Source organism: Vipera berus (assembly GCF_964194415.1).
Source record: "Vipera berus genome assembly, chromosome: W".
NCBI lineage: Eukaryota > Metazoa > Chordata > Lepidosauria > Squamata > Viperidae > Vipera > Vipera berus.
The window spans coordinates 60,405,658-60,477,746 of NC_138210.1; the positions used below are offsets into that span (position 1 = coordinate 60,405,658).

Here is a 72,089-nt window from a genome sequence, read left to right on the forward strand (position 1 = left end):
TTTGCAAGAGACAGTTTGTATGTGTCTCGCCCACCAGTTGGCAGAGTTTTAAGTGTCCCATCTAGTTGCTCTTCAAGTTGCATAGTTCTGATATATCTTGCAACCTTATGGACAGCATGGTGAGAATTAAACCTCATTGATATGCCACTTTAACAAGGTTTAAGTAAATTTTCAGCACCATAATTATGCTGGTCAGTTATGGCCAAACATAGATGAGTACCAGGCCCATGCAAAAGTGGTTATAAACAAAGCAAATAATTCTACTCCAAAAAAGGAAAAAGTATTGTAGGACAACCTCATTAATGGAAATGAATAGCAAGAGGTACTTATATACTATTACAATCCTTTCAGTTGGGGGAACTTGACAGCTTAGTATTTTTAAAAAATGGAAGAAAAGTCATGGCGCAATATATTTAGTGGCATTTATAGCAATATTCAAATGTCTACTAATACTGTTCAGACTCGGTGCATTATACCAAAGTTACAAATTTATATTCTACATTACATCTTCTTGCCTCTTCTTACAATTTGTTTGCTTTTGAAGGAATAATATCACAATAGAGATGACCAATACCGAATTGTTCTTTGTTTCCACTGAAAATCATTGAGACAAGTGCAAGTATCTTTATATGAATTCACCTCAGTTATATTTATCACCTTTTCCATATGGGCATAAAAGAAAGTCCTCTATTAAATTCCTAGAGGACATATAAAAAAGGAACAAATGCCAAATAACTCAACTTACCAAATTAAGAAAATTAACTGTATCCAATAGTACAGTCACAGTGTTCCCCCCTCAAAACTCAGAAACTCTTGCTCAATTCTAAATATAGCACCATTTGTACTTCTTTATCAATTACTTCCTCCAATCAGAATTACAGTATACTGCATGTGAAAAAAAGCAAGCAGCAAGTAAGCCAACCTTATGCTACAGGAAAAAGCAACTATCCCTCTCCCCCAGTCTTTGATATTTTCACTCACACTGTAATAGATTTTCACATGGGAGTTGGTTTTGTACAAATCTTGTTCCTTAAACAAGCCATGTGGTGATATTATTTAACCATCTCAAAATTAATGTTGAAAATTAAAGGTGTATATATGCAATTCAGGGATCTCTTCCTTATGCTCAGCATAATCATGGAACAATGATGTGTCTTATGTCTCTTCACATTGCAAGAATGTAGGAGCATAGCTTTAACCAAGTACTATTCATCAAAACTCCCTGCATAGAAATATTAGCAAACATAAAATAGATATCTAACATATCTTAACTATTCTTGCTGTGCCAGTTCCTCTATAAGATGCAAAATAAAAAGCTCAAAATCCCAAAATTAAATTGACAAGCACCTCCATTGCATTCTAAAGTGTCACAGTTCCAGAAAATGGTTATCTTGCGAAGGTCTATGGCATCATGCATACTGTACATCATTCTCATACTGTTGTATTACTCTTCTGATCTTGAGTAACTCACCTGAAGCTATCTGATCCTATTTTAGAAGCGTGTACTTCTATATTTATTTAGTTATATTTATATACCGCCCTTTCCCTGAGGACTCAGGGCGGTTTACAGGGAATTAAAAAATCCAACATACAAAAGTTAAAACCGAATTAAAAAATATTAAATTGACCCTGTACACAATTAAAACCCCAATTAAAATTTCTCCTCAGCCTTGGCCCGAGAGCTCAAAGAGCCAGGTCTTCAGGCCCCGGCGGAATGATCGGAGGTCGGGGGCAGTTCTCAGCTCCACCGGCAGCTGGTTCCAGAGGGCAGGCGCTCCCACTGAGAAGGCCCTATCCCTGGGTGTCACCCGCCGGCAATCTCTCACCGGCGGAACCCTGAGCAGACCCTCCCTGTGGGAGCGCACTGGACGAAGGGCATTTGATGCCGGCAGCAGGTGTTCCCTCAAGTAACCCGGACCCAGGCCATGTAGGGCTTTATAGGTAATAACCAGCACCTTGAATTTCACCCGGAGGGCAACCGGAAGCCAATGCAGCTCGCGGAGTAGAGGTGTTACATGGGAGTATTGGGAGACTCCCATTACAACTCGCGCGGCCGCATTCTGCACCAGTTGAAGCCTCCGTGTGGTCTTCAAGGGCAGCCCCATGTAGAGAGCGTTACAGTAGTCCAAGCGGGAGGTCACAAGCGCATGAGTAACTGTGCGTAGGGCGTCTCGGTCCAGATAGGGACGCAACTGGCGCACCAGGCGAACCTGTGCAAAAGCCCCCCTGGTCACGGCTCCTATATGGTCTTCAAAATTGAGCCGTGAATCCAGGAGAACGCCCAGGTTGCGAGCCCTATCAACGGGGGGTAACACCTCACCCCCCATCATTAAGGATGGAATAACTTGGTTAACCCGAGATGCCGATATGCACAGCCACTCAGTCTTGGCAGGATTGAGACGAAGCCTGTTTCTCCCCATCCAGACCTGAACCGCATCCAGGCACCAGGACATCACGGAGAGGGCATCACTGGGTTGGTCCGGGGTGGAAAGAAAAAGTTGGGTATCATCAGCGTACTGGTGATACCCCACCCCAAAACCACGAATGATCTCGCCCAGCGGCTTCATATAGATGTTGAACAGGAGGGGCGAGAGAACCGACCCCTGAGGAACTCCACAAATGAGAGACCTCGGGGCGGATCTCTGCCCTCCTGTCAACACCGACTGCGAGCGGCCCTGGAGGTAGGAGGAGAACCACCGTAAAACGGTGCCTCCCACTCCCAGCCCCCTGAGACGCCGCAGCAAGATACCATGGTCGATGGTATCGAACGCCGCTGAGAGATCTAATAGGACCAGGACAGAGGAGCAACCCCTGTCCCTGGCCCTCCAGAGATCATTCACCAGCGCGACCAATGCCGTCTCCGTGCTGTGTCCGGGCCTGAAGCCCGATTGGTACGGGTCCAGATAATCAGTTTCCTCCAGGAACAGAGGGAGCTGATGCGCCACCACACTCTCAACAACCTTCGCCAGAAAGCGAAGGTTGGAGACTGGACGATAGTTGTTTAAAACAGCCGGGTCCAAAGCAGGCTTCTTGAGAAGGGGTCTCACCACCGCCTCCTTCAAGGCGGCAGGAAAGACACCCTCCTTCAAAGAAGCAGTTATTACTGCATGGAACCAGCAGCATATATGGCAGTCACATAGCCCAGATGCCCTTTTTTTTCTTTTACTCTAAAATTACCTTGGAGAAAGTTCAGGAAATGGATGCTGTAGTGTGGGTTTTTCGCACCCGGCGGGCTCCTCATGACTTGCCAATGAATGAGGACACGTCTCTCTGAGCGTTCTCGGGATGAGGGCCCAGACCGAAGTCCCAAGCTCTCTTTTATTGAGATACCAGCAACGCATCAGCAACAAGCAATTAGCAACAAGCAATTATCTAAGCGTTAACATTTCAGCTATCCATCAAGCAGTTATCTTAAGGTTACGAATGGTTACATCTCAGCCATGCACTAAGCAATTATCTTAAGGTTATAAATCAGCTACATATCTGTATGGAATGTCTTTGTTCTTGTAACTATCTTGTATGTGTTACTTTCTTGTACGTGTTCCAACGGGTGTCCGTCTGCACATAGCAAGGTCATCTGATTTTTGGTAAACTGCAACTTATGAACAGAAACGAAACTTGTCTCTGCCCTGAGCCAGACCTGCGCCATTTTATGTGAGCCTAAGGTGGAAATATCACAAGTTTCCTACATCTCCTCCTTTTTTGTTTTTTGACCCAAGGGGCTCAGGAGGACAGAGATGTGGTGCATTCCATTGTTAAGCATAAGGCTTTCTTTTGGCCCTCCTCGCCATCTATGTCTAATACGAAGGAGGCCTTTTCAATGGCGCGGTCCGTAGTATTTGACTCAAGGTCTTCTTGAGGCAATAACTGATATTTTCTTACCCACAAGGCATTTACATTCTTGATGGCACGTTGCTCTGCTATAAATGAAATGCTATTAGAGATAGCTCTAACAAAAATAGGTAAAACACAAGGCAAAATAATACATCCTAAAGCAATCATACTAATTAAAGCTACAATAGCTTGCAAACCAGGTAATTTGGGAAACCAGGAGCCAAATAATTCCTGAAAGTTAAAACCATTCCATGTTTGAACAGGAACATGAGCTACTTTAATCATTTTATCTGTGATCTCCTGAATCACTTTCCCACTGTCATCAATTTCAATACAACAATTTGTAAGATTAAATTTTCCACATACCCCCCCTTCTTTAGCTAAGAGATAGTCCAGGGCCAATCGATTTTGCATAATATAAATGTTTTGGTTATTGTTGTACCTAGCTTGGTGGTAACCATACAGAGTTCACATTGTCCCTCAGTCTGAGTATCAGTGGAACGTTGACGCCGGGACAAAACTTTATACATGTTCATCTGTCTTGCCTTGGTCTTATAACGATGCGTGAAAACAAACAAGTCCTGGGAAAGGGGAGGTTTAGCAAAGTTATCAATGGAAGCAAGTTCTACCCAGTCTTTAAATTGGCGTTCTCTACTGAAACCTTGACAATAATAGAAGCCAGTGGTCCTGGGGCTAACAATAAGTTGAAGCAAAACTCGACATGGATGATGATGATAAATGACCATAGACTCGTTGTTGACAACAGGTTGTTCCTTCTGGGTCCATGCGATGGGGCAATAAGGTTGAGAGTGATCTGAACAATGAAAATAAACAATATCTCCAGTATGTCCATAAACAAAGGTAGGGCCAAGCATCACTCCATGGTGTGGGGATCGAGAGGGGCGAGGATGTGGCTGCCAAATGACTCGAACCCCTATCCAATAATGTTCAAAATTATCAATGATGTCATAGCCAAAACACCAATAGTTGGCAGTTTGATTGATCATGGGTGGAAAAAGAATCAAGGTTAGCACTGAGTCTTGAATAAAAACAGTGTGAAAAGAGTCATTTTTGACTGGAACCAATGTCAAAGGTGTGAGCCATTGTAAAGAACGGGATGGGATAGCTGGTGAAGTGGAGGCACAATGAAATACTACAGGCTGAGTAGATGGCAAAACTTGACATCTGGGGTAAGCTTTCAGATGGAATTGTGTTTTAGTGGCATCAGTCAGTGGTGTTAGAACAAGGCTGAAAAAAGTCACAAACCATGCTGTCGTTTTTAGCGGGTTCTGTAGTTGTTTTTGTGGAAGCATGATATGGGCAAACATGACGACCGGGGATCCACAGCACTTTGTCTGGCAGTTGAACAGCTGCGTAGCCTCTGCCCCAGGTGATAAAGTCTGCGGGGCCTTGCCAAGTCAGGTCTGGAAGTTGTCGGTACCAAACCTGTGGCTTAGGGAGATCTGAAGAAGAAGAAGAAGAAAAATGCCGCTCTGCAGCTGTGGTTAAGGGATGGCCAGTCAAGTTTGAAAAGTTCAGAGTGTAGAGGCAAAGGTTAAGAGTTTCTTGCACTGCTGGGAGGTTGGGGTTTCGTTTTCCCCCCCGTTCTGATTTTTATAGCAAAGCATGTTTCAAGGTTTGGTTAGCTCTTTCCACCAAGGCTTGGCCTTGGCTATTATATGGAATTCCAAATTTGTGTGTGATTTGCCAATGATGACAAAATTCTGCCATGGCTTGCCTGCTATAAGCAGGGCCATTATCTGTTTTGAGTTCTTTTGGACATCCCAGCACTGCAAAGGTCCGAATACAATGATTAATGACATGTTTGGTGGCTTCTCCCCTTTGGGGGGTAGCCATGATGAATCCTGAAAAGGTATCAATTGAAACATGCAAATACTTCCATGGGGCAAATGGTGCATATTGTGTAACATCCATTTGCCAAATTTGGCAAGGCTCCAATCCCCTTGGATTGACACCCATAGGGATTGCAGTGGCTTGTTGGCTGCAGGTTGGACACTGCTGGCGAATCGCAATAGCTTCTGCAGCGGTAATGCCAAACTGCTTTTGCAAAGCTTTGGAATTTTGATGAAAATATGAATGACTTTCCCAGGGGGTGAGGGGTTGCAAAGAACAGGCTGAAGGTCCGGAGGCAGCCTGATCTGCAACATTGTTTCCCTCTTGCAAAAAACCTGGAAAAGGCTGATGACTACGAATGTGAGCAACAAAAATAGGATGTTGGCGTTCAAAAAGCAAATTTTGCAAGGTTAAAAAAAGTTGTAACAAATCTGGTTGAATGGATGGGGATAAATAAGATCCATAAATCACTTGAATTGTGTGATAAACATAAAAGCTATCCACAATAAGATTCAAAGGTTGAAATGAAAAAATTTGACAGGCCAAAATTGAAGCAGCCAATTCAGCTTTTTGAGCTGACCGCTGGGGTGTTGTTTGCTTGGTTATCCATTGACCATTTTCCAACCAGGCACAGGCGCCACACTCCTTGCTCCCATCTGCAAAAACTGTAACAGCCGAATGTAGGGGGTGAGGAGACAAGGGTGACAACCAGTCAATGGGTACAGTGCGAACAATTTGCAAACAATAATCGGGTGGTGGGTGGCAAGAAACCTTGCCATGCCAATCAGCTAAGGAAAATTGCAATTCACTCGAGGTTTGAAAAAATGATTCCCAAATTTGCAAAGACATAGGCACAAAAAAAGTGTCTATCTCCAGCCCAATCAAGGCTTTCGTTCGGTGACGAATTTTAAAAATCAATTGAGCCAATTGTGCTTCTCTGGTTAAAACAGAAACTTTGGGCGTGTGGGATAAATGAATCCACTCCAAAATTTTCAATTGGTTAGCACATTAAACAATAGCAACATCCGACTCCCATCATGCAACATCCACCTCTCACTTTCTTCTACTTCCCATGTTTCTCCCTATCCATATTTCTATAGTACATTCTTGTTCCTTCAGCATTCTAAGGCTTGTGTTAAGGCATGCAATTCACACGTTTAGGATGATCCCATTAGTGGCAATCCCCTTGTTTCCAACAATATTAATGCATGCAATTCACAAATCTGTGCAAACCAACTTAAAAACCACTTTTCTGTTTCTCCCTTCTATTATCCATTCATTCACTGCCCTTCTGCTACTCTGGCCTAACTTCTGTCTTTTCTGCTTCCACAGCTTCTATCAACTTTTGCATGAGCCAACTGTTTCCCTTAGCTATTAATCAATCCTCTACATTTCTCTTCTCCAAAAGTATTGAAGATTCCATAATCATATTTGGAGTCAGTATATATGTTCCCCTTTTCCTTTATTAACAATCTCAGAGCCTGTTGTAAGGCATAAATTCCACAGGTTAGTGCTGATTAAGGGAGGGAAATTCTCCCAGATATCACCTTCCATCAATGTGTCCTGCACACAGACACAAAAACATCAAAAACAAAAAAACAAAAACAAAAAACAACTCCACAAAAAGATTAGAGTAATTTCTTTTGGGTGATGTTTAACTAAAACTCAAAGATTTCCAAAAACTTGTCCAACAATTACTGTATCCTCTTTCCAAAAAAATTACAAGCTGAAACTGCAAGAGTGGACATTACATTTCACACCCACCCACCCCTTCCTCAGAACAGAATTCTAAGCAGAAAAAAAAATGGTTAAAATGACCAGCCACCCCCCCTCTTCTGGCTGTCTCTCCCTTTCTCACTCTTAAAGTAACACAGCGGGGTTGGGGGGGAGTAAAAGAAACGTTACAAAAATCTCACCACTAAAAAAAAAATAGTTTGCTCTCCTTTACATGCATTTTCCATAAATTCTCTCACACATCCTCCATGGCTTTTACAACAATAAAATCTGCAGTTTACTGTTCCTTTCACAGCCTGGGATGGGGTGGGGGGTGGTAGGTGGGTTTGAGGGCTAACACACTCACATTTACATATCAGCAAATTAACTCATTCACTTCCATTCTGACTGCTTGCATAAACAATTTCACATACAAAAATTTCATTTCATACTTTCTCCAGACAAACCATACATTGTTAAATAAGGCCTTTTTGTTTGGTGTTATCAGAGAGGATTTTGACCCTCTTCCAAGTCTTGGAAATAACACAGAACAACACAGACAGACATATATACACAGATACTATTAAAACAACATTTATTTAGACATATGGCTTGTCCTACAAGAGGTGAGAAAAATCATGAGGTGATTCCAACCGAACATGGTTGCTATAGGGCCCTTTAACCATCTCCTATTTTTCTCACCATTCCAAGTCCAAGCTTAATGTTCCAAATGTCCATATATATATATATATATATAAAACAAAACAAAACACACATATCAATTTGGGGTTGTGAGATGTAAAAACCCAAAATTTGATACTCACAACTCAAAGACAAGTCTGGTTAACAAAAACAAAGATTTATTGAAAAGAAATTGAAAATAATAAAGAAAATAATAAAGAAAGAAAGCGTTTGCAAACGCGGCCTCTTAGACCCTTCCCATTGGATTGGGTTCTAAGAGCGCCCTGAGCAAGTTTCAAAGTAGGCATTTTATACTCTTTCAGGATACATGCCATTCCTAAGAAGCTTAAGTTAGTCTTTGAAGTCATTTACATTTCTAAAAGATCCTCTTTGAACTTTTACTTCCAAAAGACTCATTGTAACAACTTCCTTACATCCGGCACTACACTATCTTGTTTTACTCATCTTCTTGAGGTGATTATCCTTTTTAACATTTCAAAAGAACTTTGTTGATTACCATGTGTGAATTCTCTGTCTAAGCAGGAAATACTGTAGATAGCCCCACATCTTAGTGTTACATTTGATACAATTCATTGGTGTTACATTTGATGTTACATTTGGTACCATTTATAAAAGAATAACCTTTTTTTTCCCTTTAATTCCACCCTTTTTCTCTTCTACCTGAATTATTCTTTTATACTTTTAGGAATTCATCATTCCCTAATTTTTCTTCAAATTCCTGTGGAAGCAAGTTATTATATTCTGAATCTTCTTTCCCCAACCCTTGTTTTCCTACCTTCATTATTAACATTGTTTCTTTTTTCCCATTTTCAACTGAAGATGTTATTAAGGTCATACTTTTCATTGTTCGTCTTATTAGTATTTGTATGAGAGGAATCAAACATAGTAAAAACATAATAGCCAAGAATCCTAGTATTGCAAATTTTGCTAGTTCTTTCCAATTTGCAAACCACCCTCTAAACCAATTATTTACCCCATCTAAGGTCAACCCCTTCCAGGTTTGGACTGGGACATGAGCTAATTTTATCATTTTGTCTGTAATTTCCTTTACTACCATACCACTTTCATCTACTTCAATGCAGCAATTGCTCAGATTAAATTTTCCACACACACCTCCTTCTTGAGCTAATAAGTAGTCTAAGGCTAACCGATTCTGCATAACGTAAGTTTGAGACTTTACACTTTCCTTAGCTAAATGCGTTAGAGTACTTACAGTGTCATTTGTAATTATTTCAAGCACTGCTTGTAGCTTAATTACCCTATTTAGAATATAGATGGGCTCTCTGGCACCTAAAGTGCCATCTTCCGCCCATGTAGCTGGTCCATAATAGTTGATGATCTTCTCTGGAGTCCAATCATCATCTTTCCAGGTTCCAATTTTCATATTGCTTGGTTGTATGGCTCTTTTCTTTCAGACTTTATCTGATAAATCATCATATACAGTTAGTCCCAGCCATTGTTTTTGTTCGATGGGAAGGAGGAAAAAACTTGGCTTTATTATTCCTAAGATACAAGATCCATACCACCCCTTGGGTAGATACCCATAGGCATATTTTCCACATATCCAATACATACCTTCCGGGGCTACCCAGTCCAGGGTGTCGTTTTCAGGATCTTTTAAATAAGCCATCTCAGTTATTTCACTTAATGTCTCTTTCTTTGATATTCCACTTCCTCCCCACCAACTGTCATTGTTCCATACAGCCAAGCAAATCATGTCTCCTACTGCGACTGTCCTATTCTTTCTTTGCCTCTCATAACATATTTTCCCTACTAAATTTGTGGTTAATGCCCATGTTCCCTCTTTTCCTTTTGTGAACTTGAGAGTTTTATTTTTCCACATTTCCACCACAATGTCATGTTTTAATTCTTGAGCCTCCCATATTTGTTCCTCCACAAACAAAACAATTTCTTACTGTTAGAGTTTTAGCAATTTCTTCAGCCAATTGTGCAAACATATTCACTGTTTTCTTAGGAAATTCAGGTAATTCTAATTTTTCGAATTCCTGATAATATGACCAAAAGGTACTCTTGCGTATTGGTTTTATTTTAGTTGTTTCTATTTTTAATACTAGCCACCCCCACGGGTCTTTTCCGGTTCCATCTATTCCTATTCCAAAGTCCTTATATTGAATTCCTTTTTCTAATGACTGATTTATATGTATACACATTGGGTTACATTTTCCTTGAGTGCAATCAGTCCTGGTACTTCCGATACTAATATTCACTTCCTTTGGACCTATACTTCTCTCATTTGGGACCGTAGTAGTATACCAATAATCATAGCTTGGAGCAAAGGCAAAAGGTACTACACTTGATATGTGCACTTTGTGAAATAAATACTTCCTTTCTTTTATATATAATTTCTTTCCCACTCTAAGTTTTCACATCTCACCCCAAACGAGTTATCAGATCCTTGTCCATTATTAATAGCTTGGCAAGCATCAAAGCACACCCCCACACTAGTTCCGCCCCTGGTTTCATTATGGGCTATGTAACCTCGTCTGATTTGACTTAATGAGAACATCTGAATTGCACCTACCCCTCCCTTATAAGCATACACCCACATTTTTGCAGTTACTGGTCCTATTGCTTTTGGGTCATAACATTCTACTCCTATGTTGGTGTGACAACGCTTATATTATATTGTGTGTCATTTTAAATGCAGTCTGTTAAGTTAGTTTGTAAACATTCAGGAATCATTGTTTTCTCAATTTTCCCTTCCCTTTTTGTCATTTTTACACATTGCGTACATGGTTCTAGTGGTTGGACAGGTTTTAAGAGTATAATAAGAAGAACTCCCAAGTACCACCCAGTAACATTCCAGTACATCCTCTATGCTCTTAATATCACACTCTATCTTACACCCCGTACATAAAATGCAATCAATATAATAGGAGCAACAACAACATCCACAAAGGCACTTACAAAACCAGCACCTCCTGGAGATATGGAGATATTGGATTTTTCCCAATCTTGGCTTTTCTCTGGGAGTGGAAGCATAAAAAAAAATGCAATGTTTTAGTCCTTATGTCTCTTTTACCCCTCCTTCTGTCAAGAGTCCGTTAGGTCCTCCAAAGCTTTAACTTCAGTGGATCTCCTTGGTGAGATTCCACCTTCCACCTCTCTGGGGCTGGCACGGGCCCTTTCACTTGGGAGTAATGAGTCCAACCTCTTTCAGCTGTCCGGATGGCTGTTTCAGTAGTTAACAAGACGATGTAAGGTCCCTCCCAAGTTGGAGTTAGTTTTTCATCTTTCCAGGCTTTTATCAACACCCACTGCCCTGCTTTGTATCGGTGTACTGCAAAGTCCAAGGGTGGGGTTTGAGCAAGAATGCCTTTCTGTCGCAAGAGAGAAAAACATCTGGACAGCTTAAGTACATATTCTATTATTTTATCTTTCAGTTCAACTCGTGGCAATCCCTCCTTCCCCATATAAGGTACTCCAAACATGAGTTCAAATGATGACAATCCAATATCTTTACATGGTTGTGTTCGTATCCTTAATAAGGCCAAGGGGAGGCATTTATTCCAGGGTAAATTTGTTTCCTCCATTAATTTAATCAAAGTTTGTTTTAATTTTTGATTAGCATGTTCAGAAATCCCAGAACTACTGGGGTGCCAAGCTGTGTGATAATCCCATTTAATTCCTACGGCCTCATTAATTAATTTTACTACCCTTGCCATAAAATGCATCCCCTGGTCACTGTCTATTACTTCAGGAAGACCATACCTGAGTATTATGTTTTCTAACAATATTCTACCCGTGGTGCTAGCATTTGTATTCACACATGGAAAAGCTTCTACCCATCGAGTTAAATGATCCACTATGACAAGCAAAAACCTTATTTTTCTTGCTTTTGGTAATTCAGTATAGTCAATTTGAATTCTCTGAAAAGGTCGTATTGCCAACTCCCTTCCCTTTTCCAAACAAGGACAGGATTGTAATTCCCCCAATTCTCCCAGATATCACCTTCCATCAAGGTGTCCTGCACACAGACACAAAAACATAAAAAAAACCTCCACAAAAAAATTAGAGTAATTTCTAAAACTCAAAGATTTCCAAAAAAATTGTCCAACAATTACTGTATCCTCTTTCAAAAAAAAAATTTACAAGCTGAAACTGCAAGAGTGGGCATTACATTTCACACCCACCCCCCCTTCCTCAGACCAGAATTCTAAGCAGAAAAAAAGTGGTTAAAATGACCAGCCCTTCCTTCTCTCTCTCTCTCTCTCTCTCTCTCTCTCTCTCTCCAGGGGAGGGGGGAAGAGAAAGAGACAGGAGTAAAAGAAATTTTACAAAAATCTCACCACTAAACTTTTTGCTGTCCTTCACATGCATTTTCCATAAATTCTCTCACACATTGTCCATGAAACTTGTCTCATTGTTGTTTTTTTCATTTACTTTTACAACAATAAAATCTGCAATTTACTATTCCTTTCACAGCCTGGGACTCGTGGGGGTGAGTGATGTTTGAAGGCTAACACACATTTACATATCAGCAAATTAACTCATTCACTTCCATTCTGACTGCTTGCATAAACAATTTCACATACAAAAATTTCATTTCATACTTTCTCCAGACAAACCATATATTGTTAAATAAGGCCTTTTTGTTTGGTGTTATCAGAGAGGATTTTGACCCTCTTCCAAGTCTTGGAAATAACACAGAACAACACAGACAGACATATATACATAGATACTATTAAAACAACATTTATTTAGACATATGGCTTGTCTTACACGAGGTGAGAAAAATCATGAGGTGATTCCAACCGAACATGGTTTCTATAGGGCCCTTTAACCATCTCCTATTTTTCTCACCATTCCAAGTCCAAGCTTAATGTTCCAAATGTCCAAATATATATATAACAAAACAAAACACACATATCAATTTGGGGTTTTAGGCCAAAACAGGTCTCCCCTTTTTAATTGAAAAGGGGGGGAAAACATTTATGGTTACCTCCAATTTATCCCACCAACTTCAAAAGACAGTGGGGAAAGACTAAAAGGAATTTTGAACCTGGGGTCTTTTGCAAGTGTAAAGGGGGAGGGGAAAAGTAGCACCCTCCTCACCTCACCTTTGACAAAGGGAATTGAATAGTCCAAAGAGCTAGATTAAAAGAAAAAGATAGAAGAAAAACTTGCTTTTATTTCTCTGAATTTTCTTTTCTTTAGGTTTACAACAACAACTACAACAATTGCCCATCTTCTTTGAGAGTTTCCCTGATTATGGTTCCCTGAGGTTCTCGATCTTATGGCCACTCAAAATTTTCAACACCAGTTCGCTTCCCTTCAGGCTGTCCTTTCCCCTCGCGGGTTAAGGAAATGCAACCTTTCAGGTCCGCACTCGCTTTGGACTTACCAGTGTTCCCAGAACACAGCCCATCACACTCACACAGCCATTATCGCAGAAACCTCCCACAATCGCTCTCCTGACCACCCAGGTACAATTGTGTGCTTCCCTCCTTCGGGGCAAAAGTTTCTTACCTGGGCCAGTGCACTGGGTTACCTGGTCCTGGGCCTCAGTTGTTGACTCTCTTCCTTTTTCCTATTCTTTGATTTGGTAGACCAGAATTGTCAATTTAGTTTGGCTCGGAGCCTGCAATGGGAAGCTAGATCTCAGACAACTCCAGGCAGTTGAAATCAACAGGCGCGCCCCTGGACTTTACTGAGAACAGCTCCTCCCTAGAGGCTCTTTCAAGCCCCACGTTTGGTCGCCAAGATTGTGAGATGTAAAAACCCAAAATTTGATACTCACAACTCAAAGACAAGTCTGGTTAACAAAAACAAAGATTTATTGAAAAGAAATTGAAAATAATAAAGAAAATAATAAAGAAAGAAAGCGTTTGCAAACGCGGCCTCTTAGACCCTTCCCATTGGATTGGGTTCTAAGAGCGCCCTGAGCAAGTTTCAAAGTAGGCATTTTATACTCTTTCAGGATACATGCCATTCCTAAGAAGCTTAAGTTAGTCTTTGAAGTCATTTACATTTCTAAAAGATCCTCTTTGAACTTTTACTTCCAAAAGACTCATTGTAACAACTTCCTTACATCCGGCACTACACTATCTTGTTTTACTCATCTTCTTGAGGTGATTATCCTTAACATTTCAAAAGAACTTTGTTGATTACCATGTGTGAATTCTCTGTCTAAGCAGGAAATACTGTAGATAGCCCCACATCTTAGTGTTACATTTGATACAATTCATTGGTGTTACATTTGATGTTACATTTGGTACCATTTATAAAAGAATAACCTTTTTTTTTCCTTTAGGGTTTTAGGCCAAAACAATAGTCCAAAGAGCTAGATTAAAAGAAAAAGATAGAAGAAAAACTTGGTTTTATTTCTTTGATTTTTCTTTTCTTTAGGTTTACAACAACTACTTTCCTATTCTTTGATTTGGTAGACCAGAATTGTCAATTTAGTTTGGCTCGGAGCCTGCAATGGGAAGCTAGATCTCAGACAACTCCAGGCAGTTGAAATCAACAGGCGCGTCCCTGGACTTTACTGAGAACAGCTCGCCCCAAGAGGCTCTTTCAAGCCCCACATAAGCCAATTTTAACAGGAGTTCATTTCGGGCATATTCATTGTCTATTTGCCTTGTTATTTCTTCCTGCAGTCTATCCACAAAGTCTGAATAAGCCTGATTGGGACCTTGATAAACCTTTGCAAAAGACATTTTAGCTTTTCCGTGAGGATCATCTATCTTGCGGAAAGCTGCTAAAGCCCCTTCCTGTATCAAATTAAAAGCCTCCCTTGGGCTTTGAGCCTGTTGGTCATTTGTAATGAATTGTCCCGTGCCAAATAATTGATCCCTATCTACCCCTTGAGGTAATCCAGCAAGAATTTTTTTTTCTCTATTTCTTTTTTATACTCAGATTCCCAAACTACATATTGTGAAGGTGTCAGTATCATGTGTGCAATGGACTTCCAGTCTACCAATGCCATCACATAAGTAGCGGCCATGGAAACGAAAAGTCCTTGCACAAAAGGCGATTGAATGCCATATGAAGCAACAGCTTTGTTTTAAGATCTTTCACTACATTCCATTCCAGTCCTTCATATGTGTGAACAGCATTTCCTCCAGCTGCCGGAGCTGGCTGGATGTTTACTGGATAGCAAGACAAATCTTCCATTGTTAGCTGTCCTGATCGGGCGGCCTGTCTAACAGCATTTGCCACCATTCCTTCTTTAGGATAATTGTTAATTACTTCTGGCTGAGCCTGAGGGGCACTGGGAGCCGCAGCTGAGGTGCCCTGCTGAGTTTCTCCCGGCTGAATAGGTTCCTCATAAGGAGGGGGAGCCGGAGAAACGGAAAAGGCTTCTTTAAGTCCCTTTTCGTGAACCAACAAACTTTCTCGCCAGGCTGTTAACATTTTTGGAGGTGCTCGAGGAGGTTCGTGGAGCCATTCTCCAATTTTTCTCCAAGTCCCTGTTTTCAACGAGCCCTTTTCCGGATAAGCCGGAGTATTTTCCCAAATATATTCCATTAAAGCAATCAACTCCTTTTTTGAAACTGCTGGTAGTTGTTTGCCACTACTTTTAAGTAAAATATTAGAAGTTCTGACTATTTCCTCAAGCTCTTTCAGATGCGCTGCCTGTTGCTTAGAAAATTTGTTCCCCATACTCACGAATGGATCGTCTTCACGAGGCGAGATCGTGTGCACAGCCTATTCCAGGCGATGAGTATGGAGACCGTCAGAGACGTATCCACTCGCAGCAGATCACGTCGGGTTGCTGGGAACCTGCTGCTTGAAGCAGCCAGGTTGCTGGGAACCTGCTGCTTGTGAACAGCCAGGTTGAGCGCGGCCACCATCGGGATGAGGATGGACGGCTGAAGACGTATTCCGCAGAATCACATCGGGGTCACCAGTTGTGGGTTTTTCGCACCCGGCGGGCTCCTCATGACTTGCCAATGAATGAGGACACGTCTCTCTGAGCGTTCTTGGGATGAAGGCCCAGACCGAAGTCCCAAGCTCTCTTTTATTGAGATACCAGCAACGCATCAGCAACAAGCAATTAGCAACAAGCAATTATCTAAGCGTTAACATTTCAGCTATCCATCAAGCAGTTATCTTAAGGTTACGAATGGTTACATCTCAGCCATGCACTAAGCAATTATCTTAAGGTTATAAATCAGCTACATATCTGTATGGAATGTCTTTGTTCTTGTAACTATCTTGTATGTGTTACTTTCTTGTACGTGTTCCAACGGGTGTCCGTCTGCACGTAGCAAGGTCATCTGATTTTTGGTAAACTGCAACTTATGAACAGAAACGAAACTTGTCTCTGCCCTGAGCCAGACCTGCGCCATTTTATGTGAGCCTAAGGTGGAAATATCACAAGTTTCCTACACTGTAGTTGCCTAACAACTGTAGCCTAGATTCTTCCTTTAATTACCACTGAAGAGAATAAAATACCAATCGATCTTAAGACTGAAGCTGTGATTGGTGATAGGTCAACCAATAAATACACAGATCCATAAACTATGGATATTACCACATCTGATCCTCAACAGAAGATGATTAAGCCCACCACGTTCCCTCTTTCCCAGCAACTTTTAATTTGGATGAACCTGGGAATTTCTTGGTTGAGCTTCCTTGCTTGGTAGCCTCTCTTACTATCAATAGTATGAGCTTGACCAAAACTCTCCAGGAAATTCACAATCCAGGAAAATGGCAGAAAAGGCACTCAATGAGTAGTGATCAGGCAGGACATGGACATCCCACAGTAGGATATGACCGATTTAGATGCTTCTGTGGAGTGGTAACAGAGCCATCAGGAAATGGGTGGGAGCAAGTCACAATATTGTTGAATATGACCATCCAATCCCCAAGTTTCTGCAAGGATCTCAAACTGTCCTGTTCCCAGAGTCCCTAGGAACTGAATCTTGCCGTCCATGGCTTCCTGGAGAAAAGAGTTTCCGATGCAGGCTCCATACCCAACGCTAAAAAGAAACAAAAGCAAATCAGACTTTAGAAAGTCATCAACAATTTTAAATAAGTGTTGAATACCTTCCCTCTCAATTATTCAATCCACATATCTCTACTTTATATTTGAATCTTTAAAATCCATCCTGACCTTATGAAAATTAATTTGAGGTTTAAATCTTAATACCATTATGCATTAATAGTACATAGCACTGACCAACATGCAATTAGAAAGCAACATTTTATAGCACATTTTGTTTAGTATCCATAGCATTTCAGCTTGGTTGCTTTCTAACTTGATCTCCTGCAGATATGTTCCATTTCTACTCTCATCAACTCCAATCAGCATGGCCCATGGCAAAAGATGATGAAACGCACAGTCTACAATACTGGAAGGCATCAAGTTGTTCACTATGTTATAACAACTGTGCAAGATTGGTTGATATTATTTCATTATCCAGACGGAGGACTAGAAAACTCAGCTCACACTGTTAGGCATTATGTTAGCCAGCTGTATAGATATTAGAGGAATTTTAAATAGCAGTAGTAATATAAAGACAACTGTGTGGCAGTGGCACAGAGGACAGAGAAGCTATAGGACGATAGAACACAAAAGGAAGAGCACCTGGACACAGAATCACTCATTTAACAGGGATGAAGCAGACATCCTGAAGTATCCCTGTAATATAGACTGAAAGAAAGGCTCTTGGGAATAATATGTGCTGCAGCTTAGGGAAATGGGGATGGCAGGGAGCAGATACACGAACGGAGTGGGAAGTTGCACAAAGGCAGAAAAGTTTGGTGGGGGGGCTGTACCTGGCCGCCCCAATCTCAGAGTGGGGTCACTGGTTCTCCGGCAATGCCAAAGCTCTGGCAAATAAAGAAAAAAAAACAGAAGCCATCAGGGATGGCCTAGTGAACCTTGGAGAGGAAGGATAGAGTAGCTGAATCATACTATTTGGCAGAAAAAACACATAACTGTTCAAATACCTACAAGGTTACCAGCAACTGAAAGATGGTCTTTCATAACTTTGTTACAAGGACAGAATTGCCAGTGGTAAGTAAAAAGTCTTGGGGCACTCTTCCACTCAGGGCAGCTCATATCCTTAGTAATGAGCCCTATAATCAACAGATTCAACTGCTAACAACTTCCCCCGATTCACAGCATTTCAGGTCGCAGGCACTTCTCCCCAAGGAGTGAGGGGTGTCACTTCTAAGAGATGTTGATTATAATAATGAAATATCTGGGTTGAGACCCTCCCTCTGTATGTCTTTGAAACAAAGTTAATCCAAGTAGAACCACCCATCCAGCACCATTTCCCTTTCCTCAGATAAAACCTGAAATAATACAGTCAAGAAAAGGCATTATATGAGGTTAATAAAAGAACTCTATTACAAACTCTTATCGCCAAAGAACATTTAAAACACTGAATAAACTCACCGACTGATGGTGTCCTAAAGCAGAGCTGCTGCCAGGCAGTGAACTTCTCCCCTGCCTAAGTGGTTCATGGTGGCTTGGGGAGGCTCCCTCTGACCCGGAGGTGTGAGCTAAGAGGAACACAGAACACAGTTAAGCACCAGCAGAAGCAACTGCTAGTCTCTTGAGAGGGTTGATAGAAGAACAGTGATGCTACCTCTCGGGATGGGCTTGACATCTAAGTCCCATTCCTCTTCCTCAAAGTGGCCAGGGAGTGACAAGCCAGGAGGGGGACCAGGGCCAAGGCCCAGAGGAGCTAAGCGCTGAGAAAGGCAGGAGGACAAGCTCATTGAGACACTTGGCTGGGCAGCTAAAGAGAAGTGAGGAGGGAAAAAAAGAGACAAACATCGAAGGCATTTTGATTCATACCCCTGTCCCTGAGAACACCTCTCCCTCCAGTTTGTTCCTATCTCACTAACAGATAACATTATTTCAACCACATTTTTTGTGGCCTTTCTCCATCTTAAACTCATGGGGGCCAAACAAGGTGGGAGATTATTTTGGTCCACTCTTGGCTTTCTGATTGCAGATAAAAAGGTTCTGAGATTGATCTACCAGTTTTCACTGTTTGCAAATCTATTTCCTCTCTTCCCTACATTTTTTTTGTGTATAGTAAAGGCAATAAGGCTACATTTACTTAGAGTTAATGCATCACTGCATTGTCGGTTCCAGTCTGCTCATTACTGTTTTTTTTTTCTTATCAGTTCTTAAGCAGCCAACTGCCTGAAATGCAAGGCTCCATCCACAAACATACAACCCCCTTCCCCCCCCCGCCAAAAAAACAAAACAAAACCCACCAATGGGAATGTACCAAGATTAGGCCTAACTAGAAACTCTGGTCATGATGATGCTGGTAATCAAATGACATAATCAAAACTATACTTTTGTTTTGAATTCCCTGGATCACACAAAGTAGCATTTGCTTTGTCTGACAGATCTAGTTCTGTAAACTTAACGGGGATAATGACACTAAAAAAAACACTGATTCTTTCTTTTTCAAAATAAAATTAATGTTAATCTTTGACATAGATTTTATGCAACTTTTCTTATGCAACTTTTCTTTTCTTTGAAGAAAAGAATAAATAAAACATTTTAAGAATTCCAATCCTCCCTCAATCAAAACATTCCCCTGTTGACCTGACCATCCTTGCTTAGACATGCTCATACCTTGTCTCCAGAGCAGTTGGGCTATAATATTTGTCCACTGATGCTTGACTTCAGTGGAAGCTGCTTGCAATGTATACGCCTGCCGGGCTGGTCCCCTTCCAAACCAAAGCTCAAAACGTAACCCACTAGAACCCACACTCTCTGTCAACCCCATGGAAGCAGTCTGTATGAAGAGAGGAAACAACAGAAAATGTGACACTGTTCACGCTTCATAATCAGCTGCAAAGTAATTTGATTTTCACTTAACTGTTCTGCAGCCTCAATCAGTTATAGCTTATGCAGTAAATCATTATTAAACCCATTGCTCACTGCAATATATGAACAAGGTGTCTGAGTAAATATTGTTGCACCATCTGCAATAGGAAGTAAGTTTACATGCAAAGCTGAGAGATGGGTGATCCAGGAGAAAAGAAGGCTTTTTAGTTGACAAGATTTTTCACCAAGAATTATAATTTTATTCCCTGATGTCAGCTGAGCTATTGGTGAGATAATCAATCCCTTCTCTTCTTCCCCAAATTTTAATTTTCTTCCCAATTCTTTTTTCCACACTGCATTTGCAGTGGCTTTCAGCTGTTTGTCATGTGCAAGTCTGACAATCATGTTTATTTATTGAACGGATAACTAAAGCAATCTCATTTCAGACAATAATTTCACCAGTATGGATTAAAATAGCCCCAAATTACACTTCTAGTCCCTAAAGCCTGGGAAAATATTCAGGATAATCACTTTACCTACCTGCAAGGCCTGTTTGCAGACATAGCTACCCTCAGCTCCTTTACATTTGGTAAAGAGTAGCAGCTGCTCAAACAGGAAAACATGTCGCTGGCATTTACGGCGTCCAGACAACAGAATGAGTTCACCACACTGAAGCAATGGCCCTTGTTCTGACAGTTTCATCTGCAAAGGAGCAGGAGCACACATGAAACTCAGGTTGCCTTTCCCTCTAGTGCTGAGAAGAGTGGGAGACTGTCGGTGCCCCCAGTTTGCCCACCAGTATTTTTGTGTTTGCTGTTGTAAGTATTCAGAGTTTTGCACATTTCAAAAAGATCAGAGTTTGGCAACAGCACAGAACTTTTGCAAGTGTCAGAAAAGATTAAGCTGGCAGGTTTAGACAAGTGGCATGGGAGGAAACAGCACATGCACAGTAAGCAGCAAGAAAGATGCAGCACCATACGATGGGAGCGCCCACGCGCTCACCTCGCAGCCCCGGATCTGCTCTGTGGCCAGCAGGTCTCTGCCTCGCTGCTCCTGTGCCTCCAGCAGTTGCTGGGCCTCCTGTAGGGCTTGGCGGTCAAGCCCCTGCTCGAGCTCACATTCATGTAGCAGCTCACCCAGGAAGCGCCGGTACCGCTCCAGTTGCTCCAGAGGCACCTGCAAAGTGTATGCTAGTTGTCCATCCTCACGTGGCTCCATCAGACCTTTCTACAGGAAGGAGAGGATAAAGACAGAAGGCTAGAATGAAACAACAGAGACAAACCACTCAGATGTTACCTGTTACATCACCGTTTCCTGGATATCCCATAATCCAGACATGTCAAACACAAGGCCAGGGGGCCGGATCCGGCCCACGAAGTGGTTTCATGTGGCCCACAAAGCCATCCTGGAAACAGTGAGGGAACGGCCCCCTCTGCCTTGGCCCTGGCCCAGAGACCCTCCTTCTGCCAGAGACCCTCAGATCTGTCCCACTCCTGCCCAGGCCCCCATACGCACCCTTGATGCGAACGATGTAGAGCTGGCCACGCCCACCCAGTAGGCCATGCCCACCCTGGCCATACCCACCCGGCCCCCTTAGGGCAACTGCAATGCTGATGCGGCCCTCAATGAAATTGAGTTTGACACCCCTGCCACAATCCATCTCTCTACAATGAACGAAACTACACAAATATTCCAAAGTTGAGCTTTTTGGGGGATGGCCAGCAGGCTGCACATGATCAAACTCTCAGTGCAACTGTAAGTATGCCAATCTCAGGGAGACCTAATCTAATGAGTAAAAAGGGCCTCTTATGAACAGAAGCTGTTTTCTTTAGCAGTTGATTCATCCGGCCTTTCAAGATCAAAAGGGAAATTCCATCTCTGTCTGCCACGTGGCTGCAACTCATTTACCTTGCCAGTGCTTCGAAGCAAAGCCAGGGCAGCCTGGAACTTGTGGTGATCTTTGGCATAGGTTGCATACAATTGAAGCTCTTCTTTCTGAAGTAGGAAAGAGAAAACTCATCAGTGGAGTACAGTCAGGTAAATTCCAGGAAAACTGGCTATTGGAACAGAGCAAAATCACCTCCTCTCTAGCCCAGGGGTAGGCAACCTTGCCTCTTTTATGACCCGTGGACTTCAACTCCCAGAATTCCTGAGCCAGCCATGCTGAGGGGAAAGGGAGAGGTTTCCAAGCTGAGCCATGCTGGCTCAGGAATTCTGGGAGTTGAAGTCCACAAGTCATAAAAGAGCCAAGGTTGCCTACCCCTGCTCTAGCCTATGGGCAACTTATGCTCATTTTTACTCCCTCCATTCTTTTTAACAGGACAAGGCAAGCTCAAAAGACTTCCATCTCTTTCTTTCAGCCTTGCTGCTTTTGAATTCCATGCACTAATAATGGAATTAATATTCCTTATCAATTTATTTCCATGCTAAGCAAAGCTTGTCCTGATAATTTGTATTATCAGACTTTTAAAGAAGCAGGAGAAAACACAACATTTTAATAAGGTGATAGGCTCTTTGAAAAAAAGAGGTCTTTTTTATTAATGGAGAGAAGCAAAAACTTTGTAGCAAGCATGTAGGTGAAGGTTTCTTGTAGTAGAGCAGGTAAACAAAGAGCATGGAGTACTCAAGAATTAAGGCAAAGTATAATTCTGACAAAACAGAAGGGCAGAGCTGACCAGAAGGAAAGGCAGTTTGGCCATTACTGTGCTTTCTGCATAGTCTTTAAAAAATGAGGATAAAGAACCGCAAGCTTTTTAAAAAGGGGAGGGAGCTTTTACCTAGCTTTTTAAAGATGGACAGCCCTGCATTTGCTGTGAACCAGATTGACATATCTCCAGGAACAGTAGCTAGCTATCCTGCTGCTATATTGAAGACTGAGGTTGTTTATGTCAAGCAATAACATATGTTATTTCATATGTTAAACTTGTGTATTGCTTTAAGAGATTTAGTTTAAGTTTGGGAGGGGGGATGAGTAGGATTGCACCTTTCAAGGCCATCTCTAACTAGAGAAGATAAGACCTTGGCAGGTTTTCTAATGGAAGGGAAACTGATTCTTTAAATTAATTGGAGAATATGATTAATGACAAAATTAGAAAGGTGGAGAATTGTGTTTTAATATATTGTGCAAGGGGCGGAGATTTCAGATTCCAGCTTCCTTCAAGCAAGCATTTGCTGGTGTATTAGGCTAATAAAGGACTTTTAAGGTAAACAATGCCTCAGAGTCACTTGAAAAGCCCATGCGTGGGAAACTTGACAGTTTACTTTTATTAGGTAAAGGTAAAGGTTCCCCCCCACATGCGTGCTAGTCGTTTCCGACTCTAGGGGCCGGTGCTCATCTCCGTTTCAAAGCCGAAGAGCCAGCGCTTGTCCGAGGACGTCTCCGTGGTCATGTGGCCAGCATGACTAGATGCCAAAGGTGCATGGAACGCTGTTACCTTCCCACCGTAGTGGTCCCTATTTTTCTACTAGCATTTTTACGTGCTTTCGAACTGCTAGGTTGGCAGAAGCTGGGACGAGTAACAGGCGCTCACTCTGTTATGCGGCACTCGGGATTCAACCCGCCAAACTGCCGACCTTCTGATCGACAAGCTCAGCGTCCTAACCCACTGAGCCACCGCGTCCCTTTTACTTTTATTAGTTAGAGATAATTTAGCCTTGCAGCTCTCTCTGGATATAGAAAGCAAACAAAGGTTGGATCTACTATATCTTGGATGCAAAAATTAAGATGACCACTACATGGCAGCAAGGAAAGAGTTTTCTGTACTTCTTTACAACCATTTAGTGGTTAACTGGAGCTTTGCAGCCCAGATCTGGTAGCCTTATCAAAGATTAAAGATGGAAGAAATAAAAGAGAGAGAAAGACCAGAAGTTGAGAGAGCAATGACAGTCAAAGTTGTGATATCGGCCAACCACTTACACACAGGTACTCCCGATTTACGACCACAACCGAGCCCAAAACTTCTGTTGCTAAGCAAGAAAGTTGTTAGTTTTGCCCCATTTTACAATCTTGCCTGTCACAGCTGTTAAGTGAACACTGCAGTTGTTAAGTTAGTAACAGTTATTAAGTGAATCTGGCTTCCCTGTTGATTTTGCTTGTCAGAAAGTCGTGAAAGATGATCACATGACCCCGGGATACTGCAACCATCATAAATATGAATCAGTTGCCAAGCATCTGAATTTTTATCATGTCACTATGGGGATGCTGCAATGGTCATGTGAAAAGTCACTTTTTTAGTGCCATTGTAACTTTGGTCACTAAATGAATTGTTGTAAGTCGAGGACTGCTGGGAGTCATGCTCTACTCAGGAGATTTTACCTGATTAAAGACTTGTGTATGGGCATTTTGAAAGCCAGGGTGATACACTGGACTGGCACCAAATGCTCCCTGAGCTACCAAAGTTCATTGGGTGACTCTGGATGAATCACTCTCCTCAATCCAATCTACCACCAGTTGTGGGGAAAATAGGAGGCAATGCTATGTCCCCCATTTTCAGCTCTTATACAAAGGAGGGATATCAATTAACAAATAAATAAATATTGTCAATTTTTAAAAGAATGGGCCTATACACAAAAGCTATTGGGAAGCTATGCTCTCTTCCCTAAAACCCTGGTATCATACCAAGAGACTCTTTAGTTATAGGGGTGGAGTAAAAGGCAACTCTATATGCTCAAGAGGAAATCTCTGCTTCACTGCTTCTTCACATATGCCAGAACATTTTTTTTAAAAAAAAGCCTTTCAGAACCAAGAGATGGTCACGTGGTTGAGGAAGCTCTGTCGGTGGATGGGTGAGAAAGGAAGGAAAGAAAGGGGTGGAATTCTGACACAGGAAATGGGTCCCAGCATGCAGCAGGTGGAGTAGCAGCTGAGGAAAGGAAGCACTCACGTGGCGCAGGAAGCAGCTGCCAGCGCGTGACGGGTGGTTCATGCACCCCTCCAACTCGCTCAGGAGGCAGCTGGAATGGAAGGCCAGCAGCTGGTCCCGCGTGGCCCGAAGGGCACTGCCCAGGCATCTTAACTCAGCTGTCCAGGCCTGTCCCCCGGGCTCCTGAGACAGAGAGAGGGGCTGGCTAAGGGCACCCACGTACTCCCGCTCGCACTCCAGCAGCTCAACCAAAAGCTGCTGTTGGACCCTGAGGAGAAAGAGGGAGGAATGGTCACATTCAAAGTTGCCCAGCCGTGCTTGAACCATCTGGTGACAGCCAAGTCTGTCAAGCAAGGAATGTTACAACACATCGGGCAACAGAACATCAGCACAAGGGTTTATCAGCTGCTTCTGCTCCCCCACCAAAAAAATGTGTGCGATCAGTGTTTTGAACCACATTGCATATCTGCAAATGTATAATTTTATTTTCATTGGGTATGATTCTGGTTCAAGGTGGCTCCAGGTTATTTTATATGTTTTAAAATATTTATGTATTACCTGTCATATTATATTCCATACAGTCTTTCTCTAGGCACGATACAAAATTTAAAATGCATTTGATTGCAGTGGGATGTAGTCAAAGCATATGCACAATAAAGCAGTGCAGAGACCGGGGCTTCAGATCTTGCACAAGCACAATACCTCACTGCTGCTCATTAAAGCAGACCATTTTTTCAGATTTCTGTGCCAGGCTAGGATAAAAGATGTAGTTGCTTCAAGATTAGCATTAACTGTAATGAGTCAGCTCATTAAGGTAGCAGCATAGTTTTTTTAGGTTTGTATAGAAATCCAAAATGCAACTCATTGCTTTAGCGAATAGCATAGAGGTTCTGCTTTCATCAATAATTTTCTAAACCTGTACAATCCTAATGCAGAATAGGAACACACACGAACACCAGGAAATAATATAAAGGGACAGTACTGTGAAATGTTTATTACGTTATGATGTGACTGACCAGTGTGCTAGCCGATTAGCTATTGATAATGGATTTTGGTCACCACAGACTTGGTAGAGGGAAGGATTGCTTATCTCGTCTCTCAAGCACAGCTCGGTATCTACTCTGCAGAGCAAGCTTCAACAAAAACATGTGTTAATAACTGAGTCTATGACAATGAGCTTTTTAGAAGATAATTTTCTAAGAGGACTAGGCCTCATGTAAATGACAGAGTAACCAAAGTGCAAGAAACCACTTAGGCCATGACGCCCAACTCCCCTACTTAATGCTAGAATCCAAATTAAAGCCCCCCCGATAGTTGTCTAGCCTTTGCTTGAACATATTTAGAGAAGGGGGGGTCACCATTTCTCTGTGCAATTGTTTATGTTTGAACTGTTATATTAGGTAGTTTTTCTCTAACATTCAATTGGAATATGCCTTCTTATGACTTGAATTCATTATTTGGTATCCTGCATTCAGGACTGATGGAACATAGGTCTTACGTTTTCTTCAGTGTGATAATCCTTTCAAGTAATGCTATCCTACCCTCCCCCACATCCTTCTCAATGCTAAACATTTCCAATTCCTTCAATGTCTCTTCATTTGTTTGATTTCCACAAATAACCTTGATGCTCTTATCTGAATGTGTTCCAGTGTGTCTTGTTTCTTAAATTGTGGTGCCCAGAGCTGGATACAATACCTGAAGCCTGACTAACACAAAACAAAGTGATGTTCATATTGAGGTAGAAGGAACCATTTAGCCCATCAGGGCCTAGTAAAACTTCCCCGACAGATATCTATCAAGCTTCTGTCTCCTACCTAGGGAGCTCTCTAGGTAATTGGTTCCATTGCAGAATTGCTCTTATTCTTAGAGAATTTTCCCAACTAATATTCAGTCCAAATCTTGCTCCCTGCAGCTTAAAAGCCATTACTATACTACCCTCTGAGACGACAAAGAACAGGTCCTGAAGGGAAGAATCCATTTAAAGTTTCTGTTCTGGTAACAGAATGTCTCGAGTCAAATCTTCTTGTCTATCTAGATTTTTTTTAGGAAAAAAAATGACACCTCCAGGCAATCAGCAACTTCATAATCCTTCCATTCTATTGTGCAACAGTTAGCAAAAGATAGCCACAGACTCTCTTGGCCCCTTACTCACCCAAGGCAACGCCTTCTTTCCATGCGAGGTGTGGCCCCCCAGGGTGCTTCAGCAACATGAGTTCTGCTGCGTCCCAACAGCACATGTTCACGGGGAGAACAGCTCCTGTCTGCCAGTTCCCGGCTGCTTACTTCCAGACCACGTATATGCACACTAGGGCGACCCGGATCACTCAAGGCTCGTAATGCCAGGTTATTAGCTGGAGATGCAGGTGTTTTGGAAGCGTTGAGAGGCCCCTGGCTCTTCTTCCTGCCGTCTAGGGCATTGTTTTGGGCAGGAGAACAACAAGGGGAGGCCTTGGGGCTGGTAAGTGGCTGGAAGAGAGAAGTTAAACTGCAAGAGGAACCAAACTTGGATCCAAGCCCCAAGCCATGCTTAGGTGAGGAAGAAGCACTGATGCTGCATGCACGGGCTCGAGGAACAGAACTGTCTTCAAGTGTGACCTGTGACTTCCCTGAAGATCTAGGGTTTTGTAACAGTTTCTTCTCCAAGGATGTTCTTTCAGCTAGCCCTTCAGCTGGTCTCTCGCCCTCTTTTCTTTTCTTTCCTACACTGTTGTCACCAGACTGAAGGCAAGTTTTGCCTTCTTGCTGAACCTATGGAGAGAGATCAGAGGAAAAAATGGCTTAGGCCCAGGATACTTGCAAGACCACCTGCTGCCAATGTCAACCTCCCATCGCCCAGTTCGGTCCCACAGAGACGGCCTCCTCAGGGTTCCATCGGCCAGGCAATGCCAGCTGGCGACCCCCAGGGGGAGAGCCTTCTCTGTGGGCGCACCGACCCTCTGGAATGAACTGCCTCCCTTCGATCCTTCCGCCGTGACCTGAAGACATGGTTGTTCCAACAAGCGGGCCTGGACTGACCATGGTTTTCAATTTGGTTTTTATTGTGTTAAATTGTCCCGTATTTCTTAAATTCATTGTTTAATTCTTTTTTATTTTCTGTATTTTATGTCTCTTAATTTTTATTGTTGTGAGCCGCCCTGAGTCCTTAGGGAGAAGGGCGGCATATAAATTTAATAAATCCTAATCCTAAATCCTAAAATGAAAAGGCAACCTTGGTCAATCCCAGGCATTACATTCACCGTTTCTTTAAGCCACTCTACTAATCCACTGAAATATTTAAGGTCTCCTCGCTTGAACCAGGTGCCTTCCAATTTTGTGGACTGCATTTTCCAGGATAGTTAGCAATGGCTAGAATTGGGAAAGGCTGATTTGAACCTTTTTCAGCTTTTGAGGAAGATAGGTAAATTCAATACATTCTCCCGTTGTGGCATTTCTGCACATCACTGGGAACACCTATCCTCATTCACTAACTTCTACATAGTTTTGTTTTTTCCTCAGTCAAGTCAGCTAACTCCCAATTCCTCAGAGCCACTTTACCTCCCACCCATCTCAAATCTACAGAAAATTCGGCTTTTGAAGTGACAGTCTCCACAGCCATTCATCTCGTTCAACATTCCCTAGCAAGAAGGCTCTGGTTTTCAAGAAATCCTAAGTCTTCACTGCTCATGAGTGCATTACCAAGATTAGAAAATAAGGAAGAAAGGAAAGTTTTGAACCTAGAATTTGTCCATTCCATTTTGGGAGAACAATTGCCTGGCTTCATTTTTATTTTTATTTTTTGAAGTTCCTGTAGTGGGTACAAACTTTAGGTCTAATTAGTTTCTTTGCTTAATGACATTCACTACTGCCAACTCTTCCTAGAGTAACAAATCTTAGAAATTAGTTACCTGTATGTTTTTCTTCTCTTGCTGCAATACCTCAAGACACCGGTTGCTGAGTTGGACAAGTCCATGAAGGGCTTCATCCACCTCTTGATAGAGTCTTGTGGCATCCACAGCTTGTGTACTACAAGTTGGGGGAAAAATATTACTTTGTGGTAGCACAATATAAAAAGAGCATTTGCTCAAAAGGGACAAATTAATCCCAGAGAAGATTTTATTTTTTTTTTTAATTTTTATTACATTTATATCCCGCCCTTCTCCGAAGACTCAGGGCGGCTTACAAGCTTAGCAGTAGCCTTCATTCTATGTATATGCCTGCTTGTTAGGGCTTTCACACACACACCCCAAGCGGCATTATTACAAAGTCAGCTTATTGCCCCCAACAATCTGGGTCCTCATTTTACCTACCTGGGAAGGATGGAAGGCTGAGTCAACCTTGAGCCTGGTGGGATGCGAACCTGCACTAATTGCAGGCAGCTGGTGCTACTTAAGGAGGCATCAGCCCACTGCTCCACCAAGGCTCTAAGACCCACTTAGACATAATGAATTAATTTCCAAATGCTGATGAACTACAATTCCCAGAAGTTCCGACCAGAGTCTCCAATGGATCGTCCAATGGATCGTAGGAATTACAGTTCGTAAATTACTACAGATAATCCTTGGCTTACAACCACAAAAATTATGTTGCTAAGTGAAACATTTGTTAAGTGAGTTTTGCCCCATTTATGATCTTTCTTGCCACAGTTGGTGAGTTATTACAGTTATTAAGTTAGGAACATTGTTGTTCAGTGAATCTGCCTCCCCCCCCCCCACTTGACTTCGTTTGTCAGAAAGTCACAAAAGCTGGTCCCATTATCCTGGGACACTGCAACAGTCATAAATATGAACCAGTTGCCAAGCATCCGAATTTTGGTCATGTGACCAAGGGGATGCTGCAACGGCCGTAAGTGTGAAAAATGACCTTAAGTCACTTTTTTCAGTGCCACTGTAACTTTGAACGGTCACTAAATGAACTGCTATAAGTCAAGGACTACCTGTATCATCTTCTAAAACTGTTCCTCACCTGCAAGGTCCCAACGGAGGTAGCCGGGCCAGCAAGGAGCCTCCACGGCACTGGAGTTCCAGTAAACGAGGCTCTGAAAGCAATTTCTGCATAGTTTCCTGGTGCAAGGTGATTTGAGTTGACAGTTCCTGCAAAGATGAAAAGCTACAGATGACAACAGAGCAAAGGTGATAGGCAGGAATGAGAAAAGTCCCACAAAGACTGACATGGATAGCAAGTATTTTAGTATGCCGTGAAAAATTAACAAGTCTACTACCACTACAAAAGAAGCCCACTGACCCTCTGAACATTTTATGCTTTAAAGCTCAATGCATTTGCTACAGTTTTATTATTTAGCTTGCTTCTCTTGGTCACAGAGAACAACGGAAGTCTATTCAAATTCCACTTGGAAAACTATTTCCGATGAATGACCTAGTTCTTATGAATAACAGGCTTATTTTTCACTGAGATGGTAAACATTAGTTGGCTTGTACCACTTCTAACTGAAAATTTGGCTCTTAGTACTGACTGCCTCTTCACTCTAAATAAAAATAGTCCTTCCTTTAAGACAACTGGAAGACTAGAATTTTATATGCCAGACATCTTTATCTTATTATGTTTCTGGGAAGAATGTACCGCATGATTCTAAACCATGAAAGCCAGCCTGGTGAATTTGGGCCAGTCATCTCTCAGCCCAACCCAACTCACAGGGTGGTTGTTGGGAAAACAGGAAGAGAAAGTTGTATTGGATATGTTTGCTACCTTGAGTTAGGCCATGCAAGCAGCAATTGAGTGAGCAAAGCTTCATCGGCTCATGTACAGATTTAGGTTGCATGTGAAACCATCCCCGCCCTGCCCCCTCCATCTGTCTTTCATGAAACTGGTCCACAGTGCCAGAAAGGTTGGCACTGCTGCTCTAAGGAATATATGTGTGAGACCCATTGAATGTAAATGATTTACAATAGGCTCCAGTACAATTTTGTTAGAAACGAGTTCCACTACGTTCAGCATGATTTGCTTTAAGGCTGAGGTCCCCAACCTTTTGGGCACCAGGGACCAGTTCCATGGAGAGAGGTCTTTCCGCATACCGAGGGTGCGTGGTTTTGTGTGCTGCCTGCATCCTGTGGATGGGGCTTTGCTTGTTTGTGCGGACCGGTTGCTGGCATGCTGCGGCCTGGTACTAGTCCACAGACAGGGAGTTGGGGACCCCTACTTTAAGGTAATATGTATCCAGTTGCAAGCCCAAGAATGTATGATTTATTTATGAATTTTTGAGAGCAAACCCTACTCCCTAGTAGCACTGCTACTGTTACCTAGTTAGGTAATGAAACAGAAAGAAGAAGGCCCAAGTTCAGAGAACACCAAGGACCCCACAGTTCAACCTCTTCTAATGGTATTCATCGTAAGGTCATAAGTAGATACTTGTATACATTCAGAAATCTATTATTGTGCATCATTAAAATGAGTATTTGTGCTGTTTCTCACTTTTCATTTACTTTGCCTACTTTTAGCGAAACACACAGCCTTCCACAAATACGTATACTGCCGATTTCAAATGATAATCCAAAATCCAGCTAAAGTGTCTTTTCTTAAAAATCAACTATTCAGGTCCTTAATTACTGTGTCACTGTAAAGAGAATTAAAACAATTTTCCACTACACATTTTCATACAGTATAATGGAGAGAAAAACAGAAGAATCCAGCTTAGGCCGCTTCTAAAGGTGTCCATGATCACAAAATCTCTGAAATCTCATACCATTTGGAGCAACATTTTGGAAAATATTAGTGGTCTCATATGAGATGTGAAAATTGCTCAGGACTGATTTAATGATATTTCAGTAAATTTTAAAATAGTATTGTTTTCTTTGAATTTCCTGGTATCCCATAAGCTATTTAGAGTGTTGGTAAATATCCTGGTCCTGGGAGGTGTTCTTTGCCCACTTTTTAAATGCATATAAGTTCAGAGCCTTCAACTAACTGAGTCCTCTAGCCAGCAGCCCCCAACCTTTTGGGCACCAGGGACCGGTTCCAAGGAGATAGATTTTTCCACAGACCAGAGGGGGTGTGGTTTTGCATACTGCCCACATTCTGCAGACGGGGCTTTGCTTGTTTGCACAGACCAGTTTCTGGCCTGCCACAGACCAGTACCAGTGCTTGGACTGGGGGTTGGGGACCCCTGCTCTAGCCCTTACTTTCATTATTAGTCTCTAATGAACTCCCTCAACTGGGGGATTAATCAGAGCCAGAAGCAAGAGTGAAAATTTTTATCCTATGATGACCAATGCTGCAACTCTACTCCAAGTACTAGCAAAAGGAAAGGGTACTTCTCATTGCATAATTCAATTGCATAACCTCATAACTTCTATATAAATATCACATGTATTTACCTCCTGACTTGAAGCTGTTCCCACTGCCTTGAGGTGGTCGCTGGCTTCACACACAGTCTGGAGAACACTATGGCAGAGATCTTGTAGTTGTTCAAGAGCCTGGGTGCACGCACACACGGGGGGGGGAGGCATTGATCAGTGTTATAAAAGCAGAGAGTTACAATATATTTTAATAAAGAACTTATAAGAATGTCCAAGTTAGAACTACATTCTGAAATGGATGATTCTTGTAAATAAAAGGGATGTGCTGACATTCTAAGCACCCATAATGTAAAAGCTATCTATGGGAGATGGAAATATTAACTACATATTTTTGAAGGAAAAAGGCAGGAAAGTTTCTTGCAGAAAACGCAGGAGGCTGCTTTAGTTCTCTGGATAAATTCTTTGTGTTAACATAATGCTTATTCATTACTATTTTCCCATACCTGATGTTCTCTAACCCATTTGGGTGGCGTGTAGCTCAGAGTCCCACCTAGTGCTGGGGTCAACTGATCCAAGGCCACATAATGTGGAAGTTCATGCAACAAAAGAAGCCGGATTTCCTGCAGAATAAGGAGACTGCATGAGATACAAAAAGTCCCAAATTATTTTCAGTAATACCCAATACCTTGTCATCACTCCTCCTTATCTCAGCCTTGAACCCTAAGTCAAGGCTAGACCTAAAGTGATACTAGAAATACTCACTACCCGGTAGTAGCTTATCATAATCTTCAAAGGACAAAAATACACAATGAAATGTTTATTTTGTCCAAAGGAAAAAAATGTATTTTTCCTTTCTGCAGCATCTTGCATGATAGAAACAATACTTTTTCTCCTCCTCCTCCCCCTATTATTATATTATTTGCATGCTTACATTTATTTGCTATATCCTCCAAATTGTTTAAGGGAGTATATACACAACTCTTATCAATCCATTGATTTTATCGAGGAACATATTAAATAAATTATACACACGGATCCTATGATCTAATTTTGGTTAATAATACCCAGTTCATACAATTAGTCTAGAGAATGTCCAGAGGTTTATGTAATCACACAATTATAAGCTACCTCCTTCACATATCAGTTGGTTTCATTGTGATTTTAGCCAAAAATGTACCAGCAGAAAACAATACCCTATATAGCTTTTTCTTCATTATCAGATAAAAGCATTATTGACTAATGTCTCAGCTGATAGAAAGGTACAGCTGAATAAACAGTAAATGGCATCTCAGATGGCCAAGTTTGTAAGTTTCTCTCATCAGTTCAGTTTTTCTATAATGGACTTGCCTCCAGTTAACATGTAGATGGATTCACTCCATCTCAAACCATGCATTAACCAGGATTACTGAATAAACTACAGTTAGCTGGACTGCACAACATACTAAACCACTAGCCTGTTTATCAACCACGAAGACTTGTACCAAACTCTAAACTAAAAGCCAATCAAACCACATCACAGTTTAGCAAAATGTGTGATTTCACCCAGTGTTATCAATTATCCTGTGTAACATAGATACATATATAAAAAGAGCAAAGCTTCAATCACTCAGTTGTGACTGCCATCTTGATATTGATCAGGACTCCCGGATGCTTCCAACCATGCCCTAGGTATCTCACTCCCCCTGCCCCAATTCTCTCTTCTTCTTCAGCTAACTTTCCTCCAGGAAATAATTTCCAACACAAACCCAGAGTTCTTACCACAGCAGGTTCTAAGATCAATTCCTCTTCATGGGGTACAAAACGATTATCAGAAGGTAAGACCACCAGCAGCTGACTGATGGGAGTTGGCGTGGTCTCCTAAATAATAAAAGAGCTTGCTTCACAGGCTCATAAAAGTTGCATACAGTAGTCAGAAGCAAAAGGGAGAGAATTCTGTTCTACTGGCCCAAAAAGTGAGGAATGTTCTCTAATATATGAGAAACAAAAGAAGTTACAACAAAGCACTCTCTGCCAGAGTCCAGGGTTCATCTAAGGCTTAGCCGTGGTTTCCATTATAGAACAATTAAAACTTTTGGTTTTTTTATCTAGCAACATTTGGCTGCTTATTTTGATGGTATAAATCGTATCAAAATCACTCTAATCTATACAGTTTATATCCCATCCCTCCTGAATATGAAATTTAGTGACAATGTGCATAAACCATGCTGTTTATATTCATTATAATGGCTTGTAATTTGGGGTTTTGCAGGATAGAGACTGATTTTTCCAAAAATGTACGATTGTATTTTATTGAAACAGTAAATAAAAACTCAGCTGCTTATTGTGAGGCCAAGGAAAAAAACGTCAGGTTCACTGTCCCCACTTTGGTGTCCTTCATATGCACCTGGCTGCATCTCCCATCATCCCCAATTAGAACTACAGGGAGAAGGGGAAGGCAACTGAATCAGGATGATACCTGGAATGCTCTTAAAGCTGGCAGCAATACGGGGGCCTGGAAGGCCCAATCATCCACATGGCTTAGGTCCAACAGCACTGTCAGCCCAAGAATCTTTAGCTCTTGCCTGGAACATAGGTGAAAAAAGCAAGACATGTAGAGTTGTCTATTTTTCAGCATCAGGTTTGCCAGCTTAGCATAACATACACTCACCAAGAGAGGCTAAATCATAGGAAAATTGGACAGAATGGTTTCTTTGAGTTAGCCTCATAACAATCCCACATTTGGTCCTAACTGTACCATTCTAGAAAGACCCACACATTTCTTAATATTGCTTAATGTTTTAAGCAGCTATCTGTATACCCACTCCTCATTTAGAAACCAAGTTCTGTCCCAACTATCATAAAAAAATGGCTGCTAAGCAAACATATGACAAAGAGACAGAGAGAGAGAAAGAGATTAAAAGAGATACACTGTGAAGATCACTGCTTGCTGCCCTCTTATTCAAGCGTAATTATCTTATACAGCTATGGTAGCATTATTCTCACTCGGTAATGTTTTATGTCAGGTGCATAAAATTTGATCATAAATGCATGCATTGATCAGAAAATGAATTTTTATTACCATTTATTACCACTGTATTTGTAAATAGCCACTAACTGAAGTAGTCACTAAATAACGGAGTGTGTATAATTATCAAACCTATTACAAAGTGAAAAATCAACAATTGGATATAGAATTATAAGGGTGATAATAAATTTAACAAATATGGGGTAAATCATATCAAATCAGAATTTTCAATCCAATAACAAATATGGTAGTCAGTGTACTCCCTAAAATTTACAATAATCTTGAATATTATTGAGTATTGACTATATAATCTTGAGTATTACTATAACTGTACTGTGGATAGTAATAACTCTGTTTATTTGAAAATTTTATATCACTGCCTACTATATTATGCAACATAATCTGCTAAGAAATACATAATGAAAACACACAATTAAAATTCCAGTTTAATTAATTAAAAATAGTGGAGCAACCTATGCAGAGGGAGAAGATTTAGCTCATTTCCATAACTACTATATTCTACTAGCTGATGAAAATCCTCTTCCGAACAAGAAAACTCAAAGGCATATTTAGTATTTGGGGTCAAAACAACCATCCTTTGCAATCCAGATGCTTTTAAGCTAATTGGATTCTTAATGGCTTCCCATGGCAGCTTCCTGACAGTTCGGATTTTATGAGAAGAATTTCCTGAATTCTTCACCTGCCTCAATGAATTACTTCAGTCTTTTGGAAGGGAGCCTTGACTGCTTCATCTGAAGGCACTTTGATATATAGTACAACTACTGCATCAGTTAGGCTGACCTAGTGGATTTTTAGCTGGACTTTGGCAAGGCACTTTCTTTAATAAACTAGTCAACTTTGCTGCTTGAGACAAGGGACAAACAGCATTCTGACAAAGCAGGGAGCTATGTATATCTCTTGGTTACAAGTTAAGAATTAAAAGCCTTAAGACAAGCAACTAGGTACATACAGCAGCATCCTTTCTATATATCTGAGCATTGATCATTTACCACGCTATCATTTCTGGCTTGGCAAATGCTAGAACATAGCAGAAGCAGATCAAAGTATATTGTGAGCAACTTGTCAGTGATATGTGTGGTTTGAACTACTTTAGTCTCTAAACGTTGACATAGGTAATGATGACAAGAGAAGATAATGAAGCTAGACTGCAATATAGCCACTGTCACTACGACTCAGGAGGAGCAGTTCTGGATGAACACTGACAGCAGCATCCCAGCAATTGTTCGAGGCGGTTATCTCATTTTGTCTAAATAATAGGTTACCTGAGAAGTGAGTGCATGTATCTTAAGGTATTAACCAGATCCTCTTGTCCTGGAGGCAACTCATCCTGAAGAGGCTGGGGCACTATGGTCAGCAAGGAATGGCCAGCCTTGTCTATTCCTCCTGGTGTGGAGAGAAACAGAAGGAAAATATAACTTTATTCCACTTTGCAATGCTTCTGGCATCTACTCCAATAAATACAAAACTTGAGCTGGCTTCTCAGCGATCAAACCTCATAGATAGGGCCAAAACAGTCTGATTTCAGCAGCCATTCACATAACCAGTCTGACATTCAGAATTTGCAACAAAAGGGTGCATGGACAGAACCATCTTTCTTCCAACCACACTTGGTGAATTATGATCTCTAGTGCTTTATAAGATTTATACCACTTGTAGATTTTTTCCTAATTCTCCAGAAACATGTCTTTGCTGGGTGCATCTGCAATTTTATCAGAATGCTGCAAACCACAAACAGAATTGCACACCAAATGGAACAGCACCACATGGGTGTTTGTTTTATATGACTTAGGTCACCGCCTTATAAAAAGTGTAATGCGTTATCTATCATATTTTATTAACATGGCTGAACTCTCCAAAGTAAAAAAAAAATCCACTTGAGCAATTTATAATTTTCATAAATTAACATTTCTCTTGTTTTCCCCTGCCTTGCCTAGAAAAGTGAAACAAAGCGACTTCAAGCTCTGTGGTATAAAATATGGGCAGTGTGAATAACCCATGATATTCTGACATTATTGGACTATAATTCCCAGCCTCATGTCTGTCTTAAAGTATGTATTAAGCATATATTATGTGAACAATATAAACCCCCTGGTCTCCTTACAAAGTCAATACTAACGGCAGCACCAGTATTTTATAAGCATATGGAAAGCTGAAATGCAATTACTTTCAAAAAGAAAAAGGCCTGAACTTTTTATTTACGCAGATACAAAGCAGATGTGGAAGGCAGATCTGAGGACAGACCACTGGAGTTCATAAGTTACAGCAACCTATCAGACCAAAATAGATTGTGTCTGCATATGTGTGCGTGTGTGTTCTACAGGAAGAACATCTGAGATCATTTTCTCCATTAAAAAAAACAACTGCTTCATCTTCCAATTGGTATGTTGCTGGGAAAAAACTGTAACATTCCCCCCACAGATCCAGTATTCCATTTCCTACAGTGTATCGTGTTGCAGCAAATATAAAACACATAAATTTGGAGTCTGGGAGAAGTTAACATAAGGTCATTTACAGAGGAAAAATTCCCCATGTTCTCCTTCCACCTGTAGCCAATTGTGAATCCTAAAAGTTTCAGGAGAAGTTGAGGAACAGGCTCCCCTGAACCATCGGGGATAAGGGGACCTGCTGGAGGACAGAAGTACCCTGAATCAGAATCCCATTTTATGCTAAATTAGCACAATATAAAGTTTTGTTTCCAAATTTTTGTGGGACAATAGGTTACGGGGTGAGGATAAGATGGGGGACACCTTCCCATTAACTTCCATAAGATTGCTGTTTTATCCCAAATGGTGTTTTCCCATTAGGATGGATTAGCTTCCATCATCCCCAGTCAGCAGATTCAATGACTAAAAGACAAATCTGTTTATAGATGTGTTTGTGTAGGGTTGAGAAAGGAAAGAGCAGTTATCTGGCAAGATTCCTTGCAAGTGTTGTTTATGTGCTACTCTTGTCATTTGTAATTGGATTGCAAGGGAGTCATATCATGATCATTTGATTAAAATTAAGGCTGTTGAGAGGACATTTCATTTCTTCTTTTTTCCCTCTCCCTTCAGGTCCACATGTGTCCTTGGTTTAATCTCATAAACTTTCTAAAAGCATTGATTTAACAACAGCCATTTTTTTCTTCATTGCAAGAAAGACAGGAAAGGACATTCCACCACAGTTGACATCAGCTTCACCTTCTATTGACATATAGATCTCATCTAAATTAGATAAATGTAATAAATCCTCAGTTCAGCTACTTATGATGATGTACGAACTCTTAACCAGGTTAACATAAAAACCTAGCAGATGCACTTTACATATCTTAATGTATGGGTGGGAATTGCAGGCTTGTAGACAAGACAAGGAAGTAGGAAACATGCAGAAAGAAAGCAAAAACACTTCTATGGTATTGGCAAGAAAACTGTCATATGTTCATGTAAGTCACCATAAATCAACCTTAACCCAAGGGCATCTTTATCTTTTAAAAAGTTTAATTAATGTTAACCTGGGCAAAGTCTCATAGCTAAGCAGCCTAGCATGTTTTATGGTTCATGATTTTATGGGTTAATCGGCCATTCAGAAGTATATTGTGAGTTGGAAGTCAATCTAAAACTTAGGGAATAAGTAGCAGAAAAGTTCACTACCCTCCCCACAGGTTGGGTTTCTGATGACAAGTAATGATAGATATCTGCATTGTGAAAAAACTTCACGCTTACAGGCAGTGCTTTTTTTGTACAAGAAAAAGGTGCCGGAACACACACATGTCATACAACCCGCCTTGCCTATCCTATAAGGTTCCATCCAAAAAAGGTGCCGGAACTCCGTTCTGAGCATTCTATGACAAAAAAAGCCCTGCTGTGCTTTGGCACTACCTAAGCCTAAACTTTGTACAATTTCAGGCTTGCAAGCAAATCAGCACGTCTGCAACTGAACACAATGATCTATACAGCATAGAAATCTAGATTATCTACAGATGTCTGTGGAGATTCTCAGTCATCCAGGACTCAAAGGTGCTTTTTCAAAAGGCAACTGGGCTATTTTTTTTCCTTGAGGAAGATGTTTCACTTCTCATCCAAGAAGCTTCTTTAGTTCTGACTGAATGTTGGAGAATGGAAGGATTTATATTCCTTGCAGTCATCTGGTTGTTAGCACTTTTTTCTGAGAGTCACTGAGACCACTTGGGGCACATATAAACCTCCAAGTGGCCTCAATGACTTTCAGAAAAACTGCTAATGACTGCAAGGAATATAAATCCATTCTCTACCATTCAGTCAGAACTGAAGAAACTTCTTGAATGACAAATGAAATGTTTTCCTGAAGGGGAAAAAAACCCAGTCCAGTTGCCTTTTGAAAAAGCACCTTTGAGATATGTACACAGATGTCACTTCTAATCTGATTATCAGAGCTGTGAATTATGGAGGAGTAGGATAGCTCTCTTCTGCTTGTGTGATGAATTTTACAGTTTTAATAATACCTCATTAGTTCCAAGTGCCACTAAAGTTCCATGCTATCCCTTTTCCTTTGGTTTGTGCTAAAATTACCCTATGCTGGAAGAAGCAACTATCCACAATTCTTTTGCAACTGAACATATAGGTTACAACATATGGGAACTAAACTCTAAAACAACTGAAAGGCAACAGGTTGTTTGCTTGTAAACTACATAAGCAGTATGCATCAACTCTTTTCAAATGACTGCAGTATTTCACAGGAGCAAAAAAAGAAATACATTCACAGGGGAATCCAAGAATTATATCCAAAGGTTCCTTCCTCCAATGGAAAGAGTCTTCCACTGATAGAAAATATCCTTTTGTCAAAGGAAGTCAACATTTGGATCTAATCCCAAATGTCTCAAACACTTCAGTTGAAAGGAAATGGCATTTCCCTCTCCAATTTAGAAGGTTCTTACAAGGTATTATGGAAAACAGGTCAATAGGGGGTTATATTCATTGGTAACTAAATGTGATTTCTATTTTGTGATGTTCTTTTTAATAGCAGATTCTGAGGATTACTGCTAACTATAACTTCCATTTATCTAATCATCACTATCATCTAATTTAACTATTTCCAAACAGGTGCCCTGCAATTGCAATGGACATTCTAGGGGAGGCAGCCCAAATACATCTGGAAGACACCAAAAGGCTGCTCTATCAGAAAGGAGATCTGTATGAAAAAGCATGCTGACAAGAGACTGATGCTTGGCTAGTATCAACTGTTGGTTTCTAAGCATAAGAAATACAAAGCATAGATCACCTAATGTCTATATTGTAGTATGGTAGTGTGGTATATCTATATAAACTATAATCTTCTAAATCTGGATCTACACACACACATATATATACAGTCAGGTCCAGAAATATTGGGACATCGACACAATTCTAACATCTTTGGCTCTATACACCACCACAATGGATTTGGAATGAAACAAACACAATGTGCTTTAACTGCAGACTGTCAGCTTTAATGTGAGGGTATTTACATCCAACTCAGGTGAACGGTGTAGGAATTACAACAGTTGGCATATGTGCCTCCCACTTGGTAAGGGACCAATAGTAATGGGACAATTGGCTTCTCAGCTGTTCCATGGCCAGGTATGTGATATTCCCTCATTACCCCAATTACAATGTGCAGATAAAAGGCCCAGAGTTCATTTCAAGTGTGCTATTTGCATTTGGAATCTTGCTGTCAACTCTCAAGATGAGATCCAAAGAGCTGTCACTATCAGTGAAGCAAGCCATCATTAGGCTGAAGAAACAAAACAAACCCATCAGAGAGATAGCAAGAACATTAGGCGTGGCCAAAACAACTGTTTGGAACATTCTCAAAAAGAAGGAACACACCGGTGAGCTCAGCAACACCAAAAGACCCGGGAGACCACGGAAAACAACTGTGGTGGATGACCGAAGAATTCTTTCCCTGGTGAAGAAAACACCCTTCACAACAGTTGGCCAGATCAAGAACACTCTCCAGGAGGTAGGTGTATGTGTGTCAAAGTCAACAATCAAGAGAAGACTTCACCAGAGTGAATACAGAGGGTTCACCACAAGATGTAAACCATTGGTGAGCCTCAAAAACAGGAAGGCCAGATTAGAGTTTGCCAAACGACATCTAAAAAAGCCTTCACAGTTCTGGAACAACATCCTATGGACAGATGAGACCAAGATCAACTTGTACCAGAGTGATGGGAAGAGAAGAGTATGGAGAAGGAAAGGAACTGCTCATGATCCTAAGCATACCACCTCATCAGTGAAGCGTGGTGGTAGTGTCATGGTGTGGGCATGTATGGCTGCCAATGGAACTGGTTCTCTTGTATCTATTGATGATGTGACTGCTGACAAAAGCAGCAGGATGAAGTCTGACGTGTTTCGGGCAATATTATCTGCTCACATTCAGCCAAATGCTGCAGAACTCATTGGACGGCGCTTCACAATGCAGATGGACAATGACCTAAAGCATACTGCAAAAGCAACCAAAGAGTTTATGAAGGGACAGAAGTGGAATGTTATGCAATGGCCAAGTCAATCACCTGACCTGAATCCCATTGAGCATGCATTTCACTCGCTGAAGACAAAACTGAAGGGAAAATGCCCCAAGAACATCATCTCTAATTATGGATCTTCTAGTGACAGCATACTGGATGTTATTATAGATGGCCTTCATTTAACAACCACATTTGAACCAGTGTTGAATGACCAAAATATAACTAATTCTCATATTTATGCCAGCTGCAGTGTCCCCATGGTCACATGATCAGTATTTGCAATATTATCAACTTGTTACAAGCAAGGTCGATGGGGATGCCATCAGGAATTCACAAAAAGCAACCATGTGACATCATTGGTTAACAACCCAGTGATTTGCTTAATAATGGCAACCAAAAGTGCCAGAATTTCCACTGCAAAGCAGCATTGACACGTAATGTCACACCTTATGATTGTGTCACTTAGTGATGGAAAATCTGATCCCAATTAGTGTTGTTAGGTGAGGACTACGTGTATATACAGGTTTTAGGAGCGATGTTCATAAAACTGAAGGATTCTAATAGGTGACATTAGCTTACTCATTTGGAAATGGATTCACCAGCCTAGTGCTTCCTTTTCAACTTTTCTTATATTTTCTTATTTTCTCTCTTTCCAAATCTCTCTTTGTTTACACTTTCCATGTAGTACCTCTTCAGGGAGGCCTGCCTCCTGTTTTGAAAGCCAGAGGCCTTCAGTAACATGATCAGGCACTGGTGTCATTCTGGGTTGTATTTGGTGGCTTGAGGCAAGAGAGTGGTTTCTGCAGATTGTTGTGATGTGGCGAGCACAGAGGCTTGCCTCATTCAGTCCTCGTGATGTTTAGTAAGATGGCAAAAATGTTGGTTAAAGGACAAGTTTGTTGGAAGAGCCTGCGGAGGCTCATTCTGTAGTGTTGAGACTCACAGGAAAGTTTTAGGCTGCAATCTGAAGCCATGGTTGTTGAGCTAAGTACAAAATTCATAAAGTTTCTTTATTTTTCATGTTTTTTGCAGGCCCTCTAGGACTTTCTGGTTAAATCAGGTTGCTGGAATTGCAGCCCAGATTGCCTGAAGTTATTTTACTGCTCACAATGGAAAATGCAAATGGTTAATTGCACCATTACAGAAGTAGTTACCCTTTGTATGTTGCACCTGAATTATAACTCCCAGTACCCTTCACTTCTGAACATGCTATTTGGAGTAACAGCTCACAACATCCCCATGAATACAAGGCAGAATCCATTGGAATGTATATCCTGCACAAATTCTCCTATGGAAACTAGAACTGAATAATGCATTTACACATCAGCCTGCATTAATATCAGCAAGAAATATTTCTTGCAGTGCCATTTTATGCCTCCTGAAATCAGACCATCTATCAGTAATGGCATCCAAAATCTATTTCTCCATTGTCTTCACCCATTATCTCCAATTAACTTCACAGTTGGTCAATGTTTCTTAATTATGACATCCAGTTCAAGCCTACGTAATGGAGCAGGCGGCCAGACAACAGAGGGCTGCTTTGCCTTGAAAAGTCAAAGAAAATAAGCATATTGGGAACAAAATCTGCTCCAACCTCAGTATTTTGAAATACACAATATCCAAAGGGGGCAAAAAAATAATTTTAAAAGTGCGGATACTTCTTAGGAAGAAGCATTAATACTCTTTCTATCCTCTGAATACAAAGCACTGTACACTCTACTGATTTCCCTAAAGTTAACTAGCTTTATGGAAATTGGCGAGTTAACCGGCTAATTTGTGGAATTAAGAGATGTGAAAGTCATAAGAGAGCAGACAAAAAGTGTCATGGTGCAAGCCCCACACATCTGAACTTCCGTGAGAGATCAGGGCTTGCAAAACAACGCTTTGTCTGTCATCTTGCTGCTTTGGACCCCCCTTACAGATGCTGCTAGTGCAGGCATGTCAAACTGCCGGCCTGTGGGCCGGATGCACCACAACGAAACCACGCCCTCCCCATTGCCGGCAATGGGGAAAAAGTCGTGATACGTTGTGCGACGTCACGTGACATCACGAGTTTGACATGCCTGTGCTAGTGGAACCCTCTGCAATAGTCACCAATTTGGATGTGTAAACTACAGATCCTGTCATTCCCCAACTTTGTCAAACACAATGTTGGTTTGATGAATGTTAAGTGCAGTTTTGGACATCTGAATGGCATCATGCCAAAGGAGACTGATAAACAAGCTTCAGGTTCCACCATAACTTATTCTGACTCTATACGGCCATACTGTTGTGCATAACCATCAAAACACTAGCAAAGCATTCGTCAATCTGGAGCTCTCCAGATGTATTGGATTAGAATTCTCAGAATACCCAATCAGATGACTATTGGTCCCAGAGGTGAGGATTTTTGAGAAAACTTGTCCAAAAAATCGAAGCATCCAGATTGGGGAATGCCACATTAGAGATTAAATTTTCTACTACTTCTTTTTGAAGATTTATTAGAAGGGAAAAACAAATCAACTTCAACTTCTCCAAATGATTAGCTCAGCCAAAAGGTGATGACTTACCTGTCAAAGCAAAAACTCCTGATAGAAGAAGATTCCAGTTTACAGATTCCCCAAGACGAGCCATCTTGGGTAAAAGGGAATTTTGTATTTCCTCAGGGCCCTGATCAGCTGCTACGCAGACGGCTTCTTCTCTCCCATCAACACTTGCTAGTTCATTCTTCCTTGGCAAGTCAGTAAGCACTGGTTCTTTGATGTCAAGACCCTGTTCCACCATACCTTGGTCTTCAGAACTGTCCACTTCTTTTTCTTGGACACTCACCTCCTCAGTTCCAGTTCTTAGCTCACTAGTCTTGGGTCTAGCATTTGGCTCTTCAGTGTCAAGTTTTGGGCCTTCCATACTTCCTTCTCCAGAGCTGCCTTCATTGTCACCAATGCTACATTTTCCTGTGCTGTCTTCTGGCTTTGTAGCACTTGCAGTACAGTCTCCAGTGCTGACAACCAGGTCCTTATTGTTGGCTCCCTCCCCTCCAGTTTCAAGGCTTTGGTTTCTTGTGATTCTACTTTTCTCTTGGGTGTCATCGCAATCTGTGGTATCAACACATGAAATTTTGATGCTGCCTGGCTCTCTGATACTAACATGAACGCTTCCAGTCCCCAAATCCTGTTCTCCTGGACCAGTGCAGGCCTCCTCCTTTTCAGCACCCATTTTAAGATCAGAACTTCCTGTTTCTTGGTTCACAGAATCTGGCCCCTGTTTAATCCGACCACCAGCTCCTCTCCCAGCATTTTTCTTTTTCCTCCGGTTTCCCTTGGTGGTACGTTTTGGAGTTGCTAAAGCTGGAGAATGGCTTTCCTTGCTGTCCTCCTTAGGAGGAGTTGGATCTTGGTGAATGGAGTCAAGCAACAAATCTTCTTTCCCCAGAACTGTGTCTTCAGCAACATCATCACTACCACTCAAAATGGGCGGTGGTTTTGTTTCAACAGGATCTAGGTTTTCCTCCAGTTGTTTAGGATTCAAGTTCCCAACTACTCCAGGAGTATCTAAGGCTGGGCCCAAAGCTGGGCTAGGATTTGGTCTCAGCTGAGCTACCTTCTCATCTTGGACTCCCTTCTCTTGACTAGACTTCTCTGCCTCCTCAGTTTTGCAAGCCTGTCGCAAAGCAAAGTTCTCCCCGCAGCCTGACTTATGATGGAGCCAGGCCCGGTGGCGCCGACTCCTATTTTTGCTATGTCCCTTGCGAGCAGGCATTGTCTGAATCTGGGCACTGCAAGGTTGTGGGATTCTGGGTGCTTGATGCAAGGTGGGGCTGACCTCTAAGAGGTGAACATACTCCCCCTCAGATTCCCGGTTCTCTCCACCAGAATGACGTCCGTCACCCGGACTCCTTGCTCCCAGGACCTCGGGAGTCAAACCCGTAGGGCAGTGCTGCCCCACAATAAATCCATCTTTGTGGACAAACTGAGGATACACAAGCTCAGCCCAGGGCAAGCTCAGCACTTTTTCTCCAGCTGCCAGCAAGCAGCGTTCCAGACGCCCTACCCGACGTTCTTTGTTGATGCCATTGAGCCATTCAATGGTGAACAGGAATCGATAGGAGTCTGGAGACACAGGCAACTCCTGCACTCCTCGGCCCTCCAGCGAGAGGCATTTCAGGACTAGGCGGGGAGCACATTCACGGTGAGGCACCACTTGCAAGTAGAAATCCCCAGGACACAGGCGTTGCCACGGCAAGGAGCCCAGCTGGACAAGGACTTTTTCATGAAGGCACAGGGGCCAACCTTCATGACAAAAGACAAAGCCACTATATTGAGCCTAAGGAAGAGGGAAAGAGAGAAGAGGAGAAAGGGAAGTCAGATAGTTACATTAAGAAATACAGAATACTGGAACCTATATAAGGGCAGTCCTCGATTTACAACCATTCATTTAATGGCCATTTAGAAGTTACAACAGCACCAAAAAAAGTGACTTGTGGCCATTTTTCACACTTATAACTGTTGCAGCATCCCCAGGGTTACGTGATTTCCATTTGGACGGTTGACAGCTGATTCATATTTATGACGATTGCAGTTTCCTAGGGTCATATGATCAGGTTTTGTGACCTTCTGATAAGCAAAGTCAACGGGGAAGCCAGATTCACTTGATAATGTTACCAATTTGACAACTGCAGTAATCCACCTAACAAATGTGGCAAGAAAAAGTTGTAAAATGGGGCAAAACTCAACAAATTTCTTACTTAGCAACAAAAATTTTGGGCTCAATTGTGGTTGTAAGTCAAGGACTACCTGTAGACAATACAAATATTGCATTAATGGATAGTATATCATTCTTTTTCTTCCCACCATGAAGAAACAACAAGCATCTCCTAGCTTAGCTCAGCTCTGGCATTTCACCACGATGAACAACTTGATTAGAATTCTGCACAAAAACTAAAATTGCCAAATAAGAGAAGAGTAAGGAAAAAAGGGGGATCTAGTTTACACAACATTAAGACTCTCCAACCAAAGAACACTAATATTTATTTATTTTATTTTTTATTTATTTTAATTCCATTTATATCCCGCCCTTCTCCGAAGACTCAGGGCGGCTTACAAGCTTAGCAGTAGCCTTCATTCTATGTATATGCCTGCTTATTAGGGCTTTCACACACACCCCCAAGCGGCATTATTACAAAGTCAGCTTAATTGCCCCCAACAATCTGGGTCCTCATATCTATATATCCCACCCAAAAATCACTTTGCTAATACTTGCTTGCCATATAAGTTTACTTATGAAGGACTTGCTACCATAAGAAAATGTGGGAACATGATACAGGTAGTCTTTGAATTACTACCAGTCATTCAGCAAGCTATGACAAATTCAAAAAGTCATTCACAACTGTCCTCAAGATTGTGACTGCCACACCACCCCTGGTCTTGTGATTGCACTTTGGGCACTTAGCAACCGGCTCACATTTACAACCAGTTACAGCATATGATCACATTGGCCAATTTTATTTTATTTTATTTTATTCTGTTTTCCAGCAAAAAAAAACCACCCATTAGGTAAGCTGGATTTGGAGTTACAACCACATGATTCACTTAACAACCATAGTGGCTCTCTTACTGACCATCATAAAAATGATCATAAAATCAAGCCTAGTCCTTCATGGTGACTCAATTTATGACAAGTTACAAAGAAAATTCTGGGCCCAACTGTGGTCATAAGCCGAGGAGTACCTATAGAATTAAAATTTTAAAAATACCCAGGAACTAAAGAAAAAATTCCTATACTTCAATTTAGATTAGAAAAGCTACGGCCCTCCAGGCATTGGATAACATTTATGGGAATTGATGGGGAATGGAATTCAACACCCTTTGGAGGGCCACTGATATCCTAGCTGACTCCCACACAGAGAGCCGCTATGGGATTCTGGCACCAGCACGGATTGTTTCTCTATTGCCCAACACTGCCAAGCTAGATTTCCTGTTCAGAAGTACTCCAGACAAACAGAGAGCCAAACCGAAGCAGGAGCTCACACAGGCTTCACTCTGGATGCGAGCCAAGATGTGCTTGGCAGGAACAAGGAAGTCAAGGGTGTAGCGTAGTGCATCGTGTTGGTACGTCCGCTCCAGCACTTCGAAGACCTGGCTCAGAAGAGTGGGGGCCGTGGCTTCGAAAGGAGGGTACAAGGCAGCCAGTGTGCTCTGGACACATTCTTCCACAGGCTCAGGTTCCTGCAAAAACAAAGCATATGCATGGGGAGGGCGTGAGCCTCCAAGAGCCTTTCACCAGCCCATCCAATCCCCCTGAAACTATGCAATGAAACAAAAGTGCTATTTCCTTTACCTAGAATTGCAACTGTTCCCTCCTTGCCCAAGTGCAATGAATGAATGCCCCTCGCTTTTTTGTGGTTTCTGCATAACTCATACCTCGTGATGCTGCCCTAGGACTAGGACCTCTTGCCTTCAACCTTTTCTATTTGATGTCCTTTCATTGCCTTGTTCAGCCAATTAAAGGGAAGAGCCAGGTTGTTATGGTTACCTGCAGCAATGAGCAACTGGTCACATTTTGTGCCTGGAGGAAGACCACTGCCCCCTAGTGATGTGTCAAAAGGAACAAGGGGCAGCCAGGAAATTGCTCAGGGCAATGTGCACAGAGACCAGCAGTGTGTAAAAAGAGCAGAGGGCATGAGGGGGCAGCAAGAATGAAAGGGTTTGGGAAAGTGCCAAGGAGTATGGAGAGCGGAGGTTCCATCTGGAATACATTAGCAGCTGTGAGCTCACTCCTTCCGCAGCTCCACCCAGCAAAGGAAATTGGGGGGAGGAGAGAGAGAGAGAGAGAGAGACTGTAAAAGAAGGAGGGTGCAATAGCAAGAGAAACAGCCATTGTGCCTTAAACCTTCCAGAGTACCTTCCAAAGAGACACAATCTTTTTTCCCCCCACGGGCATACCCTGGATTCAAATCTCATGCTGGAAGACGATGTGAGGCAATGACAAGAACTGTGCATCCTTGCCTTGTCTCTGAATCCAGATTAAATAACTTTATTAAATCTTTCCTGACTGCTTCTTTGTTTGTGAGCATTCCAAAAGCTGCAGAGTTTGTCTAATTGCCACATCAAGTTCCAGCCTAAGAAAATCTTATTGAACTAAGGGCATGAAAATGTGTGGTTGTCTTTTGTAGCAATTACTCTTCTAAACCCTCCTTTGAGAGAGGGAAGCAAAACAAGTGTTAATTTTGACTTACTTTGTACCCTTTACTGCTATCTGGTAAAACTGCATGATGGTGAATAGAAGGGGATATTTGGGGTCATTTTGTAGCAGCAGTCCTTTCTTTATGTCCATTATTTCAACACTTTACCTAATATCCTTTAACAAGGCTTTAAAAAAATACAAAAAATTAAAAGGGCCAATTTATTCTAATAGTAGAACCAGTTTGGCCATTAGGAAATAGTAAGAGCAACCTCAAGCAACTGATTTGATTTTTTTAAAAAAAATAAGCTAATTTAAATATTTTTGTTACGTACTGTTTTGGGGGAGGAGGGAACATTTGTTATTATTTTGCCATGTTTTTAGAAATAACACAACCACTCTGGAGTAACTAAGCACCCTATTTGTTGAAGGAAGGAAGCGTCATTATTCTTATGTCTTAGGCTACAAAATGCTAGTGTCCAGCCTTGTATGGGAGACTGGAGTACCTTAATACCTATCACTTTCCAAAATAAGAAATGTTGAACTAAAATTCGGTCTGAATATCCTTTCATCTATCAGAGATAAATAGAGGTTGCTTAACTTCTGCTTATAGAAGTTACAGGCAGGGATATGCCATATATCAGGGATATACAGGAGTAAAAACATCATTTAGTGGATTGAAGCCAATATTCAGATATCTGGAAAGCCCAGTAATATTCCTGAAACAAATGAAGTTTTCTTGACCATAAGGAGAAAAAAATCTGTAATAAAGCAATATTTTATCATTAAACCAGTCGAATCTGTACAAACTAGTATGGCAGAGCCAAATCAAGGTTCACAAATCATAAGCAAGCTTTCAAGTTTCCAAGAACTTTTTCATCGGGCAGATGAAATGATTAAAAAACATTGGAGGTAACAGTATGGCCAATGTTAAGCTATATCTGCTGCACCTGAAGGTATTTAATGCAGTCTGGGAATAATCTACTTTTGAAATGGCTTAAACATAAACTACAAGATGAAGAATCTGAGAATTTGCACAGTACAGGTAGTCCCCAACTTACAACCACAACTGGGACCAGTTAAATGAATCATGCGGCCATTGTGTCATCTGGAAAGGTTGGAAATGGCAATCACCAGTGACCCAGGGATGCTGCAGTCTTCATAAATACATGCTGGCTGCCAAGCTCCCAAATTTTGATCTTGTGTCAGTGGGGATGCTGCAACAGTTGTTAAGAGTAAGGACCTATCAAATTCACTTTTTTCAATGCCCCTGTAACTTCAAACAATGGCTGAACAAATGGTTGTAAGTCAGGGACTAATTGTATTTGGTCAAGTCTGAATTGGCCTGATGTAGAGTTTGCTGTTCCCAATCAGACAGCTCAGTTCTTGATATAGAAAGCTCTTGAGGAACCTTCTGCCATTTCAGATTGTTTAACTGGAAGGCAAGGCAATACTCCAAGGTGATACTACATGCAAAACAGGTGTTCTGCCATGGGGGGGGAAGAGAAGGGAAGCTCTTTCCCCAAGAGCCCTCCCCCCCACACACACACACAAGTGCAGGCAAGTGGTCCTCTTCTCACAAGGAAGTGCAAAGTCAAGAAGCTGGTTGCTTTTCTGGGATTCTCCCTCCCCTAACTGAAACTTGAGTTGAAAGCCAAACTATTTTGTAAAAAGACGGAGGGCACAAAGGTCCCAAATTCCACCACCACCACCCCAGACCAACGCACACACGCACAAACCTCTCTTTTTCCCCACTTTCTGGCCAAGGGGAAGGAAAACAGAGACTTGCAGTCAGCCAAGCTTGAGTTTTATATCCTTGACAGGAAGAGGCAGTTCCCCTCCCCTTCAGACCCAGACACTGGCAGGAAGAGTGGGGAGGCCCCTTCTTGGCTCTGGGTCCTGGAGGGTGTGCAAGGCAGACAGATCCACGTGAGAAGTGTGGCTGATGGAAACACAGACAGATCTTCCCTAAGCATTACTGCCAATATTCAGCCCCCGTTCACTCACACACAGAGAAACAGATGCTCTGTATTTCCATATACTCTCACCAGTGGTTATTCCCCAAGTGAATATCTTGGCAGGCAAAAGATAATACCCCTGCAGAGGAGAAAAGTTCTGTGAAACCTGAAGATGTGCAGGATTAAATTGTTGGTGGTGGTAGAGGTAGGGGAGGGAAGAGATTAGGACTATGCATGCTCAGTAGCAGGCTGTACGTCATATGGCAGATCTCACCAGAAAGCCATGCTCAAAGGAGTTTTCTTTCTATATCCTGGACAAAGTTTTGGAGGGGGAAGCCTACAGGTGATTTTCTTACCTGAGCCACTGTACATATTATAGGTAAAGGTAAACGTTCCCCCGCACATGCGTGCTAGTCGTTTCCGACTCTAGGGGCCGGTGCTCATCTCTGTTTCAAAGCCGAAGAGCCAGTGCTTGTCCGAGGACGTCTCCGTGGTCATGTGGCCGGCATGACTAGATGCCAAAGGCGCACGGAACGCTGTTACCTTCCCACCGTAGTGGTCCCTATTTTTCTACTTGCATTTTTACGTGCTTTCGAACTGCTAGGTTGGCAAAAGCTGGGACAAGTAACAGGCGCTCACTCTGTTACGCGGCACTCGGGATTCGACCCGCCAAACTGCCGACCTTCTGATCGACAAGCTCAGCGTCCTAACCCACTGAGCCACCGCGTCCCTACTGTACATATTAAACAGATTTAATTAATTGGATATCTATGCTGCCTTTCCTTCAAGAGTTCAGCCACCACCCATTTTTCCTTTTAACAACCCTAAGAGGTAGTTTGGGCTAAGAGTGTTTCTGACCCCAAGTCATCCGATGAACTTCCATCCTGGAGGATGGTGGATGAGAACTTGGCTTTCTCTGATCTTACTCAGAGAAATAACCCACTATACCACTATACTTTTTATTACTGCACGAGTGTCATTATAGCAGCTAGCTTTTGAATGACACAAGATCCTGCCTGCCTTCCTGGAGAAAAGTTTTAGGCCACTACCAAATACAAAATGAAATGCTTGATGAAAAAAAAAAGCTTTTGCTGAAAGCAACTATCTTATTTTAGAATAATTATGTTGGAATTATGGCCACACACAGACATACATACGTATTTCTGTCAGTATGATTATTAATATAAGTCTAACTAGCTTCTCCACACACGCCTGCAACACAAGGACTGATCTGAAGTCATAGTCTTTAGCCTGCAAGCTTGATTCCTACTTGTTAGAGATTGTTCAAAGACATTTTACTGTTTGAAATGAAGGACAAAAAGACATTCTCCTCATTCCCCATATAGACATTCTTTGATAGCCATCCTGGGAGGCAGTTTTATCTAAGAGAAAAACAATTACGGTACTTGAGTTTGCACATGCTGAACTTATCCACTGTTTGCTCACCAATTCAAAGGACCGGATTTCCATAACATGCATGTCTGGAAAGTAATCACACAGATTGTCATTGCACAAGCTGCTAGGGTAAACTATGGTTGCTTTGTATTTATACAGCTCAGTGTGCTATGCAGAGCCACAAAATGCTCCAAAGCAAACCAACATGTTTTTTAACTAGTTCTCCTCTAATTTATAATCCAACACAATTTAAGACATTACAATGCAGTATCTCTTACACTGGCAAAAGGTAGTGGTATAGTTACAGCGAACCATATGGCACTTAACAATTGTATGGCATTTGCGGTCTTCCAAATGTCACTGAATTGTATCTATTGAAATATTAAAGGACACTGTTCAATAACTTCTGGATAGTCACCAGTTCCCAATATCAATAGCACTTAGATTTATATACCACTTCACAGTGCTTTACAGCCCTCTCTCTCAGCAGTTTACAGAGTCAGCATATTGCTGGGTCCTCATTTTACTGACCTCAGGAGGATGGAAGGCTGAGTCAACCTTGAGCCAGTCAATGTTAACCAACACTTTGTCCTTTTCTAATAATGATTTCAAGACATCGGGGGTAACCTTTCCCATAACTCTGAAAGTTACCAATTGCCACTGGACTATTACTCATCTCTGCATACAGGTAATTCTCAGTGCACGACCATTTGTTTATTGACCATTCAAAGTTAGGATGCTGCTGAAAAAAAGTGACTTATGACAAATCCCTGTACTTAAAACTATCACACCATTGTCACAGTCATGTGATCAAAATTCAGGTGCTTGGCAATCAGCCTATATTTATGACAGTCTTGGGGGGGGTGTTTTCCACGTGATTCCCTTTGTGATCTTTCCAGGCAGCTCCCAAAAGCAAAGTCAATGGGGAAAGTGGGATTCACTTAACAACTGAGGCAAAAAAGGTCATAAAATCAGGTGCAGCTCACTTAATGACCACCTCACTCAGCAATGGGAGTTGCTCTCCCAATTGTGGTCATAGGTCAAGGACTACCAGCAACCAACTTCAGGAAACACTACTACATTAAAAGGGGGGGTACATCTTTAGTGTGGTTCCCAGAATATTCAAAGGCATTACCTCAACAGCCCTTCACAACAGCCCTTTCAATTATTATTCCCATGACACATAAGCAGGAGAGGCTGAGAGAGAACCTCTTAATTAGAATGGCTTGCTAGTGAACTTGATTGAATGATAGGCATATTATCACTTTACCTCCTCAATGACTTCACACAGTGTGTTCATTTGACACTGATGAAAAACCACGCACATAACCATTGAAAAACTGCACTGCTGGTTTGCTAAAGAAACATAGATTACTTCAGATTTGCAAAGATTACTTGGGGTTGTTTTGTTTTTTTAAAGAAAATACCCAAGACTCAGGTCCAAAACACATGCACTTAAAAAGAATAATTTCATGTCCACAAATTGATTACAGAACTGAATTCTGTTTAGCTTCCTTCCACACACACACACAAAATGTGTTTCTGATTATTTCCAGCTCTGTTCACTGTAGTTTAAAGTACACAGAGTCAATTTTGTTTCTGCAAATCAGAAATTCTTCTTGATCTCAACTCTCTCAGAGGTCCACTTCTACCACCCATTTCTCAAACTTAATGCCATTTCAAACAGTAACAATTTTCAATGGAGGCAAGGCACTGTAAACTTTCCTGGATGGTGCAAAGCTGCTCAAAGCACAATGATCCTTCACTTCTTTTATCATCTCTTGCTCACTTCTTAAATATCAACAGTAACCATGAGTTTTTTTCTAAGAACTGCCTGGTTTATTCAGATCAGGATTTTACATCTGCACTTTGTTCTTAAAAGCAATCAGATCTTAAGCCCAGAGAATGACACTAGTGAGCAAGCGGGCATCTTATTCTTTATTTTTATTACTACCAAAAAAATTGTATCTTTCATTTGACTTAAAAGTTGCAAACTATTCTTTTTTATAAATCAGACTACTGCTGATTTAGCTTCCTAGCCTGACTTTTGGGAACAACTTTCTTCTTACTCATAAATACTGGCTGCCGTTCTAAACAGAAATTATTTAAATTGCTTATCTCCACGGGTCTGGAGCTCAAAAAACAATGTAGGCTGTCAGCCAGATGTCCAGGTAAAAACAATTCCTTTCCACTCTTACAAACGCTAGAAGTATTGCTAGTCAATCATATCTGACTTCATGAATTTGCTTTGTAAATGTTTCTCAGAATGTAATAAATTTTACAAATATAAAACCATGTTCATTTTTAATTATTAATATATTCTTATTAAAAGAGTATTCCTAATGAAGAGTTCCTTTGTTATAAATGCAACGGGATCTGTTATTTTCTCTTTAAATTACTCTTTATTTCCATATATATTTCTGGCTCACTCATCTTTGGAAAGCCTTAACTTAAACTTAAATATTGTTGGGTTATTCACACACCATTGGTTATCATAATTACACTTCTGCAAATGTTTGCATACTCAGGAGTGGTTTCCATGGTGAAAAAGAAACCTTGAAAAATTACCTATGAACTGTCCTTGTTGAATAATTGTAGTGCTTTTTTCTTTAATAAATATTCACAATAAATTCTATCCCTTAAATACTTTGGGTTGCCACCATAATGGCTGAAATATGCACAAAATCATTGGAAATTCTTTTATATCTAGCCAAATATAGAGTGGGTTCATGCATTATACTAAGCTATAATACATTTTGTTTAGTTTGGGCTTAGCATTCTGGATAAACTCAGTCCCTGTGGTTTGCAAAATAGGCATGCTTCACTACATCATGGTATAACAAACCAGCGATTGTGTTTATGCAACAAGCTAATCACATTTTAGCTAAATATGTGTTAACCCATATTATTTATTAGTTTATTCAGTGTTGTCTTTCCTGACTTGAAATAGCATTCTCAAACCTCAGGTATACACATTGCTTTTTCTATGTGTTGTCTGTCCTCTGCTCCTTTTCACTTTGGTTGCAACTTGGCCCTTCCTTCCTTCAAGACCTATGCTCTGCCATAAGTTATGGTTTTGTTTTTTGACATCTCAAGCACTGAAGCAAGGTGTAGTCCTGTAAAGAGTCTATGAGCACAGCCTAATCACACAAGTCACAATATGGGTAGCTGTACTTTTAGTGTGCCTAGTTAATCAAAGAGAATCTGGCTAGTAGGACCAAACTAGATGGTCTACAAACATGTGAAAGAAACCTTCTTCAAGAGTTAGGCAGCTTGGTCTATGCGTATTGGGGTGAAGAGAGTACAAACTGGAGACAAAGCAGAGTGAAGACATACTTGATCTATTTCCCCACCAGCCATTTCTGGGTTCTAGCTCTTTCTCCCCAAAATATTTTCTTTCCCATCACTATTAGACCCCCAAGATTACCTCACCCATGCACTCCAGTTCCCAGAACTAGGAAAACAGCTGGTGGGGATCTGTAATAAAGAAGTACCAAATGAGGGGGAAGAAAAAATGTTTCTGTTTTGCTTCCAAAGTACTCATTTGAGATGATTTATGTCTTTTCCAGAGATTTGTTCCTTTTTAAAAAAAATATTGAATGAAAACTAACTCCACCTCCAGATCAATTTTCTTGTAATTTTTTTCAAAAGGACTTGTTTCGCCTGGATCATACAGTTTTATCTACATCCTGAAGGGCTTAAAACTATTCTGTTTAAAACAATCAACTTTAGTTCAACTAAAAGAATAGCCTGATCCAGACTCAGTGGTGAGATCATCTCTCTCCTAAAATCCACCTTTTCAGATGCTTGATTTACCCCACTCTTCCAAAACAGAAAAGTATTTTTCTTCATGAGTGTAATCAATAAACTTAAGCATGCTGTTAAGGGACAGGGGAGGAAAACACAAAGCCAAATGAAAAACAAAGCAAAGCTCAGCATTAAAGCATGGTGTTTAAAGGGGGAGAAACAGGCTGAAGATCCATGACCTCACTGCCATGGTCTCAGGCCAGTCATTATCTTTCAGCTCAATCTACCTCACAGGGTTGTTGTTGGAGATAAAAGAACAAAAACCTTAAAGCATGCATTCTTGGGCTTCCAAAGTAGAGGCAGAATATAAAGGCAACAGGCAAATAATTAATAAATATAGGCTATAGCAGATTTCATCTGATATTAAAGATGCAGAAACACACAGAGATATTGCTTGCTAATCATCAGTGTGAAGAAAAAGCTTCAAAGCAGCTCAAAATTATATTTCTGTATTCCATGTTAATTAATCCACGGTAATTTCTAATTCCCCATTAAGAACTACAAAAGACAGTCCGGGCTTCATCTTTTCATTCATATAAGAATGCTGGGGGGGGGAGGAATCCATTTCTTTGATTATTTTGATGAAAGAGCAGAATCGCTACATCCGCTTGAGCCAGTTCCATCACTAGCCCTTACTTACGATTAAACATGGTTAATTAACCTTCGGCGGTACATTGCCCCAAGATAATAACTCCCTCCGATTCCCTCGGGAGTTAATGGTTTCTTACAACAACCGAGACTAGAACACCCGCCCCGCGTCTCCATTCCGCACCAACGAGGTCCCACAGCTCTTGTCCAGCGCTCTTGTCAGTCCTTGAAGGTGACCAGGCGGAATTCCTTTCCCATATCTGCCTTCCCCACAACAAGGCATCACAATGCCCACCCCTCTTTGCGATCGCCAGCAGGCCGTGTTACCTCTCCCCGCCCTCCCCTCTGCCCGGGAAAATCGCGCAAAAGCTCAAGCTCACCATGGCGCAGGCAGGCGGACGCACAGACGGGACGGGCTGGCCTGATCTGTGGCTGCCGCCTCCAGTCGAGATTCCGCGCGTTGCGCCCCCCTTCCCCGCCTCGGCCTGCTAGCCCAGCCTGGAGCCACCCCCTGGCAAAAATCCCGGCCCCCGACGCCGCGTCTGCCTGCAGCTGCAGTCCCCGCCGGAGCCCGGGCAAGGGCACGTGGAGACGCGACTGCGGCAGCAGCACTGAGTCGATGGGGGAAAGGAGAGGAGGGGGAAACCAGGCTCGGACGTCGCTCTTGCTCTCCGCCTCCTACAAGTACCCTTGAGAGCAGAGCCGCGAGTCCTTCCGAGAAGATCTCAGCTCGGTTGGGAGCCGCCACTCCAGACGGTTCACGCTCCACGTTGCGTCGGAGGTAGTTAGGGGGAGTGCCTCTGAGCTTGTGCAGAGCGCATTTCTCTCGTATCAGAAGAAACGATGATCCACGCTCTGTGTTTGGCAAGCAGGGTTAAAAGACCTGCGTCACGCCAGGCGGATTACATTCGGGCAATTTTCTGAAACCCAAACTTAACTGTCTTTGTTTTCTTTGTGAAAGAAATTTTTAAAAAATGTTTTAGGTAAACCATATCTTTGGAGAGTCAGTGTGGTGCAGTAGTTAGAGGATGGAATTTGGAGGGGAAACCAAATCCACAACTTGTTGCAGCCAGTGGCTGGGCTCTCACAACAACTTAACCTGGTTACTTAGTTCATTTTGTGGATTTCTGCAATGAATCGTGACTTAACTCAAGCCAAACCCAACCTGAGTAATTAAAACACCTGAAGTGCACACATATAGCTTCTCTAAAGCAGCAGCCAGGCCTTTATATCAATTGGTTGTGAGCAAAACCCTGAGGAAAAACTGTGATTCAGTTGTTGGAGGCTTAGTGTGTTGTATAAACCCACTGGTTTCTAAACTACTATTGTTAAGGTATGTGATATGAACCAAATTTTTTTGGTGAATCCCAGCAAAACCATGATTTAGATTTTGTGTAACAAAACCAACATCTCTCAGTCTAATCTACTGTACTTTGCAAAGATGTTGGGATGATATAGTGGGGAGCAGAACGTGTACTCTGCATTTAGTTCTTAGGAGATGAAATATAAATGTAATTGTAAAGAAATGTTCTTAAGTGGAGCTGCTTTGAAAATTGCTGGTTCCGTTGCTTTTAGGTAGTGTTTGAATTACTGTAAGCCAGAGGTGGCTGTCTCCTTGGTTACCGTTGTTGGGCAGCAGGTAAAAAAGGACAGGTTACTGTTATAGCTGTGTAAAAAAAAATCAGGAACACTTTAACATGCTTGCTAAATGAGGTTAATGCCAGAGTGTACAAGCCAGGATTTGCTTCTAAGCACCAAGAAGCATGCTGAGGACCATCCACTTAAAGAAAAAATATAATTTGACTTCTTTTAAAATTCAGGATCAATAATATGACCACTACCATGATTATTTAATCCCTAATCCCATTTATCAGTTTCATTCCTAAAGCTGGACAACACAGGCAGTCCTCAAGTTACAACATTCATTTAGTGACCATTCAAAGTTACAACAGCACTGGAAAAGGTGACTTATGATCATTTTTTCACTTACAACCGTTGCAGCAGTCCCCATGGTCATGTGATCAAAATTGAAACACTTGGCAACTGACTTCTTAACTGTGGCAAGAAAAGTCGTAAAATGGGACAAAATTGTCTTAACAAATGTTCCACTTAGCAATAGAAATTTTGGGCTCAATTGTGGTCATAAGTCGATGATTAACTATAATGTTTGGAGGTACTCTGGGAGGCAATTTTATTGGGGTCAAAGCCTTTTCACTCCTCAAATACTAAACCTGCCTGCTATACTTCAAACTAGTGGTTCTCAAATCTGGGTAGATTATCCAACATTGGGTAAAGGTTGTTTTTTTTCTTTGGGTAAAGGTACTCAAACCCATTAGCTCGGGGGTCTTCAAACTTGGCCCTTTTATGACTTGTGGACTTCAACCAGCATGCCTGGCTGAGGAATTCTGGGAGTTGAAGTCTACAAGTCATAAAAGAGCCAAGTTTGAAGACCTCTGCATTAGCTGATCACAACAGGGACATTTAAGCTGATTTAAAGTGTTTTACCTACATTGGGTAAAAATGACTTCTGTTATAGTTTGGGACAATGAAGGAAAAGGTTTGGGAAGCAGCACTTTAGGTTTTGATCTTCAGACTACTAAAGCAGGGATTCCCAAAGAGCTATCAGGTCTAGGGAAGTGGACCAGATGGTTGGCTTGCTCACTACACCTCTCTGCATGTACCAAGAGACAGGTGGATAGGACCCATTCACAAGGGTGTTGGGATCAAAAAACACAAGACTGCAGTCAAAGTCCTGCCTCATTTTTAGGTATACAATTTTCAGTAGTGCAGTTGTAATCATCATGTAGATTTTGGGATCACCCCTTTGCATCCCTCAGTCTCTCCCTCTGGGTGCCCAGCAGTCAGTTGGTTGGTGAAAAATGGATCAAGGTTTTAAAAGTGGATCATTGAAGCAAAGGAGTGCTACTGGTAGTAGCAACATTACCAACACTCGGAGAACTGAAGTACTGAACAGATCTTGAATGTGCGTCTACATGTGTTGTCCCAAGTGTAATCCCATACCACAATTCCCCAAAGTACAAATAGGAGATACCATGATAAATATCTAAAAATGGGTTTTCATGAGGAATGAGGATCTCTTGCTCCAAAGCCTTTTGCACTTCAACCAGTAAGTCTGTTAAGGAATTATGGTTTATTATGGCATGAAGTACATAATTCGATTAGTAAGTAAATAATTTTCAAGGAATAATTTAGTTTTAAAGGCTCTTTAAAAATGAAAGGAAGAAATGCACAAATGCAATCATAATCATTACTTATTTCTGGGGGGAGAACTCTGGAAGGCAAAAAAAATGTGTGGGAAAGTGTTTAACTGGCTGGAACCCACCTTTGTTCAATGTTTATTTAGTCCACGGTTACAGGATGTCTGAGATACGTTGCACTATGGTTAAGTGGTTTTAATGAACATTTACAAATCCACAATCATACCACATTTATTTATACCAGAACTATTAATACCTGGGTGACATCCAAAGCATCAACCCTGAAGGGTGAAGGCATGGGGTTTCTTTTGACCAGGCATTTTGTCCTAAAAGTTGCCAGCTGCCTTTTTCCAGATTGTCTATAAATTTCTTTTTTGTTTATCTTAAATATTTGGCAGAGATACACTGCCTCTGAACGTGGAAGTTGGTTTAGAAAAGGTGTAACAAGTGCAGAAGGATTTGAGTAAAAAGAAATAAAATTCCAAAATTGTCTTCTAGGTGATTTAAGTGATTGTTATCCAAAAAAGTAAATTAACTTCTACAACAGTTTTTAATCTTTTTAAACTTTCCGATCTGGGTTTGCCAATGCAGAATCACAACTAACCTACATAGCTATAGGATAAATGGTACAAGTTCTAAATTAAATTTTGTTCTCCAATTTCTAGAAATTAACTGCTGGGCCACACACAGACACTTTTATACAGACCAACACTGTTTCAGTATATGTCAATAGGAGGGAGGGGCTACTTTTTTCAAGGTTTTTCTTTTAGCGTCTGTTTGGATTGGGGGGGGGAATATAAAGCAAAGGAACTAAACTTTCCAGTCTATTTGGTTCCAGCTGGGCTAAGCCCGAAATGAAAGGAGGACAGGGTGGAATAAGGATTTTTATACCCAACAAGCTGGCAGTTGCAGAGAAAGTCAAATGACTTTGCTTTTATCAGAGTCCAGACTTTCAATAAGAAGAATGAATACGTTTAAGGAGTATTTTTGTTTTATTAAAATCCTATAGGCAGGAAAGGCAGACGGTGACGTAAAGCCAGCTTTCTGCCAACCCAGATGGGCCTCCTAACCTTCCCCCTTCCTACAGCCCCCCTTGCCTGCCCACTCATTTCCTGCCAGTGACATGTAGCCCCTTCTGTATGTAGGTTCTGCATGGAGGTTTTTTGCCTTGGTTCCCCTTTTAAACACTGATTCCCTGCTGCTCAGCTCCCGTTCACCTCCATCCCCATAGACTGTACCACTTACATCCATTCTTCCCTTAATTTAATCTTAAGGAATACGGAAGAAGCTGTTCCTGCAAACAGTATGAATAACAGGGTACATGAAAACCACATTGCCAGGACCTACATATGATTACTGTCATGATGGTTGTAGCAATTCTAATGCCTACTAAAATTGTTGTTTTTCTTTCGCTTGTCTTCCCCTACGACAGAATAAGTTAATTCTGCTTACTCTGCACTTTGGATGTTGGCTGTATTCATATTTCCACTTGCTATTCACTGCTTGCTTTAATGACATTTGTTTTGAAAGGGGGAGGGGAACCTAGATCCATTTTTTTTCCTTGCAGTGGAATCCAGGGTAGACTACAAGTTGGAAATCTAGGCAGGTACAGATAGTCCGTGACTTAATGACTCCAGTTGCAACCAGAATTTCCATTGCTAAGCAAGGTGGTTTTTTAAGCAAGTCATGCCTGATTTTACAAACTTTTTTTGCCATGGTTGTTAAGCAAATCACTGCAGTTGTTGAATGAATCATACAGTTGCTAAGCGAATCCAGTTTCCCCCATTGTTGGAAGAGAACTGGGGAGGGCCCAAATGATAATCACATTTTTTGAGACATTGCAACTATGCAAATACATGCCAGTCGGCAAGCATCTGGATTTTGTTCATGTGGCTGTGGGGATGCTATGACAATCTTAAGCGCAAGACTGGTGGTAAGTTACTTCTTTCAGTCTTTGAATGCTTATAAATCAAGAACTACCTACACTGACTGTGCTATACATTGTTTAGCCCCTTCAAGGTTCCTGTTGTAAATGCCCTTGCACAGGTATGTCATATGCATCCTTGTGTCCCTCACATTCCGTTTCCTAAACGACCTATTCCTCTGAGCATATTTAAACTGTTTTTCCTTAGTCTTCTGAGTCACTGTTGTAGCAACAAGCCATCAGGAGTAGAGAAAACATCTTCTCATAGTAAGAGGTAAGCTCCAACATTTTTTTTTAATTGAAAAGTTTTAAAATACATTTTATCTTTAACAATCCCCCCTCCCCCTCCCCTACCTATCCCTCCCTACCCCTCCCCCCCCTTTCCCCCCTCCCCCCCCAACTTCCCAGAGCTAAGTACAGGGTATAAAAACAAAGAACAATCATAAACATCCATATGCTACCAACAATAAATTCTTAAATCTATCACTCTCTAGCTCATATAAGATAACTACAAACAATACTAATATTTCATATAGAGAGGGGGAAAAAAAGAAAATAGAAAGGAAGACTTATTCAAATGCTAAATGAAACTTTTTAGTCCCGTATTTCTTCTGGATATATTCAATCCATTTTTTCCACTCCATAATATAACGTTCTTGCGAATGATCTTTCAAATAAGCCGAAATCTTTGCCATTTCTGCCAGGTCAGAAACCTTTAAAGTCCATTCTTCTATAGTCGGCAGTTCCTCCTTCTTCCAATACTGACCTATTAAAAGTCTTGCTGCTGTGACTAAATTTAACATCAACTTAGTGTCCACAACAGTAGCATCTGTAATTATACCCAACAAAAAGAATTGCGGACAAAACTTTATCTTTTGCTTGAAGATCTTCTGCATATTCCACCAAATTTTTATCCAAAAAGCCTTGACCTTTTTACAAGTCCACCATATGTGAAAATATGTTGCATCTTCACCACCACACCTCCAACATTTTGGCTGATAGTTCGGATACATACTTGCAAGCTTTTTAGGATCTAAATGCCATCTATAAAACATTTTATAAAAGTTCTCTCTTAAATTTTGAGCTTGTGTAAATTTTACGTTCCTCACCCAGATCTTTTCCCACGTATCCATTGTAATAACTTCTTGGATGTTCTGGGCCCATTTTATCATACAGTCTTTAACCAGTTCTGTTTCTGAATCAATTTCTATCAATGCAAGATATATCCGTTTGATATGTGCTGGACCCTGATTTCTAATTTGCTTTATCAAATTTTCATCAGTCATTGCAAAACCAGTTTTCTGATCTTCTTTCCACCTGGCCCGTAATTGAGTATATTGAAACCAGGTTTGAACAATCTTCTCATCTCGCAAGAAATTATACGATTTTAAACACCATACACTTCTTTCCAAGCTTAAAATCTCCTTATACGTGGTCATGTCATGTTTGAAACCAACATTTATGTTTTCTATTGCGTGTTTTGGAATTGCCCACAATGGTATCTTACAGTCTAACTTGTATCTATACTTCTTCCAAACTCTCAACAATGCCTGTCTTAAAATATGCACTTTAAACACATTATCTACCTTCTTATCATACAACAAATATGCATGCCAGCCAAATAACAAGTCATGGCCCTCAAGATTTAATAATCTCTCTTGTGTCAAATTAATCCAATCACTTATCCCTGCTAACGCAGCAGCTTCATAATATAATTTAAGATTAGGCATTTTAAGACCACCTCTTTCACGAGTATCCTGCATAATCTTAAGTTTAACTCGTGGCCTTTTCCCTGCCCAAACAAATTTATTGATACCCCGTTGCCATTCTTCCAAATTAGAATCTTTCTTAAGAACCGGTATCATTTGAAATAAGAATAAAAATTTAGGCAGGACATTCATTTTCACTGCTGCGATTCTTCCCAACAAACACAATTGCAATTTTTCCCAACTCTCCATTTCTTTTTGAATTTTTCCCCATAGTTTTTCATAGTTATTTTTATATAACTTTGTATTAGAGGGTGACAAAAACACCCCCAAATATTTGACCCTTTTAGCAATCTCAAATCCAGTTAATCCTTCTAAAAGAGCCTTTTGCGATACTGTCATATTTTTGGCCAGAATTTTAGTTTTTTGTGCATTAACTTTAAATCCAGAAACCCTCCCATATTGCATTATTATCTCCATCAGGTCCACAACAGAATTTTCTGGCTGGGTCACTGTAACAACCAGATCGTCTGCGAACGCCCTCAATCTATAATCCTGATCTCTAATTTGTATACCCTTAATTCTTTCCGAACTCCGTATTTTTACTAGTAATATCTCCAATGTTAACACAAATAGTAAAGGCGATAACGGACACCCTTGCCTTGTGCCCTTCTCAATATTACATGCTTCAGTCAAACTATTGTTAACTATTATTCGGGCAGTTTGTTTTTGATATAATGCCCTAATTGGTTGCAAAAATTTATCCCCAAAATTCATTTTATCTAAAACTTTCATCAAAAATTGCCAATTCAATTGATCAAAAGCTTTTTCAGCATCTAAAAAAATTAGCGCCGCAGGGATCTGGTTGTTCCTTTCCAAAAATTCTAACACATCAACTATATGCCTCACATTATTTTTCATTTGCCTACCACTAATAAACCCAGTTTGATCCCCATGAATCACCTGTTGCAGAACCCTCATCAATCTGTTAGCCAGCACCTTAGCAAATATTTTATAATCTGTATTTAAAAGTGATATCGGTCTATAGTTTTTAACTTGAGTAGCATCTTGATCTTCCTTCGGAATCAAAGAGATAAAAGCAGTTCTCCAAGACGGAGGCACCTTTCCCCCTCTCTGAATTGTCTGAAACAGTTCCTTTAACGGCTTTATCAACTCCATTTGTAAATTTTTATAGTAAACCGCAGTCAAACCATCCGTACCTGGCGCTTTATCCAACTTCAATTCCTTAATTGCTATAAGAATTTCTTCTTCTGTTATCAATTGGTTAATCTCCTCTTTTTGTGCTTGCGTAAGAACCGGGATGCTAGCATTCTCCAAATATACGTCAATGTCTTTTTCATTAATCTTTTCCTTAGCATATAATTTAGAATAAAAATCCACAAAGGCTTCCTTAATAAAATCCTGTTGAAACACAACCTTTCCCTTATGTTCAATTTTATCTATATTAGAAGCCCTTTGCTTTTTCCTTAGTCTATAAGCTAGCCATCTACCTGGCTTATTAGCATTGCAAAAAGTATTATGCCTAGCAAACCGCAAGTTGGTTGCCACTTGATCAGCCATCAATTTATCGAATTGTCCTCTTAATAGCTTAATAACCTCCTTAGTCTTCACATCCGATGGGTTCAAAATTAAGACCTTTTCTTTTTCCCTAATTTCATTCTCCAGTTCTTTCCTTCTGGCTTCCAAAGTACGTCTGTATTTATTATTCATATATATCAACACCCCTCTCATGTAGGCCTTGCTAGCATCCCAAACCATGTCCATAGAAGTATCCTTATTCATATTAATTTCAAAAAAATCCTTCATCCACTGTTTACATTCTTCCACATTTCTCTGATTTCTAAACAAATTCTCATTTACGCGCCACGAGCGCCTATCCCTATTGTCCTTATTGATCTCTAACCAAACTGGACTATGGTCCGAAATAGTTCTTGCACAAATCTTTACCTTCTTAATCCTAGAAAAAAAATCATTAGTCAGCAAAATAAAATCAATCCTAGAAAAAGATTGATGTCTGTCAGAAAAAAAGTATAATCCTTTTCATGTAGGTGTATGTCACGCCAAATATCTCTCAATTCCAAGTCGTCCTTCATTTCAAAAAAAGATTTAGGCAATCTGGCATGACTCGGAGCACGCTTAAAAGAACCAGCCTTGTCCATCTGTACATCCAAAACACCATTCCAGTCCCCCATAAAAATAAACGATTTGTAATCCAATTGAGTAAGCTTTGTATGAAGTGAACTAAAAAAATCAGCTTGTTGTTGATTAGGAGCATACAGTCCAACTAAAAGCGTTTTTTTACCTTCTAACAACAAATCTATCATGACATATCTTCCTTGCTTATCTACTTCAATTAATTCCGCTGTTAGAGTACTTTTAACGTAGACAACCACTCCATTTTTCTTATTCATCGCAGAAGCAACAAATTGCGTGCCCAACCTTGAGTTCGATAAATACTTTTGGTCCATAACCCTAATATGCGTTTCTTGCAAACATATAACATCAATCTTAAATTGTTTTAAATATTGAAAAACTTTCTCTTCTGTGGTGAATTTAATCCATTGACATTCCAGGTTAGGAATTTAGTCGCCATGCGTGGCATCCCGAAGCTTTTGGAGCACATCTTTAATAGCCCCTATATTTTCTTTGGGCCGCGCTCCTCCCACAGCTTCACTATAAGTACGCTTTGAGAGTTCCATAAACTTCTGCTGGTCTTGCTCTTGTACTTGTCTTGCTCGTTTTACAGCGGCGCGCGTCAACCTCTGCTCTCCAGCAGCCGCCAATGAAGCTGTAATTTGATCCCCTCCAGCACCATTCTCCTCTGTCTGTCCACCTTCAGCCTCTTGAGGTTTTCCCTCTCCAGATCCCTTTGCAGCTTCCAGGAGTGATAGAGGGGTTGCTTTTAAAACATTGTTGTAGAAATCACGCGCCTGAGTCACAGTAACCAGACGATATCTTTTACCTTCGTGCATCACCACCAATCCAACTGGAATCTCCCATCTAAACTTAATATCACGTTGCTTAAGTTCCTGTACGAGAAATGCAAAATCCTTCCTTCTCCTTAAAATCTTTGGAGGAATTTCTTTTAGAACCAGCACTTCTTGCTCAGCAACCACAACTTTAGTATCATAAGCAGCTTGAATAACTTCATCTCTAGTTGCTCTCTTTGTAAAATAGACCACCACATCTCTAGGTAACTTCCTCTGCCTTGCAATCCATGAGTTTACACGAAAAACTTTATCCATACATCCCTCTATTTCAGATGCTGGCTGGCCCAATACTGCTTCCAAAGCCTCAGAAATCAGCTGCTTTAGGTCTTCTTTAGGATTCTCTTTTAAGCCCCTGATTCTAATAGCATACTGCATCTGATGATACTGGACAAGACTCAATTCTCCGTCCATTTTATCCCTTAAATTTTCATTCTCCAGTACCTTTACTTCTAATATAGTGTTCTTTTGACTAAGATCCTCCATTTTTTCTTCCAAACATTGCACACATTCAGCCACGCTTTCCACTGTAGACAAGATGTCTACCCTCATTGCACTAAACTTCTCGTTAAGCTTCTCTTCCATCCTCTCCTCCAATTTCTCCATTTTCTCCTCCAACTTTACCATCTTATCATCCAGCATTTCTGACATTACCTGGGATTGCCTTGCAAAGGCATCTTGTAAGTCCTTAAGCGTCAATGCCACAGGAGGTGCAGGAGGAAGCAGAGCTTGCAACGATGTCTGTTGCACCGGGGAAGTTCCCGCACTCCGAAGAACTTTAGAGGAAGATTTAGCCGCCATCTTTCTTCACTTTCACTTGTTGCGCACTTTCACTTTAAGTTTATAAAGTCCATTAAGCTAGAGAGTAAGAATAAAAGTCCTCTTCACCTTAACCTCCTGTACCGCTCTGCCTGCTCCTTTTACTCCAAAGTCTTTCCTTCTGGCAGGGGTGGTCGCAAACGCCTGGCTCCGCTCCAAAAATCCCGGAGCAGAGACGCTAAACAGCTGGGAGCAACCCAGGCTACGGGGGAGTTCAATCCTTCAGCCGCCCAAGCTTTCAGCTCAGGCGGCCCCGGAGAACTCAACCCCTACCTGGGGCCTCACCCCCTCCTCTTCTCCCGAGGAGGGGGCTTCAAATCCACCTAAACAGCTGATCGGCGCTGTTTTAGGTGGAAAAACTCAGCTGTGAAGCGGACAGCCCGAAACGGCTATCTTCGGCGCCGCGCCGCCACCGGAAGTCCCTAAGCTCCAACATTTTTAAGGGAAACTAGGGAATGAGTTAGGTCAATAAACCATGGTTCAGTTAACCTTGGATTATTATGCCTACCAGCTCTCCTTGCAAATAAATACAATATATTGTGCAAAACCACCATGTTTATAGAACTAGGGAGTCTTGTTTTTACTTGGATATCTTATTTAACATTAGACAGTGCCCAAGCAGTCTGAAACTCCTGAATTGGTTTGTTTTGCTGCCCTATTATCACTTATTACAGTGCTGTTCCCCACCTAGATTTTAATGGTTGTAGTTACATCAACTAATCTTTCCTCCATTATTTAGTCTGGCATTCATAAAGAGAAATATTTTTCAATGATATTTATCTCCTCTTCTTGCTGACTTGGTGAAGATTCTCCAATGATGGTACATCCTGTTTCTGCTCCCCTGCCCCTAAATCTAATGCCCTGTGATACTAGAACAGGGTAGATAAAACAATATCCTTCACAGGTTTCAAATTTCAGCTCCTATCAGCTGGGTATAGCCAATGAAAAGACAGTCCCAAAGAGCTGGAAGACACTTAGTTATCTACTCCAAATATTCATACACAAGGTACATGCAACGCATTACCATGTCCCCCTTACCCCTGAATATTTTGCTGCTTAATTGTTACACTACATTGCAGCTCTGCACTGTGGCTTACTATTGGTAACTGCAAAATAATATATAAAATTATTGGTTGCCGGCCTGGCCTGTTTCTGTTCATGCTCCTTCTCCAGTTCTTCAAGTTCATGAAAACCTACAACATAATTTCTCACACGTCCTGAGGGAGGTCCCCTTCTCTTGGTCCATAACATCCTTAGGAAACATTGTTCAGTTGTACATGTTGTTCCTCATGGCTTCAGAGGAGGCTTTTTGCATTACTAAGGTGACAGGTGTCTTATCCAGGTCCTTTCCCAGAAAATGGCAAAGGTGTCATTGCCACATAGCTGCTAAGACAGAGCAAGATAGGAAACTAGACGAGAAAACTAGGTAGCAGAAAATGACTGACTTTCTGGGAAGTCTAGAAATTTGGGTATTTTTAAATGATCATGAAGTTTTCACTCAGTACAGTATTAACAACTGCACTGTATAGATGTAAAATTATACAATTTACTTATCCTGATTAAAACTGATCTATTAGATCAGCAGCCCCCAACGTTTTGGGCCCCAGGGACCGGTTCCATCGAGAAAGGTTTTTCTGCAGCCCAGAGGGGGCATGGTTTGTGCACACCGGTTTCTGGCATGCGGGGATTGGGGACCCCTGTATTAGATAATGGTCCATCTTGATCCAAGGCAACTTTCTATGTCATCAAATAGTGAAATCTCTTATTTCCAGGAAAACATTTTAGAATTCTATTTTTTACTTTGATAAAATATACTTGGTTATTTGTGTCAATGAACCAATTCAAGAGGTTTACAGGTGAAACTCGAAAAATTAGAATATCGTGCAAAAGTTCATTTATTTCAGTAATGCAACTTAAAAGGGGAAACTAATATATGAGATAGACTCATTACATGCAAAGCAAGATAGTTCAAGCCCTGATTTGCCATAATTGTGATGATTATGGTGTACAGCTCATGAAAACCCCAAATCCACAATCTCAGAAAATTAGAATATTACATGCAATCAATGAAACAAGGAGTGTACATAGAACAATATCGGACCTCTGAAAAGTATAAGCATGCATATGTACTCAGTACTTGGTTTAGGCCCCTTTTGCAGCAATTACTGCCTCAATGCGGCGTGGCATGGAAGCTATCAGCCTGTGGCACTGCTGAGGTGTTATGGAAGACCAGGATGCTTCAATAGCGGCCTTCAGCTCTTCTGCATTGTTCGGTCTCATGTCTCTCATCTTTCTCTTGGCAATGCCCCATAGATTCTCTATGGGGTTCAGGTCAGGCGAGTTTGCTGGCCAATCAAGCACGGTAATCCCACAGTCATTGAACCAGGTTTTGGTGCTTTTGGCAGTGTGGGCAGGTGCCAAGTCCTGCTGGAAAATGAAGTCAGCTCGTCTGCGGAAGGAAGCATGAAGTGCTCCAAAATCTTCTGGTAGATGGCTGCGTTGACCATGGACTTAATGAAGCACAGTGGACCAACACCAGCAGATGACATGGCTCCCCAAATCAACACAGACTGTGGAAACTTCACACGACTTCAAGCATCTTGCAGTGTGTGCCTCTCTATTCTTCCTCCAGACTCTGGGTCCTTGGTTTCCAAATGAGATGCAAAAGTTGCTCTCATCAGAAAAGAGGACTTTGGACCACTGAGCAAAAGACCAGGTCTGTTTTTCTTTAGCCCAGGTAAGACGCTTCTGATGTTGTTTGTTGTTCAGGAGCGGCTTAACAAGAGGAATACGACATTTGAAGCCCATGTCCAGGATCCGTCTGTTGTGTGGTGGCTCTTGATGCACTGACTCCAACCTCAGTCCACTCCTTGTGAAAGTCCCCAACACTTTTGAATGGCCTTTTCCTGACAATCCTCTCCAGGCTGCGGTCATCCCTGCTGCTTGTGCACCTTTTTCTTCCACACTTTTCCCTTCCACATAACTTTCTATTAATGTGCTTTGATACAGCACTTTGGGAACATCCAACTTCTTTTGCAATTACCTTTTGAGGCTTTCTCTCCTTATGGAGGGTGTCAATGATGGTTTTCTGCACAACTGTCCCCATGATTGTGATTCCTACTGAACCAGACTGAAAGACCATTTAAAGGCTCAGGAACCCTTTGCAGGTGTTATGGCTTAATTAGCTGATTAGAGTGGGACACTTTGAGCCTAGAATATTGCACATTTTCACAATATTCTAATTTTCTGAGATCGCGGATTTGGGGTTTTCATGAGCTGTATGCCATAATCATCACAATTATGACAAATCAGGGCTTTGAACTATCTTGCTTTGTATGTAATGAGTCTATCTCATATATTAGTTTCCCCTTTTAAGTTGCATTACTGAAATAAATGAACTTTTGCACGATATTCTAATTTTTCGAGTTTCACCTGTAGCAATGGTCCATCCAGAATGCAAGATTGTAAATTTGGATCCACCTCATTAGGTAAAAAAATGATGAACTTTCCATCCTGTGCAAAGTTACATGTTGAAGATGGAGCTTGATATTCCCAGCCAGATGCCAGGGTTCATCCAGAGAGATAGTACAAAGACAAAGGCAGAAAGTCCTGCCATAAAGTATGAAAACTCCACCCACTTAACTAGAAAGCATGGTATTCACTATATAGCTAGACTACAATTCCCATAAGACATCTGTTGAGGAAATAACGTTTAAGCCTGTAAATGCTAAATGTTCTTACATACAATGCTGCTAGGGTGCTTTATTAACCCTGTAAATGTTGTGTACACTAACACAGTTCTTAATTCCTAAACTAGATATAAAATGGAGTAGCTGAATGTATACTGGTCCAGCACAAAATCCAATTTCCCAACTCTAGCTAGAGTGGCCAGTAGGATCACCAATTGGTTTTTCTATATAAGGTTAAAAAAAAAGAAAGAAATCTCTCTGAATTTTACTCCACTAGGGCATGATGCTCATCTCCGTTTCAAGGCCATTAAGCCAGCACTGTCGGAAGACATTTCCATGGTGATGTGGCCAGCATGTCATGGAGCACTGTTACCTTCCCCCAAAGTAGTACCTATTTATCTACTTACATTTACATGCTTTCAAACTGCTAAGTTGGCAGGAACTGAGGTAAGAAAAAGGAGCTCACCCCATTGCATAGAGCTTGGGTCTCGAATCTTGGCTGCTGGCTTTCTAGCCAACAAACCCAGTGTCTTAGCTACTGAGCCACTGTGCTGCCCCTTCTATATCAGGAACAATTTGTATATCATAAAATGAAATTTGCAAATTTTAGTTCTAACATGTCTTCAGTTAAAATAGTCAGGGTACAAAATTATTATTTGTGCTGAAAAATTATGGATGCATTCTGTAAGTTAGCCCATTTGAGGTATCTTGACTGAAACAAAATTGTTCCATGATGCACCGTTTCACCCATTTAAAGGTTACTGACATGAGAATTTTAGTAGAATACAGAAGGCATATGGCTATAACTTCATGACACACATATCATTTCTCTCCTCCTGCCCTCCTGTAGATGCCTACACTGATATCCAATTACCTTCCAGTATTGGCAGGGAATATCACTCATCCTTTCCAAATTGGTCAGGAACTTTGGCTTGGTTGCCACAGTTTCACAGTTAACAGGACTCTAGTTTTCATTTCCACTCATCTGCAGCAGTTTTTCAGTCTAATTAATTAGGATTTTAGAACTGCTCTGCATTTGCCTGGATTCTAGTGTTTGCACATCATGGCTCATCAGATGAGCATAGTATAATCCAAATAAATTCTGGCCATTTATGTATAAAAAAACTAACCTTCTTTTGCCTCACTGCTGAGTTATAGCATTTATAAAAATCCACCACTGATCCAATTAAATGTGCTGTGGGAATCCAAACTTTCTTTATTTTTCCTTCTTTCTTTCTTTTTCTTTTTTGCATGCATCCATTTTTAAATTCGAAAAACTTGTCTGAAAAATTCCTTTAAACGCCCCAGTTTAAAGACAGCTCATGGTTAAAAACAGAGCTTGTTGTAGCAAAATTTGAATTAAATTT

General features: G+C 41.2%; 1 protein-coding gene across 1 annotated transcript; it reads right to left on the bottom strand.

The window, feature by feature from the left end:
- Window positions 1–16,140: 16,140 nt before the first annotated feature.
- On the bottom strand, window positions 16,141–52,047 carry LOC308676346 (rho guanine nucleotide exchange factor 40-like; the record flags this gene model as incomplete). The annotated part of the gene is made up of 20 exons (XM_081342155.1): window positions 16,141–17,051; window positions 18,476–18,582; window positions 18,669–18,821; window positions 19,679–19,841; window positions 20,414–20,575; window positions 20,876–21,100; window positions 21,782–21,868; window positions 24,757–25,003; window positions 26,888–27,483; window positions 28,620–28,737; window positions 29,677–29,804; window positions 32,043–32,141; window positions 32,468–32,584; window positions 33,723–33,821; window positions 34,420–34,525; window positions 36,252–36,372; window positions 44,002–45,754; window positions 47,458–47,655; window positions 47,963–48,016; window positions 52,015–52,047. The coding sequence occupies 20 exons, from the start codon at window positions 52,045–52,047 to the stop codon at window positions 16,956–16,958; spliced, it is 4,662 nt and encodes a 1,553-aa protein (XP_081198281.1). The 3' UTR covers window positions 16,141–16,955.
- Window positions 52,048–72,089: the final 20,042 nt, after the last annotated feature.